General features: G+C 45.7%; 3 protein-coding genes and 1 pseudogene across 3 annotated transcripts; 2 read left to right on the top strand and 2 right to left on the bottom strand.

Annotated features, from left to right (window-relative positions):
* Window positions 1-15180: 15180 nt before the first annotated feature.
* LOC113936742 (high mobility group protein B1-like) lies at window positions 15181-16075 on the bottom strand. The gene has a single exon (XM_035724971.1). The coding sequence runs from the start codon at window positions 16064-16066 to the stop codon at window positions 15455-15457; it is 612 nt and encodes a 203-aa protein (XP_035580864.1). The 5' UTR covers window positions 16067-16075; the 3' UTR covers window positions 15181-15454.
* A 2003-nt stretch (window positions 16076-18078) lies between these two features.
* LOC113936740 (zinc finger and SCAN domain-containing protein 4-like) lies at window positions 18079-20125 on the top strand. Its single transcript, XM_027620322.1, has 3 exons — window positions 18079-18336; window positions 18949-19114; window positions 19204-20125. Exons 1-3 carry the CDS (start codon window positions 18217-18219, stop codon window positions 19944-19946), a joined length of 1029 nt encoding a protein of 342 aa, XP_027476123.1. The 5' UTR covers window positions 18079-18216; the 3' UTR covers window positions 19947-20125.
* Window positions 20126-27719: 7594 nt separating this feature from the next.
* Window positions 27720-28618, top strand: LOC113936248 (annotated as a pseudogene).
* A 3040-nt stretch (window positions 28619-31658) lies between these two features.
* On the bottom strand, window positions 31659-33208 carry LOC113936246. Its single transcript, XM_027619307.2, has 2 exons — window positions 32981-33208; window positions 31659-32696 (listed from the first exon to the last, which is right to left on the bottom strand). The coding sequence occupies exons 1-2, from the start codon at window positions 33206-33208 to the stop codon at window positions 32016-32018; spliced, it is 909 nt and encodes a 302-aa protein (XP_027475108.2). The 3' UTR covers window positions 31659-32015.
* Window positions 33209-56597: the final 23389 nt, after the last annotated feature.

The following is a 56597-nucleotide window of genomic DNA, read 5'->3' on the forward strand; positions in this document are numbered from 1 at the left end:
AATTTGTTCCTCCTATTCTAATTCCTTTAGATTGTTTATTTGATATCTTTCTAATTTCTCAGTATGTGCATTTATTGCTGTAAACTTTCATCTCAGAGCTGCTTTTGCTGCAGTTCCCCCAAATTTGATATGTTGTATTTTCATTTTCATTCCAAGAAAATTTTTTATTTCCCTTTTGATTTCTTCTTTGACCCAATGGTTGCTTAGAAGTGTGTTGTTTAGTTTCCATATATTTGAAGATCTCCTCACTTTCCTCTTGTTGATTTCTAACTTCATGCCATTGTAGTCAGAGAGGCTAGTTGGTGTGATTTTAATCTTAACTTTGCTAAGGTTAGTTTTGTGGCCTAGCATATGATACATCCTGGAGAACGTTCCATGTGCACTTGAGAAGAATGTGTATTCTGCTGTTGTTCTGTTGTTGGATGGAATTCCAACATTTCCCTCTTGGTTTTCTGTCTGGACAATTTATCTATTGCTAATGGTGGGGTATTGAATTCCCCTACTATTATTGTATTATTGTCTCTTTCTCCCTTGAGATTTGTTAGTATTTGATTAATACATTTTGGTGCTCAGATATTGGAAGAACATATATTTATGATTGTTATATCTTCTTTTTTTTTTAAGATTTTCTTTATTTATTTGACAGAGAGAGACACAGCGAGAGAGGGAACACAAGTAGGGGGAGTGGGAGAGGGAGAAGCAGGCTCCGTGCTGAGCAGAGAGCCCGATGCGGGGCTCGATCCCAGGACTCTGGGATCATGACCTGAGCTGAAGGCAGACGCTTAACGACTGAGCCACCCAGGCGCCCCATGATTGTTATATCTTCTTGATGTATTGACCCCTTTTCCATTATGGAATGACCTTATTTGTCTTTTATTACCATTTTTGGCTTGAATTCTATTTTGTCTCATTTAATGTCTGATATAAAGTCTGATTTAAATGGCTGATTTAAGGATGGCTACACACACTGGTTTTGTTGTCGTTGTTACCATTTGCTTGGAGTATCATCTTCCACCCTTTCACTTTGAATTTATGTTTGTCTTTAGAGCTGAAATGAGTCTCCTGTAGGTAGCATATAGTTGGGTTTTGTTTTTTAAGCTATCCAGCCACTCTATGCTTTTTGATTGGTGAATTCAGTCCATCTACATTTAGGCTGATTATTGATATATGAGAACTCATGACTGCCATTTTATCTTTTGTTTTCTGGTGGTTTTGTACTACACTTTCTTTTTCTTTATGTTTCTGTTTATCTTTTCAGGTTGGTGATTTTCTTTTCTTTCTTTTTTTTTTAAAGATTTTATTTTATTATTTATTTGAGAGAGAGAGAATGAGAGATAGAGAGCACGAGAGGGAAGAGGGTCAGAGGGAGAAGCAGACTCCCCGCTGAGCAGGGAGCCCGATGTGGGACTCGATCCCGGGACTCCAGGATCATGACCTGAGCCGAAGGCAGTCGCTTAACCAACTGAGCCACCCAGGCGCCCAGGTTGGTGATTTTCAATGATTTGCTCAGTTTCCCCTTTTTTAAATGTTTTGTATCTTTGCTCTGGACTTTTGTGGTTATGATTAGATTTGTTTAAAATGTCTCAGGTAAAATACTGCTTTTTCTACAGTTGGCAACTTATCTTTATTTGCCTATATAGGTTCTGTTATTTTCCTCCTCCCCTTCTACATTTTTGTTGTCACAAATTATCCCTTTTTATCCTGTGAGTTTGTTATGAAGTTGTAGTAGCTATAGTTATTTTTAATGCTTTTTTCCTTTAACTTTCGTGCTATAGGGGGCACCTGGGTGGCTCAGTCGGTTAAGCATCTGCCTTTGGGTCAGGTCATGGTCCCAGGGTCCTGGGATCGAGTCCCACGTTGGGCTCAGCGGGGAGTCTGCTTCTCCCTCTCCCTCTGCCTGCCATTCCTCCTGCTTGTGTGCTCTCTCAAATGAATAGATAAAATCTTTAAAAAAGCTTTTGTGGTATAATTAAGTGTTTAACACCCTATTCTAAAATAGAACTACAATTTTCTGATTCTGTCTATTTATCTATCACCTTTTACTCTAAGTTTTGTATACTTTTGTCCTTTTGTTTCAGGTGGAAGAGCTCCTTTCAACATTTCTTGTAAGGCAGGTCTAGTGATGATGAACTCCCTCAGCTTTGTTGGTCTGGGAAAGCCTTTATTTTTCCTTCCTATCTGAAAGGTAACTTTGCTGGATAATGTATTCTTGGCTGGCAATTTTTATCCTTCAATACTTTGAATGTGTTATTCCACTCACTCCTGGTCTGTAGAGCCTCTGCTGAGAAATCGCCTGATAGTCCAAAGGGAGAGCCTTGGTAAGTAACTTTCTTTTTCTTCCTGGATGCCTTTAAGGTTCTTTCTTTATCATTGACTTTTGACAGCTTCTTATAATGTTTTGGAGAGGATCTTTTTGCATTGAGATAGTAAGGTAATCTATTAGCTTTGTTAACTTATAGTTCTTTCCCCAGGTGTGGGAAGTTCTCAGCTATAATTTCTTTAATTAACCTCTCTGCCACTTTCTCTTGTTCTGGTGTACCCTTATTTTTACGTTGGTTCTCCTAATGGAGCCTGATAGCTCTCATGGGGTTTCTTCATCTTTTAAGAAAAATCTTAGTTCTTGCTCCTCTTCCACCTAAATAATGTCTACGGTTCTATCTTCTAGATTGCTTATTGTCTCTTCCCGCTGGTCTGATCTATTTCCAATGCGTTCTTCTTCTCATTTATTGAGTTCTTCAGCTCCAGAATTTCTGTTTGGTTCTTTTGTAGGACTTCAGTCTCTTGCTAGAGTACTCCTTTTGTTCATTAATTTTTTTCCCAAGTTCATTTAATTTCCTTTAGTTTTGTTGTAATTCACTGAATTTCTTCATAATGGCCGTTTTGCTTTCTCTATCAGTTAGATCCCAATCTCTGTGACTTTGAATTTGGTTGCTGGAGATCGTCATTTTCTTTTTGTGATACCATATTACTGTGATTTTTCATAGTGTGTGATATGATGTGCCTCTGCTAGCTCATTTGAAATAGCAAACATTTATATGAAGTTTTGTTTACTTTGATTTTAACAGTTCAACAGGTTGGGAATTAGAGGCCTTTCTTTTGTTTTCCAGCAGGTGGCGCTATAGCACAAGGTTTTGGTTTCTCTTACCTGCGCTGCCTCAGGGCTGTACAGTAGATCCTTGAACAATGGCGGGGAGGGGTGTTAAGGGTGGTGACCCCCACTCAAAGATCCACTTAAAACTTTTTTTTTTTAAGATTTTATTTATTTATTTGAGAGAGAGCATGAGGGGGGTAGGGTCAGAGGGAGAAGCAGACGCCCCGCTGAGCCGGGAGCCCGATGTGGGACTCGATCCCGGGACTCCAGGATCATGTCCGGAGAAGAAGGCAGTTGCTTAACCAACTGAGCCACCCAGGTGCCCCGCTTAAAACTTTTGATTCCCCCAGAACTTAACTACTTAACTACCGGAAGACTTACCGATAACATAAACGGCCGATTAAGCACATTATTTTGTAAGTTTTAAGTATGATATACTGTATTCTTATAACAAATTAAGCTAGAGAAAAGATGTTATTAAGAAAATCATAAGGGGGGGGCGCCTGGGTGGCTCAGTTGGTTAAGTGTCTGCCTTCTGCTCAGGTCATGATCCCAGGGTCCTGGGATCAAGCCCTGCATCGGGCTCCCCGCTCGGCAGGAAGCCGGCTTCTCCCTCTGACCCTCCCCCTGCTTGTGTTCCCTCTTTCGCTGTCTCTCTCTCTCTCTCTGTCAATTAAATAAATAAATAAAATCTTAAAAAAAAAAAAAAAGAAAATCATAAGGGGGGTGGCCTGGGTGGCTCAGTCGTTGAACATCTGCCTTCGGCTCCGGTCATGATCCCAGGGTCCTGGGATTGAGCCCTGCATCAGGCTCTCTGCTCCGCGGGAAGCCTGCTTCTCCCTCTCCCACTCCCCCTGCTTGTGTTCCTGGTCTCGCTGTCTCTCTCTCTGTCAAATAAATAAATAAAAATAAAAAAAAAAGAAAATCATAAGGAAAAGGAAATATATTTACAGTACTGTATGGTATTTATCAAAAAAATTATGCATATATGGGGCGCCTGGGTGGCTCAGTCAGTTAAGTGGCTGCCTTGCGCTCAGATCATGATCCCAGAGTCCTGGGATCAAGTCCCACATCGGGCTCCCTGCTCGGCGGGGAACCTGCTTCTCCCTCTCCCTTGCCTGCCACCCTCCCTGCTTGAGCTCTCTCTCTCTCTCTCTCTCTCTGTCAAATAAATAAATAAATCTTTTTTAAAAAATTCTGCGTGTAAATGGATCCACACATTTCACACGTGTTGTTCAAGGGTCAGTTGTATCTGTGTGCACGTCCCATCTCCATTCACTGTGCCAAACGGGTCACGGGCACTGCCACTGCTCCTGGAACCCACCCGGGTCTCAGGCACCAGCAGCACTGCTCCTCCAGTTCTGCTGCCTCCAATCCTCCCACCTTCAGATGTATAGATGTGTGACTCTCTTTAGCATGCTGGTGTGCGGTGCAGAGGAATCTTGAGTTATAGATGTCCTACTGGCTGGAAATTAAAGGGGAAAGAAAAGGAATGATTAATGCTTCTGTGATGCCAACTCCCTCCCCAACTTTCTTTTTTAGTCTCTAGGTTCCTCTGATTCAGTAAGAACAACCTCTGACATATCTAAATTGATGAATGCCTTGCGACCTGCTTCCTGACCTTTAACAATAAAACTCAAAGTCTTTTTCTAAACCCTGAGATTCATCTCAAACTCAGCAACATTCAACAGAATAACACTTTATTTCTACATTGTCTTCTAAGCACCACTAGGCATATATCGTTTTAACAGATCAACCAAAACTGTTCTGTCTTCTTTCTGAAGAACTCATGTATGCATATAATTAATTATGTTTCATTTTTTATGTTCTTAAAAAGTATTTCTACATGAAATTTATAAAATCTTGCCCATAGCATTCATTTCCATGCTTAACTGTAAATTTAGTGCTTTCCCTTTCAGTAATCAGAGATGAATATTTCTTAAAATACGCTTAGACAAATAGGAAATCAGTATCCAGTACATACTGAGTAAACAAGAGTAATGTTAGCATGTAAATAAGATACAATGGAACAGGAAGGATTAAATTTGCCTATTGTGCAGCTTAAATAAAAAAATTAACAATAGGGAGTCAGACAAAGGGGAAAAAAGACATTAGCCAGCAAGAAAGACAAGGAGAAAGAAAGAACAACAACAACAACAAAAAGTAAAAGAAAAAAGATCCCCCACACTATATTGGAATTATTTGGGGAAAAGTTATTAGATATTTTCATAATTCATTATTAAGAAATTGTTATATTCCCCAGTGTTGTCTCACAGATTACCCATATATGCTGATGGAGAATTAGCTCAAAGTCAGGTCATAAGGACAGACATACAGATCGATGGGACAGAACTGAGAATCCAAACACAAACTCTTGCATTTTGGTCAATTAATTTTTTTTTTAAGATTTTATTTATTTATTTGACAGAGAGAGACACAGCGAGAGAGGGAATGCAAGCAGGGGGAGTGGGAGAGGGAGAAGCAGGCTTCCCACTGAGCAGGGAGCCCCATGCGGGGCTCGATCCCAGGACCCTGGGACCATGACCTGAGCTGAAGGCAGACGCTTAACAACTGAGCCACCCAGGCGCCCCTTGGTCAATTAATTTTTAACAAAGGTGCCAAGGTAATTCAATGGGGAGAGGATAGTCTTATCAACAACTGCTTCTAGGACCATTGGATATCCACATGCAAAAACATGAGTTTAGACGCTTATCTCACAAGATAAAGAATTAAGACAAAATAGATTATCGACTTAAATATACAATCTAAAGCCTCTAGGTAAAACATCTAGAGGAAACGTGGGATAAATTTTTTGTGCTAGGCAAAGATTTTGTAGGTACACCATCAAAAGCATGATTCATGAAAAAGAAAAGATAAATTAAAATTCATCAAAATTGAGAACTTCTCATCTTTCAAAGACATTAGAAGAGAATAAAAGGCAAGCCACAGACTCAGAGAACTAACCTCAGGAGGTTGTCTTGTTTTCAGCATATATTAAGGCTCAATAAGAAAAGTGAGAAAAAGAGTTGAAAGACATTTAATCCAAGAAAATATATAGATTATCAAGTGAGTAAATGTTAAAATGCTCCACATCATTATTTATTAAGGAATTGCATATTGAAACCACAACAAGATACTGCTTCACACCCACAAACATAGCTATAATTAGGCAATTCTGAGATTTTATTTATTTATTTGACAGAGAGAGAAAGCACAAGCAGGAGTGGCAGGCAGAGGGAGAGGCAGAGGGAGAAGCAGACTCCCTACTGAGCAAGGAGCCCGATGCAGGGCTCAGTGCGGGGCTCGATGCGGGGCTCGATGCGGGGCTCGATCCCAGAATCCCGGGATCATGACCTGAGCCTAAGCAAGTGCTTAACCATCTGAGCCACCCAGGTGCCCCTATAATTAGGCAATTCTAAGTGTTCCCAGGGACATGGCAAAACTGGAACATTGCTGCTGGAGATGGAAAATGGTGCAGCCAATGTACCAAGCAGCTTTAAAGTTTCTTAAAATGTTAAACATAAACTCACCATAGAACATGACCCAACATTTCCACTCCTAGGAATCTACCAATGAAAATGAAAAATTCCTGTCCACACAAAGATTTACACGTGAATGTTCATAATAATGTTATTCATAAACAAAAAGTTAAAACAATACAATGCCCATAAAATAGTGAAGGGATAAGGAAAATGTAGTATATTAATAAAATGGAATATTATTCATCAGTAAAGGGGAATGAGCTGTTTATATCAACGGCAACATGGATGAATCCCAAGATAATTATTCTGAGTGAACAAAACCAGACAAAAAGGAGTATATACAGTTTTAGTCCATTTATATATACAAGTTGTAGAAAATGAAAAATAATCTATAGTGACAAAGTGGATCACTTGTTGCCTAGAGAGGAGGTGTTGGGGAGGTTTTCTAGGTTAATGGACAAATTTGTTATCCATAATTGTAAGGGTATTTTTGCAGGTGTATACATAGAACATACCATGCCCAGTTGAACACTATAATTATAAAGGATTGCGTATATGTCATTTATACCTCAATGCAACTGCAAAAATGTGAATTAAGTTCAAAAGTACATTTGCACGTAATATGACATATGCAAATAAGCAAATGATAAAGAGTTAAGGGATGAAATTGTGAAGATTGTAAAATGTCTTAATCGACACACTGGGATAAAAGCATCGTAGGAAAAATGACAGGATGTAGATGAGACAGAGAATTGTGTGTATGTGTGGGTGTGGGTGTGGGTATAGAAGAGAGAGGGAGGGAGACCATCCTAATTTCGCTAGAACCAGGATGAAGTTTAGGCATTTCAGAGTTCAGATATGCAGATTTTCCCAGCCAGAAACCAGACACCCTGCCTGCCCCCTCCTCACCTACCTCATCCCCGTGCCTCCCCCACCATGCGTCTCCCTGCTGGGTCTCTGAATTTCTTCCACTAGCTCCTACCTCACACTTGAGGGCTCTGCAGCCCGAGAACAGCATGGCCTTTCCTGCCACAGTGTTTCTGCTCCCTCCACAGATGCACCTTCGTCAGGTCGTCCCAATTTTCCTTCCTTCCTTTTGGGACCCCTTTTTGCCATATTGTGCTACCTCCATTTCCATCTTCCCTCTTTATTGATGAGGAAGCAGGAGGCAAGCTGAGGAGAAAGCACAAGCTGACACCCAGCAACCTCCCCCCGACACACCACACCTGGGTGGGATATGTGTGACATTCCTCCAGGAAACTCCTAACTGTCTTAATGCTTTGCTAGAGTGAAAAACAACCTTAGTTTGACAGTTTCCATCTCCCGGATCCTGAGGGTCTTCTTTAGTATATGAAAGTCCTTTTGGACACCTCCCTTTTTCCTTATGTCCCACAACTCTCAAGTATATAATCAACCATTCCTCAAACCCCAGTGCAGCAGCTCTTTCTGCCCACAGGTCCTGTCCCCCATGCTTTAATAAAACCAACTTTTTTGCACCGAAGACATCTCAAGAATTCTTTCTTGGCCATCAGCTCCAGACCTCACCAACATTCTAAAACTACATCATTTATTACACAATTACTATTCAGTGCCAGTTACAGTGAGGTGCTACTTTGGGGGACATAAAGATTGAAAAAATATGTCTTCCTATGCCAGGTTATACTTTTAGCTATTTTGTGCTTTCTTTTTTATAGTTCTTTTTTTAAGATTTTATTTATTTGAGAGAGAGAGAGACAGAGCGTGAGCGAGCACAAGGAGGGGGGAAGGGCAGAGGCAGAGGAAGAAGCAGACTCCCCGCCGAGCAGGGAGCCCAACGCCAGGCTCCATCCCAGGACCCTGGGGTCGTGACCTGAACCAAAAAGGAAGACGCTTGAATGAATGAGCCACCCGGGCGCCCTGCTACTTTGTGCTATTTCTTCTTTGCTTCCTTTGATTTTTAGATGTTCTCAATTTGGTTATCTATCTTGCTACTAATTTAAAAAAATTTTTTCTTCCTCTTTTTTATTGTTTTTAGGCTTACCTTTTCCTACTAATATCCTCTGCATTTTTTATAAAGCGTTTCTTCTTGTTTCTGGTGGCTTTTTTTCTTTTTCTTTCCTTATCTCCTTATTTTTCTATGCTTATCTTAATTTCTTCATTATTCTTTTCCTCCCTTTGTTGTTTAATATGGACTTTTTTTTTTTTTTGGATTGTATGCTTCCTCCCTCTCTTCCTCCCGTGGATGTATAGAATCCTGTCTCCTGTGTGCTTAGTGGAAGGGGTACAGTTCAGCCATAGGCTGTTAGATCTGGTGAGTGTGTAGTAACAAGGGGATCAGGAAGGACAATCCAGCTCCCTCCACACTAGATGGCCCTGCTGGTCGGTTTTCGTCTTTACATGGCCACGGAGAAGCAGCACTGGGCAGAGGCGTGTCTGTCTAACCCAAGTCATAGTCCCCCAGGTCTGCAAGATGAGAGGGGACGGTATGATAGCCCAGGGGCCACTGATCAGTTTGAGTTGCTGATAATCCTCAAACCCTCTAGACATCACAGTCTATTCTAGCAGTAAATGAGGTAGCTGCTGCCTGCCAGGTGATTTAAGTGAGCAGTTAAAGTGATTTTCTCAACTCCTCCCTTCCCGGCAGCCTTTAACTTGCATCCAGCCAAATCTGAGATAGGCCTTGATTGCTCCCAGGGTTTTCTCACAGGGCTTTGTTAGTTTCTAGAATCTGAGTTTCTTCTAACTTTTAATTCTCTGTGGTGATTTTGGGACATAGCCAGTTGCCCGTCTGTCAGTTCCCTGAAAGTGTCTTGAAATGGCTACTCCATAATTCCCTCTAGTCTAGTCAGATCCTCCCCTCCCTATTGCTGCCACACCATTTTTGGGAGGCTTTTCACCTTCTCTTGCTGGAACATGCATTTCAATTTGACACATAACTGAACTGAAGAAGACCTACCAAGTGCCAGGTTCCATGTAGATGGCTGTGGGCAACGTAATAGATGAAAATCCTCACCCTCCATTTGATTAAATTCCATGATGGAGGCAGGGGAGTGATAAGCAAAAAAACAAGGTAAATAGGTAGAATGTTGAGCTTGCCCAATGGTGATAAGGGATAAGGAGAAAAATCAGCGGATGAGTGAATGGGGACTTTCAGGGCATAGCTTCAAATTTTAGAAAGCATGTCCAGCACAGCTCTCACCATGGAGATGTTTGAACAAAGGCCTGACAGGAATGCAGGAGAGCTGGGTGGGGAGGTGTACTCCATAAAAGTGATGTAGGAAAGACGTTATTAGGGTTCAAAGCCCACAGCCAAGAAGGAATTCTTGAGACTGAGACGTCTTTGGTGCAAAAAGCTGATTTCATTAAAGCACAGGAACATGACCCATAGGCAGAAAGAGCTGTACTGGGGTCATGAGGAGTGCCCATTATATACTTTCAAGTTGGGAGGGGGTTAGGGAAAGCGTAGATCTCTAAGGAATTTTAGAAGCAAGGTTTCCAGGACCTTGAGGGGGCTCGCTATTGTTGGGAAAAGGTCATTTATTACCATCTAATAAAACCTTAGTCATGAGACCCTTCAGATGTATATCGGTGGGCCGTATGCTTGGGGGATGATTGCCAACGCGTATCTTGGGGGTTTAGAGATAAAGGAAGTTTCCAAAGGAATTTTTATATGTTAAACTTACAGGATTGGGGGTTGGGGGAGGTCAGACTGCCTTTTGCCCTTAGCCAAGTATTAACATCGAGGCTGTTGAGTCCCTAGAGGAATGTCACTCTGCTTGTTTCAAGGACTTGTCAGTGGGCTATAGTTGGTAAGGAAATTTTAATTTTTCTTCTGCCTTTGTTTCCCACACCAAAAGGAAGAGCTTATAAAAGAGATGGGAAAGAAGCTGCGGGATCCCAGTACCATGTGTGCCCAGTGAGGCTCAAGCAGAACAAAGGGGCGAGAAGAGGAGCCGAAGGGGACACGACGTGGAGCCGGGTCAACAGCGTCCCCGGGCTACTGTTACGAATCTGGCTGTTACTCTAAGTCAGTACTCCTCAGCACGTGGTCAGAGGACACTGCCCATCTCCACTGTCCACAGCAAGGCTAGTACGTAAATAGTAAACGATCATTTAGAAACCATTAGAGCAAGTTGACCGAGTTTAAATCTAATGACATCAGAAGGTCTTCCATTTTGTGTAATGGCTTTTTTTGTAAGTAAAATGGCTAATTTGTGAAAGTGTGTCCATTAATATGGTTTTGAAATATAGGTGAGGTTCGGTGGGGTGAGGTCCAGAGCCGACGACAGAAAATTCCCGAGACGTCTTTGGTACAAAATGGTGGTTTTATTAAAGCACGGGGACGGAACCCGTGAGCAGAAAGAGCTGGGGCACCAGGTAGTTGAGGAGTGGTGATTATATACTTGGAAAAGGGAGGTTTCAAAGGAACTTTCATATGCTAAAGAGGACCGACCTACACGATCGGAGGCCTTGCCATTGTCACGTTAAGGTTGTTTTCCCCTCTAGCAATGTATTAACCTTAAGATAGTTGGGAGATCCCTGGAAGAATGTCACACCTGTCCCATGGGTGGGGGGAGTGGGAGGAGGTTGCAGGGTGTCCGCTTGTGCTTCGTCTTCAGCTAGTCTTCAGCTAGCCTTCTGCTCCCTCATCATCCGAGACAGATGGGAAGGAATGAGGAGGGTGGAGATGGGCAGGTCCTTCACCAGAGGCCGCTGGGAAGCTCTGCCCTCAGTGACTGTAGGGTCCTCAGGGCGTTCCACAACGAGAGGAATGAGTCACACTTGGTTATAATATGGTCCCTCTAGTGGCTATTTTTGAGAATAGGCTGAAGGCTATCTGAAGGAGAGGCCTGTCAGGAGTTAACCTCAATAATCCAAGATTGAGAGAGTGGGGACTGGGCTGAAAGTCCTGGCTGTAGGGTGGTGAAAGAGGTTTGATTCTGGGACACAACTTGAAAGTAGAGGGAAGATGGGCAATGATTATGTTGCTGCACCGGTCCCTTGTCGAACACAATCCCTTTGTTCCCCAAACTCTTCCCTTGTCTTCTATGGAATGGTCTCACTCCCCATGAGTCAGGACATGGAAGTGCTGAGTTTCACGGAAATTCTTCCTGTTGCCTTTCTTCCTACTCAGTACAGGACAGTCCCCCACCAGCCAGATTTTCAAACCAGGAGCCTCACACCATTGTAACTTCACCTTCACACTGTCCTTACATTAAGTCTCTCAGATATGATGTACTTTCTCAACATAAACATAAGCACCAATTTCTCTCTTCCCACTGAAATGATCTTTGTTCCAATCGCTGTGGGCTCTTTGCTGGACTAGGAACCTCTCCTCTGGGGTCCTGGGGTATCCTCTGATTCACCAGCCTGGGAGTGACACAGGAAGAGAGAACATTCACCTGGTTCTCTGCCACACTTGCGATCCACAAATCTCAGGGAATTAGAAAGTACTAGCAAGTTTGTGTGTGACTCACTTAAGACAAAACTTGGCTATGTGAGACTAACGCTAATCTTTGTATTCTCCTTCGGTGTGAGTGTCGTCACATTTCACTGCAGAAATATTAGTGTGTTTGATTGTGGACGATTGCTGCAGCCCCAGGGATATTATCTCAATATATTGGAGAGCTGAAGCTAAAGCAAGATGGAGATTCCATCAGGGATTCCATCAACAGGAAGATTTTATCCAATCACGTCGTAAATCCATCATTGACCCCACACCTTATAAAAGGGAGGAGGCTTAAGAAGGCTGAAGAGCCAGTGCAGTGTGTCTCACCGCAGCTCAGCTTTCGGCCCAGGTTTGCCCAGTTTGAAGTTCAATCTTCCTGAATAGGTGAGTTTCCAGAATGAAAGGGAAATTTCCAGTTTTGTGCATGTGTATGTGGGTATAGTCATTGGGGGAAAACTCCTAGGAACAAAAATACGGGCCTTATTCAGGCATCGGGTGTGGTGTCTCTCCCGGTTGGATGGGGGCCCCCAAATATAGGGCGACCAGATCGGGTGGAAATCGGTGGCTTGGGAGGTGAAAGGAGTCACCTGAAGCAGAACAAAGGTGATAGAAGTTTATTGAATACACTGCAAGGCAGCGATGGGCAGCTCAGCAGAGGAGAGACTGCTTGCAATAAAGGAAGGTGAGGAGGTATGGTGATGGTTAGAATTTTCTGGTTTTTTGGTAACTGTACCTGGTTGTAAGTAGCTCATTGATTAGTTAGGGCCTTCGGATAATTTGAGGTGAGTCGCCCAATGGGCCCGCCTGTATTCAGCCAGGGGATCGCCGTGGTCCTTTCTACATTCCATTGCTCGAGCCTGTTGCCGAAAAGCGGCCTCTGCTCTATTGGGGATGGTCTAGTTTGACAGATGCTGTGGTTCAGTAGGATTTCTGCAGTGAAATGTGACAACACTCACACTGTGTTGTGGACTTTGTAAAATCCTGGCCGGACTGAAAAGAGTTCTCCCCTAGAAGGCATTTCTGTATGGCTCTATTGTCTTGTTAATTTTGTTTCTAGAAAGACTTTAAAGATTTTATTTATTTGACCGAGAGAGAGCTTGAGCACAAGCAGTGGGGAGGAACAGCGGGAAGTCCCCGCTGAGCAGGGAGCCTGAGACAGGGCTGGATCCCAGAAGCCGGGAATCATGACCTGAGTCAAAGGCAAGACACTTAACTGACTTGAGCCACCCGATGCCCTTCTAGTAAGACATTTTTATGGCATCTTCTTGAAGTGATGGTCCAGAGCGGATCGGGGTGGGGGGTGGGGGCTAAGAGTCAAAGGGTAAGTATCAGCTATTTAGCATACCCTTACTAAGTGCTTAAACCTTAGGCTAGGTAGGGTCTGTCCATGTGCTTTACATATATTAACTCATTGAGTTCCAGTGACAGCTCTAAAAGCTGGGAATTCTGTGACAGATGGGGACCTCATGGGTAATTTGCCTGGGCCAAACAGCTTGTTTCACATTGGAACCTGGCAGTCTGATTTTGAATTCCAAGGTCTTAATCACGATGCCCTACAGTGGTGTCCCTGTGGGATTGAGTACTTGTCTACAAGTGTGACCGTGTGGTTTCTGTGTGCCTGGGGTGGTCCTGAAAAAGAACTTGTGGGGAGGCCCAGATGAAGAGATCTTCAGGGGGAATAAAAGGCCAGTGTACCAAGATGGGGCTGGAGGGGTGAGACGGCCCGGGCAAGGCCTCCTGAGGTCAGGAAGGACTTAGTACTTCCTTCCTGAGGGCAAGGGAAAGTAAAATGGGGTGTGACTCCAGGAGATTAGCATTATACTAAAGTCATCTGGATTAGGAAGAGGAAAAAATGTATTCCACTTTCTTCTGTGTGATTCTGAATTCATCTTTACCTCATTTATAGATGGGATCAAGGTAGTTAATCCTGTCAGACTACCAGATGAGGCTGACACTGCGAAATATCACCTTAACAAAAATAAATTCATTTTCTGTGCCCATGTAATACACCAATTCCTTGTCTTTTTGTTTTATAGTATGACTTTTTTTAAAAAAGATTTTATTTAATTTTTTTTAAAGATTTTATTGTCAGAGAGTACAAGTGGCGGGGAGTGGCAGGCAGAGGGAGAAGCAGACTCCCCGGCCAAGCAGGGAGCCCAGTGCTGGCCTCAATCCCAGGGTTGGCATCATGACCTGAGCCAAAGGCAGAGGCTTTATCCACTGAGCCACCCAGGCATCCCTAAAAGATTTTATTTTTATTTGTATTTTTATTTATTTGTGAGAGAGAGAATGAGAGACAGAGAGCATGAGAGGGAGGAGGGTCAGAGGGAGAAGCAGACTCCCTGCCGAGCGGGGAGCCTGATGTGGGACTCGATCCTGGGACTCCAGGATCATGACCTGAGCCGAAGGCAGTTGCTTAGCCAACTGAGCCACCCAGGTGCCCTAAAAGATTTTATTTTTAAGTAATCTCTGCACCCAATATGGGGCTCAAACTCACAACCCTGAAATCAAGAGTCTCACACTCTACCAACTGAACCAGCCAGGCACTGCTAGTATGGAAATCTTGAATTACTTACCATATATAAGATTGAAAAGGACACAAAAATAGAGATTACATAGAAAATAGATTTAGTTTTTTGTTTTTTGTTTTTTTTTTAAAGATTTTATTTATTTATTTGAGGGAGAGAGAATGAGAGATAGAGAGCACGGGAGGGAAGAGGGTCAGAGGGAGAAGCAGACTCCCCGCTGAGCAGGAAGCCCGATGCGGGACTCGATCCCGGGACTCCGGGATCATGACCCGAGCCAAAGGCAGTCGCTTAACCAACTGAGCCACCCAGGCGCCCGAGTCCCATGCTCTTCTAACTGAGCCAGCCAGGCACCCCTGTGTTGAGAACTTTTTAAGATTTACTCTCTTAGCAACTTCCAAATATGCAATATAATATTAACTATAGTCACCATGCTGTTTATTATATCTCCATGAAAGTTTGTAACTTTTTTTAATAAAAAAATTGTATTTGCTTAGAAGCATTCAGAATGTCAACAAAACAGCTGCAACTTTTTTTTTTTTACAATTAGAGTGGTATTCAGTTAACAGAACAACAATTATTTCGTAGAAGCTGCATTAGAGACAACTGAAGATGAAAAATTACCATCCCCATATATAACTAATTTGTGCTGTCCACCAACAAGAACCTGCTTTAAATTTCCATGCCAATTTATAACCCCCATACTGGACCAGGCAAGGTTAGTGGCTATTGAAAATACCACCAGGACAGGGCTATCTAAAGACACATTCGGTAGTGTTAACTATACAAAAAAAGACACTGTACAGTTTAAAAACAAATCTTACACAGCCTTACATTTCAATTTTTTTTCTTTAAAAGGAGTGAGTTGTGTACAGGGGGGTTAAATGCTTTATAGACGAGAAAAAAAAAAAACTGCGCTAGAACCAACTTATTCATCATCATCATCTTCTTCTTCATCTTCATCTTCCTCATCTTCCTCCTCTTCCTTCTTTTTCTTGCTCTTTTCAGCCTTGACAACTCCCTTTTTTGCCGCATCAGGCTTTCCTTTAGCTCGGTACGCAGCAATAACCTTTTCATATTTTTCCTTCAGCTTAGCAGCCTTCTTTCCATACGGCTGCTTGTCATCTGCAGCGGTGTTACTCCACATCTCTCCCAGTTTCTTTGCAACATCACCCATGGATAGGCCGGGATGTTCTCCTTTGATTTTGGGGCGATACTCAGAACAAAACAAGAAAAAGGCCGAAGGAGGCCTCTTGGGTGCATTGGGATCCTTGAACTTCTTTTTTGTTTCCCCTTTAGGGGGGATATAAGTTTTCATTTCTCTTTTATAACGGGCCTTGTCCGCCTTTGCCATGTCTTCAAATTTTCCTTTCTCTTTAGCAGACATGGTCTTCCACCTTTCTGAGCACTTCTTAGAAAACTCTGAGAAGTTGACTGAAGCATCTGGGTGCTTCTTCTTGTGCTCCTCTCGGCAAGTTTGCACAAAGAATGCATATGATGACATTTTGCCTTTCGGCTTCTTAGGATTTCCTTTGCCCATGTCTAATTATTTTTTTTTGTCTGGATCCTGACCCGCCGGCTCCCGGCCGCGGGGATCCGGCCACCGCGTGGGGTGGAGAGCTGCTGGAGGCGCTCTCCCCCCCCGCGGCGCTGCCCCAGACTCACCCTCCAAAAGTTTGTAACTTTTGATACCCTTCACCCATTTTGCCACCCCTCACCCCCCTGCTTCTGGCAATCACCAATCTCATCTCTATGTGTTTGGGTTTTTGTGTTAAGATTCCACAAGTGAGGGGCGCCTGGGTGGCTCAGATGGTTAAGCATCTGCCTTCCGGCTCAGGTCATGATCCCAGGGTCCTGGGATCGAGCCCCACATCGGGCTCCTGGCTCAGCGGGGAGCCTGCTTCTCCTTCTCCCGCTCCCTCTGCCTCTCCCCCTGCTCATGCTCTCTCTGTCTGTATCTCTGTGTCTCAAATGAATAAATAAAATCTTAAAAAGATTCCACAATGAGATCATATGGTATTTATCTTTCTGTCTCTGTCTGATTTATTTCATTTAGCTAATTTTTTTAGGGCCCTCCATACTGTTTTCCATAGTGGCTGCACCAGTTTACATGCCCATCAACAGTATAACCTTTCTCCTAATCTTACCAACTCGATCTTCCAAGGGTTGTGCCTAATAGTTGCTCATACAATGTGGTTTGCAAGTAGAAATAAATATTAAGTAAGGCAAACTCAACTTCATCTGTACTGCTGCCTGAATAGACATTTTTACAAAGAAGACTTACAGATGACTAACAGACAGATGGAAAGATGCTCAACATCACTTATCAGGGAAATACAAATCAAAACTACAATGAGATTCCACCTCACACCAGTCAGAATGGCTAAAATTAACAGCACAGGAAACAGGTATTGGCGAGGATGTGGAGAAAAAGGGAACCTCCACTCACACTGTTGGTAGGAATGCAAGCTGGTGCAGCCACTCGGGAAAACAGTGTGGAAGCTCCTCAGAAAGTTAAAAATAGAGCTGCCCTACAACCCCCAGCAATTGCACTACTAGGTGTTTACCCGAAGGATACAAAAATACTGATTCGAAGGGATACATGCACCTGATGTTTATAGCAGTATTATAGCCAAATTATGGGGAAAGCCCAAATGTCAAGGGCAAAACTTTTAAGAATTTTTTTCTATACTCATTTTGTAAATGCCTTTTCACACAATGGAAGCTCCCTTCTACTCCTAGTTTACTAAATAACTTTCTTGGATTGAGTACTGACTTTTAATTAAGCTTATTTAATGTATCTACTACTAAGATGATAGTATATTCTTGAAATTCAATAATGTGGTAAATTACATTGCTTTTTGAGATTTAACCCAAATTGTATATAGAAGATAAAATCCACCTATTCATGATGTATTATTTTCCTTATATATGACTGAGTTTGATTTTCAGATATTTAGTTAAGGATTTTTGCATCTATGTTCATGAGAATTATTGCCTAGTAGTGTTTCTTTGATGTACTAGTAAGGTTTATTACCAGTAAGCTTGATTAATTAATTAACCTCATTAAGTAAAAGAGGAGTGTCTTTTTATATGCTCTTGTATAAGACTAGCGTTCTTTCTTTCTTAAATTTCTCATAAAATTCACCAGTGGAGTAATATGGGCCTGAAATTTATTTTCTTTTTGTTTTTTTTAATCATTCCAGTGATAAAATTAAATATGTATCTCTCCTATTCGTAGCTTACAGTTTTTAAGCATCCACCACTATCCACTATGTAACATTTGACTGTTGTCTAACTAGTAAAATAAGATCAGAAAATACATCCAATATTTATAGATGTCCTGATTTTGTTTGGAAACAGATCTCCAGAAACACAGGACTTCAAACGGAATCCAGGAAGTTGAGTCTCTGATAAATATTACTAGGAATAGATTCATTTCTTTGTGAACCAACCATGGATGATCCTGGGTCAAAAAATAAACACTTTAAACCCAACCAAGGATCTGCTCTCCAAAAGGCAGAGGACATTTCTGAGTTCCAGGACCCTCGGCACAGCTTATTTCAAAATTGCAACAACTCGCATGCAAAGCAGGAACTGCAAAGACTCTATAAATCATTTTACTCGTGGCTGCAGCCAGAAAAACACAGCAAGGATGAAATTATTTTTCAAGTGGTCCTGGAACAATTTATGATCAACAGGCACTGCAGTGATTGGTCGACTTTGAAAAAGAAATGGGAATCCAGTGGCAGAAACTTGGAGAAATTCATGGAGGATCTGAGTGATAGTTCTGTGAAGCCACCTGACTTAGTGAGTAGAAGGTTCTTTTTATCCTGGAGTGAGGGTCCAAAAAGAGTAAGGAATAAGTAGTCAGCAGGAGATAGCCGGAAGTAGAGAAAGAAGTTATTGTAGATGCAGTTATTTGTCAGATCACACTCTTCCTCGCCAAGGGAAATCTTTTGCAACCAAAGTGAGCAAAAATAAAAAGTGTTACAGTCATTCTTTCAGTGGGACATAATGTAGGAACCAACATATTTATTTCATTGAATTTCATTGAAGAGATGGTGGGAAAGAACTCACTGAAAAGTTGTCAGTTGGGCAAAACCTCAAGGATGAGGAGAATGCCTCGACAAGAGCTGGATCTTCCCTCAGAAAACTTTAGTATTTATATATTTTTTAAAGATTTTATTTGAGAGAGAGAGAGCCAGAGCAGGAGGGAAGGGTAGAGGGAGACAAAAAAGCAGACTTCCCACCGAGCAGGAAGCCAGATGCGGGACTCAATCCCAGGACCCTGGGTTCATGACCTGAGCAAAAGGCAGATGCCTAACTGACTGAGCCACTCAGGAGCCCCTTCATCTTTTTTCATTAGGAAAGACACATTAATGAATATATAAGTGATCATTGTTTGGTTTTTTGTAACAGGTCCACGTCCACATGCAGGGACAGGAAGCCCTCTTTTCTGAGAATATGCCCTTAAAAGAAGTCATTGTCCATCTAACAAAACAGCTGTCAATAGGATCCCCAGCAAGGACAAATATGGGGACGCTCTCCTGGACTCCCCAAGATACTTCCTTGGAAACAGGACAAGGTGAGTGGGGTAAGTCAAGGCACCAGAGGGATGTTGTGTGTGGACTCCTTCTTGGTTACAACTCCACTGAGTCACTTTATCCCCCACAGGAGATAAAGAAAATGGTGACAACATTTATCACATGAATGACAGTATTACTAGTCAAGGCAATGAAATACCTTCCCTGCTCATTATCCAGGAAGAGGACTGTCCTAGGCCTGAAGAGGACAGTGTTTCTTTGAAGAATCCGCTCAGCTCTGGAAGAGCAGGTCTAGGCACATCCAGGTCCCAGGAACGGTCCCTGAAAGGACCCCCATATCAAGATGTCCTTGGGGAGGGGGGGCCAGGGTTTCTCTCTCAGTCAATCCAGGTCACCCCTGAGCCTGTTCCTACCCACCAGAGAACTGAGGGGAACCCCACATGTGGGAGACACCAAGGAAGATGCCATGAAGCCCAAAACTCATACAGATGTGAAAAGTGTCCCAAGAGCTTTAGGTATTTCTCTCAGCTAAAAACCCATCAGAGAAGACACAATAACGAGAGGACATTTACTTGTGCTGAGTGTAACAAAGGCTTCTTCCAAGCATCAGACCTACACGTGCATCAGAAGATTCATGCAGAAGAGAAGCCTTTCACGTGCAGCACGTGTGAAAAATCCTTCAGCCACAAAACCAACCTTCTGGCACATGAGAGAATCCACACAGGAGAGAAGCCCTATGAATGTTCCCTCTGCCATAGAAGCTACCGCCAGTCGTCTACCTACCACCGCCACCTGAGGACTCACCAGAAAATTGCCTTCAGAGGTGTTCCCTCCACACCAGAAGCTTCCTCGCGTGCAGCCCCAATGGAGTGATACATGAATATCAATGCAAATATGTGTATTTCCGTAGTACTTCCCTATTTAGAACATATAATTTCCTGATTATATTTTCCATTTGTTTTCACTAAAAAGTTTAAGGAGGAATTTATCAGTTTGTTCACTAGATTATCTCAGGTGCCTAGAAAAGTGGCTGACAAATTTCAAATAAACAATATCTGTTGAATAAATGAAGCTGTAATGTTGGTACTATTACTTAAATGCAGGAACGTTCAACTCCAGGACACGAATAGGCTTTCCCTCTGCTCCCCTGTGTTCTGTCCACACTTCTATCTCTCCTGGACCACATGCACCTAAAAAACGTGGGAAGTGAAAGCAGGAACCTGGAAAGGGAACTTTTATATTTAAATGATATAATCAGGGGCACCTGGGTGACTCAGTTGGCGAAGCATCTGCCTTCAGCTCAGGTCATGATCCCAGGGGCCCCAGTGGAGCCCCATGTTGGGCTCCCAGCTCTGTGGGGGAGCCTGCTTCTCTCTCTCTGCCCCTCCCTCCCTGCTCTGCTCTCTCTTGCTATCTCTCTCAAAATATTTTTTAAAATAAGTGATATAATCATTTACTTCACTGGAAATATTAATAGCTAAACTGAACCTGAATGAAACTGATGACTGAAAGTTGCAGAGTGCTGTTTTATCGATAGACACCAGAAAGAATGTTTTCCCATTTCTTCCAAAGATGGCAGGTGTGGGGGGGGGTGGGGGCGGATAGAGAGGGGCTTATTTTCAGAACAGGTTTGAAAGTGTGGTTTGGAGAGTAAGAAGTGCACATGGTGAGCTATCGTCTATGAAATTGGAGTTTGGTACCCAAAGTGGGCCCACTCCCCACTCTGGTGAGTTATAGACAGATTACACATGGAGTTGCCACACAAGGTCGACTTTATGTGTACAAATAAGGACAAACAGACAATGATCCTGAGGTGCCCCCCCCGGCGTTTCTAGCCAGAGCTTACGGATATTAAGGCTTCCAGGTGAACTTGTTTATACAAGGTCTTTGTAAATTTGGGACTGAGGGTTAAATTCCAGAGCGGAAAGAGTGAAACAAAGAATTGTGGGACTTGGGTAGCCTGCGGCCCGCAGGGCTCTCCAGGAAGCGCCGTTGACGTAAGAACTGCCCAGGGATGGGATCTCCCAAGGGCACTGAAGGTGATGCCCCCGCAGCCCCCGAGCAGAAATCCCGCAGGGCGCTGTCCGCTGAGAACTGGTAGGCACGAGGTGCTCCGAAGACTTCTGGGACTTGTAGTCCAGACGTCCAGCCGCGCGCGGCCCTTTAGGTGCTGTAGTCGGCGGCCAGCTCTGCGCACGCGCGCGGCGGGTGCCTCTGGGAATCTATGGGTAGCGGTGTGGCGCCAGAAGCGGAGCCCTGAGTACTGCGTCGGCTCGTGTTTGGAGTTTCCGTGCTCAGAGAGGCCCCTAAGTGTTTGGCGGAAAAGTAAACTTAAGTGTGCCGTCCCCCTCTCCACCAGGGCCTCGACTCCGGAGGGCCGGCGTGGCCCGGGGCCCAAACACACACGCTCCCTCCCCGGAGGAAGCCACGACTCGGGGAAGTCCAACAGGGCACCGGTCCACGGCCCCCGTGGGGCCTCGATTACAAGGACCGGGGCACGGAAACCTTGGTCAGCGGGGCTGTCCTCGAGAGAACCGCGTGAGGTCTGCGCGGAGGGACTGCGCTTCAAGCCACCGCGGCCACATGGGATCCGAGGTCGCGTCTTGGAGGGGACAGCAGGGGAAGGGGCAGAGGTCGCGCGCATGGGGAGGGTTTGGGGGAAGGACCGCCACGGCGGGGAACGGCAGGCCCACGGCGCCACAGCGCGGAGGGAACAGCCGGGGGAGGTACAGACTAGAGCAGACGGACGGGGGGTGTCGCACGCACACTGGGGAGTGCCCCTAGGCTGGCCCCAGAGGCTCTGCCCTTGCCACTCCCTGAGCAAGTTAGAGTCGGGGAGACCGCAGCCAACGACAGAGGACATGACCCTTCTAAAGCTGCATCCACAAATATTCCCGAGTGTGTGGCTGTGCCCAGTGAGAGCGTACAGATGTTCAGAAGGTCCAGCTTTGTGTCCCTTACGGCTGAGTTCACTGGTAGAGCAAATATTGTCAAGATTTTCTGAACGACTGTACATTTATCTGAAGACGCTCGCTGCTGGGGCAAAGCAAACGGACTGAAAAGAGAGAGATCATGTCATTCAGGGATGTGCCCTTTGTGACCCAGCCTTCCTTTTGGTGACTCTGAAGAATAGGCTCCTTATTGCTTTGCCAGATTTTACTGCCCCTAAGGCAGGGCGTCTTCCAAGGCATGAAGAGAGAGATGGTGAAATAAATATAGCACTTTCAAATATTTGGGGTTTCCAAGAAGTATGGGAGATCCAGAATTTTATGTGCAAGTTTCATTGAGATGTAATTGACATACAATAAACTTCACATATTTTATTGTGCAATTTGATATACATACACTGACCAAACTATGACCATAACATGATGAGCATCTATCACTCCTAGAGTTTCACCCAGCTCTTACTCCCTCTCACCATGCCTTTCATGACCACCCTTCCCTAGACAACCATTGGCTTTATTCCAGTATAAATTACTTTGCCTTTTCTAGGATTTTTTACAAATCAAATAATTACTCCCTTTTTTGTGGCTTCTTCCATCCCACATAATTGTCTGAGATTCATTCTTGTGATTTGTGTGAGTGTGGGCTCCTGGGGCTCTAGAGGAAGTCGAACCCATCTGTAGTACAGATTTGTAAATCATTTTGAAACAACTGTCGTGTCTCTGTGCACAGAAGAGAATGTTTCACTATGGTGCTTCCAGTCACCATGCACATGTAATTGCCCATTATAAGCACGATGCTCTTGAGTCACCCAAATTACAAAGTCAGAAGGCCCTTGCTGTATTCCACTGTAAACTGAAACCAAGCAGGCTGCATGATCAGGTAGTTGAGACTTCCTGTCATCCACCACGTTAACGAGAGCACATGCTGTTGCCTCTCCTGGATGATCCGGACAGCCAGAAGAAAGGAGAGGAAAGCCTGGCTCTGCTGCTACATGGGTCATTCTGACTTATGAGTAAAGTAAAAACGGATAGTGGCTGCATCACAGACAGAATTGGGATATCTCTGAGTGACTCGGGGGGGCTGCAGAGTCCGGAGACCTCAGTGTGGATTCCAGCTGGACCTCTTCCAGCACTTGAGACTGCCCTTGGCCTCCACTAGCCCCAGTCTGAAATGGGAATATTATCATTACCTCCCCTGCATTGAGGGAACTGGAGAGAGCTTGGATGTGATGTGTATCCCCAGTGACGGGCTCTCGTGAGCCTCCCTTGTGAGGTGGATGACGATGGTTCCCATCCTCTGCCCGTGTCCCCAGAAATACGTTCAGCAGTTTCCGAAGTGGAGTTAGGGGTGACAGTTATTGGAAATAATTCACATTTCTGTGGGTTCACTGTGATGATGCGGGGCTGTGGGATTATACAGGTCCCACACTACTGCACCCTCCCTGTCCACATCCAGGGAGAGCTAGATTTAGTCAAAGGGATCTGAGTTTAAATCCCACATCTGCTTTTTAAACTGGGCACTCTCTCTGTGACATGACAGAGCTGCCTGAGACTCAAGCCTCACATGGTTGACTGACATGGAAATTACGTTGGTGTTTTACTTCAGGGGCTGTGAGTGGGTCAATAAAAATAATAAACCATGCTAACCACTCGCCCTGGCCAGGCTGTCCAGGGTTTGCTTTTTCAACATTTTAAAATTCTCATAACACCCTGGTAAAGTGAGATCTGTTGTTATATTCATGAGGAACCATGGCTCAAGAAAATTAAGTGACCTCCTTAAGGTGACAGGGTAGCTGAGTGTTTAGAATGGATTCAAACTCCAGGAGTCTGGCCTCAGAGCTGAAGACATTTAATCCCTTTACCACAGCATGTGAAGTTTTTAGCTTGTGGCAGGCACACCGTGAGGACCAGAGAGGCTCAACTACCATTGCTGCTGTTCTCATTGTTGGAATTATCATCATAATCATATTCCCTGTTCCTCTGATGTCCCAGATCACTTACTGTCTGCCCCCACAGTCCTCAGAGAAATGCCACTGCCATCTCAAGTTGCTGCCCCTGGGAAGGTTTTTTCCCTCAGCCATAATTACATTATGTCCAAAGTCTGTGTCCTTCCCCAACCCTTGAGCCCAGCATAGGCCTTGGTGATCTGAGGCTGGGTCTCTCTGCACCTTCACCAGAGACTGAGTGACATGTTCTGCTCCCCAACCAACAGCACAAGACCAACACCACTACCTCTGTCTGACTTTCCAGGTTTTGGATACCTTTAAGGATGTGGCCATGACCTTCACCCAGGAAGAGTGGGGACAGCTGAACCTGGACCAGAGGGCCCTGTACCAGGAAGTGATGGCGGAGACCTGCAGATTCCTGGTCTCACTGGGAAAGGGCTCACCCCTCACCCCTGGGCAAGCAGCCTTCTTGATTTCTAGCTGATCAAGAAGGACAGAGGAGCTACCTTCCCTCCTCCCCAAACACCCTGCAGTTTTCTGGTTCCTTCTTCTCCCTCCTGTATCTGCATCAAGGATCATTGGGATAGAAACAACATCCTTCCGAACACAAAGCCTCACCCCAGTACCCAGCACACTCAGGCCTCAGTCTCAGGTCCGTATTCCAGATTCCACAGGAGGGAAGCTGACTGGCCCAGCCTGGTTGGGTCAGGTATCCCAGGGCCCAATTAGCAGGGCTGTGAGTGCTGGGCTATTCTCAGCAAAGAACAGGGGACTGGGTGGTGAGGGAAAAGCTCAAGATTGATCTCTGGGAAAACTCTTGGACAACAAGATTTAGAGACCTGGACTGGTGAACACAATTGACTTTCTGAGAGGGTGGTGTGCCCGGAGAGAGCGTGGAAGCTCTGAGCTGCAACCTCCCCCCCATAACTTTCCTAATACATGGCTTCCATTTGGCTGTTCTGAGTTGTTACCTTTATAATAGGCCAATAAATATAATAGTGTTTTCCTGAGTTCTGTGCTCCAGTCCAGCAAATTATCAAAACTGGGAGGCAGGTCATAGGAGTCCCCAAATTTGTAGCTGGGTTGGGCAAAAGTATGGGTAGTGTGGGGACCCAGGACTTTTTTTTTTTTTTTAAGATTTTATTTATTTATCTGAGAGAGAGAGAGCACATGAGAGGGGGGAGGGTCAGAGGAAGAAGCAGACTCCCTGCTGAGCAGGGAGCCTGATGCGGGACTCAATCCAGGGACTCCAGGATCATGACCTGAGCCGAAGGCAGTTGCCCAACCAGCTGAGCCACCCAGGCGCCCAGGACTTTTGACTAGCATCCAAAGTGAGGATCGCTGAAGTCTGATGCTGACCCCAGGGAGGGTCGGAATAGGATTGAATTGTAGGACACCCTATTGAATTGTAGGACAACCTAAGGAGTTGCCAGACTCAATGGCCACTTGTGCTACTTGTGCCCTATGAACTGCTCTTGATTAACCAAAATTAGCAAAATTAGCTGCTTGGTTTATGGATGGCAGTTCCAAGATAGACAGCATCCTTTTCAGAAGGTGGCCACTCTGATTGAAGACAGAAAAATCAGTGCAGTAGGCTAAATTGCATGCTCTTTGCTTCTACGCGTGGGTTTTTACGAACTCATGGGTGGTGACCAGTGGCATGATCCAAGGGCAGTGGAAATATATCCTATTAGAGTAATTCCCATGCGGAGCACAAACCTATGGAAATTTGCTCCTGACTGATTGCTCCCTGCCCCTAAATTCATAAGTTGAATATCAAACCACCAATGTGGCTATACAGAGAGAGGGCCTCTCCGTTAGGGTTAAATGAGGTCATAAGGGTGGACACTGATATGAAAGGATTCCTGTCCTTCTAGGAAATGATACCGGAGAGCATTCAAGTGCTTTCTTTTCCCACCGCTCCTCTGTCTCTAGAGAACCACATTGTGGTCACATCTATTGCACTAATGTATTTACAAAATGAACACTTAAACGTTTAAGAGGAAGAATAAAACCTGGCCCCTCACCTCTTTAAAATATTTGCTTCAATATCATCTTCCCTATGAATCTTACTATGAATATTAGATTTAATGTTGCAACCCTTCCTTGACCACTGATGTTTTCATCATTCAGGCTCCGCTTTTTTTTCATTTTCTGTAGACCATAACACCCTCTAATAAACTAAAGAATTTAATAACAATATTATTTAATGATCTCTTTCCCTCCACCAAAAGGTAGGTTCCATGTTTGTTTACTGATCGTCCAGTGTAGCCATCAAAGTGCCCAAAAGACATAAGAACCTCAATAAATATCTTGGAGAATGCTAAATGGATATAACATCACAGGTTCCTGTTCATTTGAAGCACCCAGCTGTCCTTTTTATCTCTACTCATTTTCTACTCTCCCTTCAATTTCAGTACCTTTAGTGAGCTCAAGAATGGAAGGGGATTATATTTTGAGATAAACTTTCAAAATGATGAATAATCCTGGATAATGAGGTGCTCAGTTTTCTGGCCTGTTCCAATCCTTTGGAGTTACACAGGATAATTAATCACAGGATATGCTGAACAGAGAGTCTGTTTCTCCCTCTGCCCCTCCCCCCAGCTCGTGTGTGCGCTCTCTCAAATAAATACATAAGAAAATATTTAAAAAAATAGTTTTCAGGTGATGGTGATGGTGACATATTTCATTTTTTTAAGACTTTTTTTTAAAGATTTTATTTATTTATTTGGCAGAGAGAGACAGTGAGAGAGGGAACACAAGCAGGGGGAGTGGGAGAGGGAGAAGCAGGCTTCCCGCGGAGCAGGGAGCCCGATGCGGGGCTCGATCCCAGGACCCTGGGACCATGACCTGAGCCGAAGGCAGGCGCTTAACGACTGAGCCACCCAGGCGCCCCAAGACTTTCTTTTTTAGAGCAGTTTTAGGTTCACCACAAAATTGAGGAGAGCACAGGTATCTCCTATATATCTCCCACCTCCATACCGCCTCTTCCATTATTAGCATCACTCACCAAGATGGTACATTTTTTTTACCAATGATGAAACTACCTTGATATATCATAATCACCCAAAATCCATAGTTTACCTTAGGATTCACTCTTAGTTTTTTAAGTTCAGTGGGTGGACAAATGTATAATGACTTATATCCATTATTATAATATCATACAGCGTATTTTCACTGCCCCCCAAATCCACTATGCTGTGCCTGCCTCTCACCTCTCTTTCCTCTCCAGTCCTGGCAACCACTGATCTTTTTATTGTTTCCATAGTTTTGCTTTTTCCAGAATGTCCCATAGTTGAATCATAGAATATGCAGTGTTTTTCAGAATGGCTTCTTCCGTTAGTGACATGCATTTAAGTTTCCTCAATGTCTTCTCATGGCTTGACAGTTCAATTCATTTTAGTGCTGAATAACATTCCATCATCTGGATTTACCACAGTTTATCACAAATTTCTTTTTGTTTCTTTTTTTTTAAGATTTATTTATTTTAGAGAGAGAGAAAGGGAGAGGGGGAGAGAGCACAGTGGGGTGGACAGAGGGAGAGGGAGAGAGATTCTCAAGCAGACTGCATGCTGAGTGTGGAGCCCGATGCAGGGCTCAATCTCATGACCCTGAGATCACGACCTGAGCCAAAACCAAGAGTTGGGGGCTTAAACGACTGTGTCACCCAGGTGCCCCACAAATTTTTTTGTTTTTTGAACTGCCATTCATCTGGCATCAACTAAAATCAGTGTTTCATAGGTATTGATGTGATGGCTGCTGCCAAGTGGGAAATGGGAATTATCTTCCTGAAATGGGAGTGGGAATGGGAATGCTTGGTAACTCCTCTCTCCTTTGTCTTCATAACTTGACACTTCTCACTGGACATAAGGTGAGACCCACAGACTTGATTCTCAGTCAGCTGGTCTTAGCCAACTCCTTGGTGCTTTTATTAAGGGGGATCCCTCAGACAATAGCAGCCTTTAGATCAAAATATTTCCTGAATGAGGCTGGATGTAAACTACTTTTCTATTTCCACAGAGTGGCCAGAGTGGTTTCCCTCAGCACTACCACCCTTCTCAGTGTCTTTCAGACCATGAAACTGTGTTTCTATTTCTCTGGGTGGCTGGAGCTCAGAATAAGATCCCCAAAGTGAATTAGTTTCTGCTGTTTCCTTTGCTGGATCTTGCATCTCTTGGTAAATATTTTTGCTCCTATCAAAATGATTAGTCCAATGAGCAGCAAGAAATTTAGTGTGAAAATAAATTATGGATATGGTTCCTCACTCAATCCAGACAGCTTTATCAAGTTTGTAGTTGTCATATTCTTCATAATTGATTTTATGTGTTTGGGTCTCATGACCTGGGCCAGTGGCTCAATGGCCCTTTTCCTGTACAGGCACAAACAGTGAGTCCAACACATTTATAGCAACAGCCTTTCCCCCCAGACCTTTCCATGAGACCAGAGCCACTTGTACCATCTTGATCCTTGTGAGCTCCTTTTTCTTCTTTAACTCACTGTCTTCTCTTTTGTCTATTTGGATTACTCTGTTACTCCAGACCAGTGGCTGGTGAATACCTCTATGTTTTTGTCTTCATGTTTCCCAACATTCAGCCCTTTTGTGCTCATTTTCAGTGATACTCGTACCTCTAAGTTTCGTTTCATTTGCTAGGCAAGGAAAACCTATTTCCTAATCTGATTATGACTATATAACTCTATTCTCTACATAAAATTGAATCATTTCCTCCACCATCTGTAAAATTTAAGGGACTAGTAATTTTCAAATTCTTGATAGAAATTTATTATTCTGTGTAGAGTGGGGTAGTTAGATCCTGCAAATCATAATCCTGTAAGATTCTTTTTTTAAAAAGATTTTATTTATTTATTTGACAGAGAGAGACACAGCGAGAGAGGGAACACAAGCAGGGGGAGTGGGAGAGGGAGAAGCAGGCTTCCGGCTGAGCAGGGAGCCTGATGTGGGACTCGATCCCAGGACCCTGGGATCATGACCTAAGCCAAAGGCAGACGCTTAACGACTGAGCCACCCAGGCGCCCATAATCCTGTAAGATTCCTAACATGAACATTATTTATGTGCTTGTACAAAGATCATACTTTTTCATCTTCATTGGTGGAAAAGTTCGTGACATTCTGAAACAGTATAGCAGAAGGAAAATTTTGAACTTAGGAATTTGGAGAAAATCTCTCAATTTTGAGTATTTCTGAGAGACAGGAGTTGTAATCTTATGTAATATTAAATTTGCCATTTTAATAATTTTCAGGTATACAATTCAGTAGCATTAATTTGTAATGTTGTACATCTACCACCACTATTTCCAAAGTTTTTTAGAAACCCAAGCATAAATTGTGTATTCATTAGGCAGTAACTCCCCATTCAACCCTCACTTCAGCCCCTAGTAACCTCTAGTCTATTTTGTCTTTTTATGAGTTTGCTTATTCTGGATATTATTATTCGTGGAACCACACAATATTTATCTTTCTGTGTCTGGCTTATATCACTCAGCATAACATTTTCAAGGTTCATTCATTTTATGGCATGTCTCAGCATTTTACTGTTTCTCACCACTGAATAATAATACCCATTGCTTGGGTATGCCACATTTTACCCATTCATCTGTTTTGTTTTGTTTTGTTTTTAAGATTTTATTTATTTATTTATTTGTCAGAGGGAGAGAGAGAGTGTGCACAAGCAGGGGGAGCAGCAGGCAGAGGAAGAAGCAGTCTCTCCACTGAGCAAGGAGTCCAATGCAGGACTCGATCCCAGGACCCTGGGATCATGACCTGAGCCGAAGGCAGACGCTTAACTGACTGAGCCACCCGAGCATCCCTACCCATTCATCTGCTGACGGACACTTGGGTTGCTTCCACTTTCTAGCTGTTGTGATTAATGCTGCTATTAACGGGTATACAAGTGTGTTTGAGTCCCCGCTTTCAATTTTTTGGACTATATACCCAGGAACAGAATTTTTTGGTCAGGTGACATATCTATATTAAACTTTTTGAGGAGCTTCTATACTGTTTTTCACATCGCCAACATTTTACATTCCCACAAGAAATGTAAGGGGTTCAAATTTCTTCGTAGCCCCAGCAATACTTATTTTACCCTTTTAAAAATCTTGGTAGGGGCGCCTGGGTGACTCAGTTGGTTAAGCATCTGCCTTCAGCTCAGGTCATGATGCTGGGGTCCTGGGATCTAAGAGTCCTGAATTGGGCTCCTTGCTCAGTGGGGAGCCTGCTTCTCCCTTTGCCTGCCGCTCCCCCTGCTTGTGCACTCTCTCTCCCTCCGACAAATAAATAAAATCTTTAAAAAAAAAATAGTCATCTTGGTAGATGTAGATGGGTAGCTCATTGTGGTTTTATCTGAATGTCCCTAATGACCAATCATGTTGACATTTTAAGTAATTTACTCCTGCTGTTTTGCATTGTCCTTCTCTTCAACCATTTTTCCCTCTCCTCTGGCCTTCCATTACTGGGTAAACATGGACTATGCCTACTCTACTCAAATGAAACTCTCTGCCTCCACCACCTCCTTAAAGCTCTATCCCATTTCTCAAAATGTCCCTCCTAGTCAGGTTTGCAGGACACATGTTGAATTCCTTGCCCTACTATCTCTGTTCCATTCCCCAAATGAAGTCAGGGAAATCTGGCTTTCTTCCAGTGAGTAAACTCCACACAGTAATATAGATATCCAACAGAAAGTTGACCTCCTATTAGAAACAGAGGTAATATATAAAATGAGTGGAGGCTGTCATTTGGGGATTTTCCTTCCCCCTCTTTCAGCTCACAATATAATTTCCCTAACTCAAGTACCTCTCCTTATGAAAGGGATTCCTCCTTCTTTACATAGGATTTTTTTTCTACTTTAAAACAGGTTTGAGATTTCATGCTATACAGTTAACCCTTGAACATGGGTTTGAACTGCATGGGTCCACGTACACGTGGATTTTTTTTCTATAAATACAGTACAGTACTCTAAATGTATATGTATATTTCTGTTTAAGATTTTCTTAATAACATTTTTTCTCTAGCTTACTTAAAGAATACAGTATACAATACAAGCAAAATATGTTAACTGTTTATGTTATCGGTAAGGCTTCTGGTCAATAGGAGGCTATCAGTTGAATTTTGAGGGAATTAGAAGTTATAGGGATTTGGACTGCTGTGATGGGAGAGGTGGAGAGGGTTAAGGGGGTGGGGAAATAGAATTGGGGGTGTTGCACTGCTAAACCCCTACATTGTGCAGGAGTTAAGTGCACTCTGGAATTCCTGTGTGGTCCTAACAAAGCGGGATATGGGGAGAGAAGCAGCCTCAGAAATCTGCATGGGGTCACCAGAGTGCTTGGCAGAAAGAAGACTAAGCTGTACATGTGCAGGGCAAGGACAGAAAACAGCTGGCAGGGTGCTGAGAACTGGCTGGAGGTTGCACAGGCCGCATGGTGCAGGTAATGTTTGAATCTTGACCAGCCAGAGGGAAGACGCCTCCCTGAACACCCTGGATGGCCTGTGAAGATCCTAGAAAGACCACACCTTAGAACTAACAAGGTACCTTAATATTTATTGTATCAGACAATTCCTTTTTTTTTTTTTTTAAGATTTTTTATTTATTTGTCAGAGAGAGAAAGAAAGCACAAGCAGGGGATAGCGGCACAAGCAGGGGATAGCGGCACAAGCAGGGGATAGCGGCAGGCAGGGGGAAAAGCAGGCTTCCTGCTGAGCAGGGAGCCCGATGCGGGACTCGATCCCAGGACCCTGGGATCATGACCTGAGCCAAAGGCAGACGGTTAACCAACTGAGCCATGAGCCACCCAGGCGTCCCCAGATAATTCCTTAATCTGAAGAAAGTGTTGGGCTCTCACTGCTCCCGTTTTCTTGAGGGAACTGGCTAATTCCTTCCCTCCGTGAACAGACATACTGCAAAGCCAGAGGGCCAGGTGTGATCAGAGGTCGCATCTGACAGGGGACAGCGTTGGCTGGGCACCGTGGGGGTGGAATTTCAGGCCCCACGGAAGCTCGAGTGGAGGACAGGGCAACGAGGGGCCAGGGGACACATCTAGAGGGCGTGGGCACGTCCTCTGGGGACCTCAGAGTCTCCGTCCCAGGCCCCTCTGAGTCTGAGTTCCCCTTCTAATCCAAGAGGTCGAATTGGACTTTCACACGTGACCTCCAGGAGGCGCCCGCCCGGGGAGCTGCTCTCAGGGTCCGGGTAGGAGAGCCGGGAGCTGCGGGCGCGCGCGGTTACTGTGTGGGGCTCCTCCCTGCCGGGCTCCCCCGGGCCCCCCGGCCTCCAGGCGCCGCGTCTCCACCGCCGGTCCCGGGGGCGAAGGGCCTCACTCTGGCCGCAGACCCGAGCCGCCAGCGACGCGTCCGCGCGGCCCTTGGAGAGCCGAGTTCGCACCTGTGGCCCCCGAGGCCAAATCGCACCTCTGCGGGCGACCCCAGGAGGCGCACACGAACCCGCCGGGATTCGAGCTGCCAACTGTTGGCTGCGATCGAGCCGGTTCTCGGGCCCTAGGTCGGAGAGGGGCGGGCACGGACTCAACGTTTTGTCGAAGGCTCCAAGCCTCGCGCCCCAGGTCGACCTCCCCATCCTCCTTGAGGCCACTCCGGACGGTCGGTGCCAGCGGAGGGTCCCGGCGTGGGCGTCGAGGCCGCAGGCGAACCCCGGACCCTGGGGGAACCGCCGCCGGCCGCTGTCCCGCACTCTGCCGCGACAGTCTCGCCATCCGCCCGCCTGCAGGGCAGGAAGAGCCCAAGACCCTGCAGCCCTCGCTGCGGCCTCCCAGTCCGCGCGGAACCGGGGTCGCTTCCCGCCTGGAGCCTGTTCCCTCTGCCCCGACCGCAGCCCCTAAGCGCCCGGTACTGACTCTGAGGAGCCATCACATGAAGTTTATTCCCTTTCAGCCCGAGGGACGCACGCTGCGTCCGAGGGGCTCCGTGCAAGGATGTGCAGCCCCTGGGAGCATACGAGCTCGGTGGAATTTGAAACAACCCATTTCTAGATTCTTCCGTGATCACCTGCATACAGGACGCCCAGAAACCCGCCTTCAGCCCACGTGGGGAGCGAAGCCGCTCCTCTAACCTCCGAAGTTGACGGCGCCACTTCCCAGAGACCCTCTCGGCGCGGGTGACAGTTGCTCCGCAGGGACGGCTGTGGAGCGCCCCTCGCGGAGGCCTGCGGCGCCCCGGAACTACCCAGAAAGCCTTCGGCCCCGCGGAGAAGCTAAGCCAATGAGCGCTCCGCATGGGGTGCGTCCGTGTTGGGCGTAGGCTCGAGGCGGGACTTCCGGCTTCGCTCGGAGACCGGTCCTTCCGGTCGCCCCTCTGTCTGTCCGCGCCGGCGCAGCGTCGGGAGTGCCGGGTCGGGCCCCGGGTGACGACAGCGGGAAGACTCGAATGGAAATGTCCTCACTGCATAGCGACTTGTCCCAAGGTCAGCGGCGGTGATGGTGGCTGGGCCCGGGTTCCCGTGCCTCGGCACGGGCACGACCCCGCTCTACCCATAACTTCGGATGGCGGCGGCCTCATCGAGGGACCCAGTTCGTCCTCCAGGTCCTCACCCAACTTTATCTCACCCAGACCCTAAAGCCCCGAGTGACGGGCGCCTGGTCCCGTCACTACCCTCCAGATCCCTGTGTGCAGAACAGTGCGGACTTCAGGCTTGGGGGTCCCCATGTCTCAAAGCTATAGCGTGATGAGTTGGGGGAGAGTATTACAGAGGGAATGGTGAAGCTTTTCAGTTTCCCGAAAGCTGCTCAGAGTTAGAGCAGACTGGCAAAGGGATAAACACTGAAGCACAGGAAGTTTGAGTCCTTGTGCAAAGTCACACATCTTGTAAGAATTAGCACGAGGAATGAGGTTCGGTGATACTCCAGTCACCCCAAAGTCACGTGGAGCCACCCCAAAGGCACCTGGCAGGGGTCACTTGTCTTTTAGGACTTCCCTCTTCCCACAGATTACCATAACTAGAGAAGTGCTTATGGACCCCACACAGGTGGATGGAGGGTTCTCCAAGTCCTACTGATGGCCCCATCTTGGGTTGTTTTCTGGGGCTCTTCTCTTGTCAGTTTTCCAGTCCTTGAGCCTGGGGACCCCAACCCAGGTCCATAAGCCCGTGGTAGGGGTTATGGGAGGTGATTCCTATTGTTGGCAGCTGATGCAATGAGGTCTGGAAGGTTGACCTAGGCATAGGTACCAGAATGTGCAAATGCTTGCAGTTGATGCAGAGTTCATTCAGGGAACCACTTTTATTTTATTTCATTTTATTTATTTCATTTATTTACTTTATGTATTTGTGTTTTTTTTTTTTTTTTTCTGGTCATGGAAACAGAACTGGCATGCAGGACGTAGATATAAAGTGGCTCTATGAGGTGTGTGGTATCTATTCTGGAGATGATGGGAATGATGGAGGGTTTGGAGTAGTGGAGGGTGGTGATCTGACCCAGGTCTCATCAGGCTCTCTGTGTAAGGAGACAATAGGAAGTCTGAGGAGTACGGTACTGCAATAATCCAGGCAGTTGTTGATTATGGCAAGACCATTGTGGATCCTGTGGAGGTGGAAGAAGTGTTTGGATTCTGAATTACAAAAAAATAAATAAAGTACGGCTGCCCAGATTTTCACATTTTAAGGATGAAAGAAATGTTTTTGGGTTTACCATCTGAAAGGATAGATGCTTCATTAGCCAGGTTGTAAAGTTGGTGGTAGAGTTAATTATCATTGGAGATATCAGGAAGTTTTGTTTGTATGTCCTCAAAAGACATCCAAAAAAGAGTTTGAGATGCTTTAAAAAGGAGTCATCAAGTGGGTAGTTTGCCTCACAGGTCTGGAATACAGGGGAAGGCTTTAGGTAGTAGCCAGTTCTCTGGGGTGTAGTTGTGGATCACGATCGGGAGGGGGCGTCCTTGTCATGACAGGAATGGTATTAGCAGTATAGGTAGGGGAGGGTGGTCCATGATTGGGTCTCATGCTTGGGCACCTGGCTGGTCATGGTTGACATCACAAACAGGTGTGGAAGCAAAGTGGCCATGGTAAAGGTATGAGAGAGTGGCTGATCTGGCAGGTGGCCAATGGTTCTAAGTTATGAGTAGACAGGAGATTGATGTGAATGAAGGGAGAGGAGTAATTGACACAGGATGACACTGAGGCCAGGACTAAGTGCTTTTCCACCACCCTTTGATTCACCAGTCTTTTGTGCTTAGGGGGTTGGGTCAGGACAAGAGAGACCCGAGGCCAGAAACCACCTGATACTGCACAGAATCCTGGAGGCCCCAGGAGACTAGGGTTGAGAAATATTGCCTTCTGGAGTGTCCAAGCAAAAGAGAAAAAAGTAGTTTGTAGTATGGACTCTTGATTAACTGGTTTGCATAAAATTGGCATGCTTCTGTCTGTGCCCTTTGCCATTTCTAAAAATTGGCTAGGCCTGGGAAGGGCAGTCTCTCCCAGGTCAGCAAAATTTTTTAAAATGTCAAAACATCATATTAAACAGACAGTTTTTTTAAAAGTGATTAATACACACTCACCTAGTCAGCATGCATTTGTCAGATATCAGGTTGCTGGAGTGGAATGGAGGAAGAGACACCCCAAGCAGAGGGTTTCTGTGGAAGAAGTGTCACAGGTCAGGACTTCAAAGGCAGGTCCATCAGCCCAGAACACTCACCCATGTGAGAAGTGTGTCTGGTCTCATTCCTGAAAGACATTTTGCACCTGGCTGATCTACCTGAGCAGAAACCATATTTGTTTGGGACATATGCAAACCTACACCAACTTCAGAAGCATTCTAGGGCAAAGAAACTCTCAAAAAAGGGGATATGGACAGGGTCTGGTTTGTGAAGAGCTGCAGCTTGCATGTGTCAGGGAAGCCCTTTGCATGTAGGGAGGTTGGGAAGGACTTCCTGGCCATACTGGGCCTTCTCCAGCCAGAGGCCATTCCCAAAGGTCAGTAGCCCAACAAAATTACTGAGTGTGGGGAGGCCTTTTACAGTGGAAAAAACTCATTACACATCTGGTGAATGTGAGAAAGCTTCCACCACAAAGACACTCTTGATCACCATCTCAGAGTCTGCACTGGAAAAAGGCTTTATGAGTCTAGCAAATGTAGGAAAGCGTTTTGTGGGAAGTACTCACTGGTTCAGCTCCAGGCAATCTACACTGGAGAAAGGCCTTAACAAGTGCAATGAATGACGTGGGATATCCTTTTTTTAATTTATTTTTATTTTTAAATTTTACTTATTTTTTTTAGAGCAAGAGCGAGTGGGGGGTGAGGGGCAGAGGAGGAGAGAGAGTCTTAAGCAGGCCCCATGCTCAGCGCAGAGGGACAAGAAGACTCCGCGATGAGCACAGAGCCCCATGCAGGGCTTGATCTCACAATCCTGAGATCGTGACCTGAGCCGAAATCAAGAGTCAGACACTCAACTGACTGAGCCACCCAAGCACCCCAGAATGTGGGACATCCTTTAGCCAAAATTCCTACCTCGGTGACCATTGGACAGTTCGTGCTGGAGAAAGGCCTTATACATGTGGCAAATGTGGTACATCCTTTAGTCAAAGCTTCCACCTTACCATACCCTGCAGAATTCACACTGGAGAAAGGCCTTATGAGTGTGGTCATTGTAGGAAATCCTTTAGACAGCCAACCTCATTATGCATGAGAGAGGACAATGGAGAAAGGCCTTACAAGTTTGTCAAATGTGGCAAAGCCTTTATGTACAAATATAACCTTGTTCAGCATCAGAGAACTCAGAGTGGAGAAAGGCCTTATGACTGGAGCGAATGTGGAACTTTTTTTTTTTTTTAAGGATTTTATTTATTTGAGAACGAGAGAGAGAGAGAGCACAAGCAGGGGGAGCGGCAGGCAGAGGGAGAAGCAGACTCCTCGCTGAGCAAGGAGCCCGATGCGGGACTCGATCCCAGGACCCTGGGGTCATGACCTGAGCTGAAAGCAGCCACTTAATTGACTGAGCCACCCAGGCATTTTTTTTTTTAAAGCTAAGTTTCCCTTTAAGAAAGCCATGAGTAACCTAGATAACTGATTGCTTGAGTGACCTCCCTTTTCCCTTTTCATACCCTAACGTCCAGCCCACGTTTACACTTTAAATCCGCTTAACTTTAAATCACTATTGGCGGATTTAAAGCATTAGTGAACCTGCGAAACCTGGGCACCCCACCCTTGGACAATAGAGGCAGAGCCCCAGGTCCAAGCTTCCTCTCTTCCTTTCTACCCTTGACCTGCTATGCAGCCCTTGGCATGCCTTGTACCCTCCCGGACCTGTGAGTAATAAATCTTGTTCTTCGAAATTTGCTGATGGTTTTTGCCAAAGTGCAACTTGCAGTCATAGTAAGAACTACAAGAGCCAGGAGCACCCGGGTGGCTCAGTTGGTCAAGGGTCTGACTCTTGATCTCAGCTCAGGTCTTGATCTCAGGGTTTTGAGTTTAAGCTACAGGAGCTAACCCAACCATGAACATTGGCTCTGTGGGGCTCACCACAAGTAGTATGGCCCAGGCGAGTACCTCAGGCATTTCTAGCTGTAGCCTCATTTTCAATAGGCTGAGACAGACATAGGAACCTTGTTACTATCCAACTGAGAAATAGTTTGTAATGTTTCTCCTTTTCTACCCAAAGAATTAGTGTTGGACTTTCCCTGCACACCAGCCTATTTTCCTTTCATCTATCTACTCCGCCTAAAGTCACCCCCTTGGTAATCTCATCCAGTCTCATCTTTTCAATACCTCCTAGGAAATTACAAACTAAAGTTTTCAGACTTACTTTTCTGTCAACACTACTCTCGAAAGTTCTAGAGATGTGCCTGCTGCCTTGACAGCTATATTCACATGCTTAACAGGCATCTCGTACTTAACAATGTTGGTATCTCAATTCCTGATCTTCCCTCCTAACCCATTTCTGCTGCTCTCCCACAGTCTCAGCTGATGGCAGGTCCCTTATCCTGTTCATGCATGAAGTTTGGGAGTCCTTTTTTACACCTTTCTTATGTTCATGCCCTATCTGCAACCCAGCTGAAAATCCTTTAGGGATTAAAAGAAATAACCAGAATATATCAAGTGTCTAATGACACTGTATCCAGGACCACTCCAACTTTGATTGCAGACCTCATTCCCTCTCACCTAGATGTCTGTAATAAGTCATCTAGCTAGTCATCCATCGGCTTCTCACCTTACCTCTCTCCAGTTACTCAGCTCACCTTCTCTTCATTTCTCATTCAGGCACTTAGCACGATGTTCCAGTTTCTGTCATGATTCCTCTATCAATCTGAGTAAAATGGAAAGTTTTTCCAGTGGCCTACAGTGCCTTTCATGATCCAACGTACCTTCTACCAAGCTGTTCCTCACTCACACGCTTTTGGTTGCATTAGCTTTCTTACTCTAACTGGAACATGAAAGGTATGCACTGGCTCAAGGCATTTATTCTAGTTGTTTCCTCTGTGGAACACAAGGCTATACACATGGTTAACCCCATATTCTTTTACTTATTTTTTTAAGATTTTATTTATTTATGTGACAGAGAGACACAGCGAGAGAGGGAACACAAGCAGGGGAGTGGGAGAGGGAGAAGCAGGCTTCCTGTGGAGCAGGGAGCCCGATGCGGGGCTCGATTCCAGGACCCTGGGATCATGACCTGAGCCAAAGGCAGGCCCTTAACGACCCTGGGATCATGACCTGAGCCACCCAGGCACGCCCCCCACATTCTTTTATTAATAGAGCAGCCTACTCAACTCTCTTTTTTTTTCCAGCTTTATTGAGGAATAGTTGACAAACCCTCTTCAATATCACAACCTATCTGCACTCTCCTGCACTTCTCATTGTTGTTACCCTGTTTTCTATTTCAAAGCACCTATCCCCTTAAAAGACACTATGTTGTTTATATTTACTTTTATTATTCTGATTAATATCCTCAATATGATTATAAGCAACATGAGATAGGGTTTGTTGTCTTGTTTCCTGAGACATAACACACCAAAAAGACTAACACACCAATATGCTCAATAAATGTTTATTGAAATAAAAAAAAATGAGACACCACTGCCTCCTTGTTCATCTTTACTACACTGGAAATGTTTTCTTAATTCTTTCTCTGTGTCTCCCTCAAATCTGGTAATTTTAAGTATCCACAAGGATTTTGAAGACATCACATTTGGAGACAAACCCTCAGGATAGCCAGGAACCCAGAATGCAGTCTGCTCACAGAAGGTCCTTTGCTCACCTGCTATTGATATTTAAATTATCTCAATAATTAAAGATATGTATTTCTGGCACTTTTTATGGGTAACATTAACATCAGTAGCATTCAGGGCCTTGCACATTTTGCAAATGTTTTGCAGAGATCATCTCAACTCTTCATGTAGATGCAGTCATAGCAATTAGAGGTGAAATGATAATAACTTCCCAGAAAGAGATGAGATCAGAGATACAGAGACTTCTATCTCAGGGCTCATATATTCATTTTCTACACATGCATGGATACAACCATGACAGCCACCATCCTGGCAGCAAGTGACAATTTGGTAAGTGCTATTTCCAGATAAGTGTCAAATTATAAGAATAGAACATTATGCAAATCATAAATAAATATCTTGAAAATCAATTCTGCTTGTTTGGGTTGGGACATAAATACAAAGAGAGGCACTGGGATGGTTTCTGAGGGACCCAGAGACATGTCACCCTTGTCTACTTGCTTTTAGGGGTACCTACTTTTCCATGTTCTCTCTGATAGCCTGAGTTCATCTTTCATCTCTGACCAAATTGATCCTCACAATACCAGTCTGAAGCCTCCACTATGCATGAAGTGAAGATCAGTAAGAAGGTGTGTTTATTTTTTTTTTTTAAGATTTTATTTATTTATTTGACAGAGAGAGACAGAGCAGGAACACAAGCAGGGGGAGTGGGAGAGGGAGAAGCAGGCTTCCCGCTGAGCAGGGAGCCCGTTGTGGGACCCGATCCTAGGATCCTGGGATCATGACCTGAGCCGAAGGCAGACGCTTAACGACTGAGACACCCAGGCGCCCAAGAAGGTGTGTTTAACTCACAGCTACTGAGTATTCTTTTAGCATTTCTATAGCCATTATTGACACATTTTTTTTCATCTCCAGGCACAATTTGCTAATGGAAGTTGGTAGGAATATTTTTTTCAACCCTTTTTTGATGTTTTCCCAGAGCTATCCTGCCACTACCTTTGAATGACTACATAATCATTATTAATGGTTTTCAGTGATTTTCATTTCACAACTTTTTCTGAGATAATTGCAACTCCTCATACAGACACCCTCCCTGCAATAACAGTAGGAATGATAATAACTTCCCATCAAATGGATGAGATCTTGGTGTCCTAAAAGCTTACCTCATGGTATCCCCTTTGCACATGTGCTCCTATATTGGGAACACTGTAGACACTGTCCTATTCCAAAATGACATTTGGTAAGTGGCTCTTTAAATAGTTGTCAGATTCCTAAAAGGAACTGATGTATCTAAGGCTATGGAGTAAGAAATACGGATATAAAACCCATGTTCCTCCGAGTTGGACACGGTCACTGAGAGTCATTTTCTGTGGGAACCCAAAACACAGTTCCACCTTTGTCCTCCTGTTTTACAGCAGCCTAACGTCCCTTCTGTATCTTCTCTGTTCTGTCCCTGTGTGGAGTCTTTTTCTTTTTGTTCTTGACCCAGCATACTGAAATTCACAAAACTGACTCTAAACGTTTCAAGCTAGAGGCACTTGAAAAAAGATAAAACTATTAGGTGGATACATTTTGTGTCTGAGTGACTCTGTAGAACAGATTTATAGTCATTGGGAGCATCTGAAATAACACACTGAGAATTCAGGAGAATGCTAAAGCTTCCAGAAGGCTGAAATAATGTCTCTAAACACAGGTGATCACTTGATCTTACTCAGAAGGCCGAGAAGCGAGAAGACACAGGTGATCAGTGGCAGACAACACTCCTCAGAAATCTTAAGGGCAGCCCCTTAAAGGAGAGAAGGCCCTCCCCCACCCCTGGAAGCTGGAGACACCACCTCTCAGTATCTCTCCCTCTCAGTTCTTTCCCATGGGTTTCCAGGTGAGCGACGCCAGCGCCAGGGCTTTTCGAGCTGTGAGAACTACATTACCCAGGGGACGCTGCGCCGGTCGCCGTCGGCGTGGAGCTAAGAAGGCTCCCGAGAAGGGCAACTTCGTGCGTGCGCATGACGTCGGGGCGGGACTTCCGGCGTCCTCGTCGTGGGGGTTGTTTTGGCTACTCTTAGGTCTGTTCGCTGAATCACACACTCTGATGCGCCGGTGGAGACTGAAGTAACAGGACCGGGAAGGCGCGAGAGGAGGCGCTGTCCCCTGGGGTCCGCGGCTGGCGACGCCGCCCGAGCTGCCCTGCGCCGGGACGGGGACCGCGGGTCCGGGTGTCCGCTCCGCCCACCGAGTCCGATGGCGGCGGCCGCGCCCAGGGAGCCGCCGCAGGGAAGCGCTCGTCCCCCGGGCCCTCCCCGCCGTCCCCCGACCCAGACCCCGGAGGCCCGAGCGCGGGGCGCCGGCTCGCGGCCCTGCGGCCCAGGCCCCGGCGTCGGACGGGGCGGCGGCGGGGGGCGGGGGCCCCGTGTGCGAGCGCCGGCGTGCCGGCGTGAGGAGCGGGCTCCGGGCCGGGGGGCCTGAGGCGGGAGGAGGCCGGAGGGGGCCTGAGGCGGGAGGAGGCTGCCCGCAGGCGACAGCGCGTGAGGCGGGGTCGCGCCGGGACTGGCGGGCCGAGGTGCCGAACCTCTGTTCCGAGGGCCCGGGGGGGTCGTGAACAGAAGAGGGACACAGTCAGTGTTAGGGTGTTAACGGCTTTCCAGAAGCTGCTCGAGGGAGTGAACAGGTTGGGACGGGGGTGAAGAAGACAGAGAGGCCCCGGAAGTGGAGTTCTTGCCCAAGGTCGCAGAGCTGGTGGGAGCACTGCGGACTGAAGCACAGAGGTTAGCCTGAGGTCACTGGGTTCCAGGGCTGGGTGAGATGCAGGGGAGCCTGGAGCGCATGGAACCCTGCCATGGTCACCTGCTTCTGGCAACTTTCCTCTTCATACAGATTGTTACCAGTGCAGAAGCACTTAGGGAACCCACAGAGGTGAGTGAGTGGATGGTGTTCGGAACCTCGCTGGTCCTGATCCCTCTCATGATCTCTGTGATTGTGGTGTCCTGGAGCTCTTCACTTACCATTCTTCCAGGCCTTGGGCCTGGGGACCTGGAACAGATTGTAAGCCCAGGGTCCTCAGATCCGGCTGGAGGTTATATGGAGTGGTTCCTACTGCTGGCAACCAGGAGAGTGAGGTGTGGAGGAAGGTTGCCCCAGCATAGGTACCTGTGTGTGCAGACCCGTGGAGGGGAGACTGAGCTGAATAAGGGAACCTCAGTGTCCTTTCTTGTGGGAACAGAGAGCCAGGGGACAGGAGCCAGACCTGGATGACACCCTGAGAAGTTGGGTGTCTATTCTGGAGGTGATGGGAACAACGGGAGGCTTGGAGCAGTGGAGGGATCTGATCAAGCTCTTACGGGGCTTCCTGTGATTGCACCATGGAGAACAGACTAGGGGTGTGAGCAAAGTGGCAGGAAGACCAGGGAAGAGGGTACCTCAGTAGTCCAGAGAGTGTTGATGATGTGGACCAATGTGGTGGCCTTGGAGGTAGAAAAAGTGGCTGGATTCTGAATCAAGTTTTTTTTAGTAGATCTGCGATTTTCTGATTTTGAAGGTGAGAGAGAAAAAAGTAGAAGTCAGGGGTGACTGCAAGATTTTTGGTTTATCAGCTGGAAGGCTAGAAGCTCCAACTGGGATGTAGAAGTCGGTGATAGGATTAATTTTCCTTCAAGATACTAGTTTTGTTTTGGCCATGTTAAGTATATGAGATGTTTCAGAGAACAAATGAGTAGAAGTAGAAATGGGTAGCTGGATGCACAGGTCTGCAAAATGTGGACCAGGATGGAGCTGTGTTTCTTAGCTTGGGCAGCTAAAACAAAATACCTTTATTTCTCAGAGTTCTGGAAGCCAGGAAGTCCAAGATGAAAGTGTTGGCAGCTTCATTTCCTGGTGAGAGTCTCTCTTCCTGTCTTGCTGATGGCTACCTCCTCACTGTATTCTCACATAGCCTTTTGTTGGTGCAAACAAGTGAAGAGAGCAGGAGATCTATCTTTCTCTCCTTAGAAGGGTCCCAGCCTCCGAATCTAAACCTCCCAAAGCCCCAGCCTCCACATACCATCACACTGGGGGTCAGGGCTCCAACGAATGAATTTTGGGAGGGTGCATACACTCAGTCCATAATTGCTGTGGATCACATTTAGGAAGGGTAATCTCCGCCATGATGATGTAAATAGTAGTCCAGGAAGGGGAGGGCGGGATCAGAGGCCTGGGTCTCCTGCTTGGTCACCTATGTGTGGAGTGGCAGACATCATAAACACAAGTGAAAGAGAGAAGTGGTGGTGGGAACAGTGTAGAAGTGGATGAGATGGCCACTATGTACAGATGGCCAAGGCTTCTGAGGGATGAGATCCACCTGCACGTGAGGTGGATGCAGAGGCATAGGGGTAGTGGAGGCAGTGAGGCCAGGACTGCTGCTTATTCACTGCTCTGGGGTCACCAGGATTTTGTCATGACCTTGGTGTGTCTAGGGAGTTTCAGCCAGGCACGTGGATTAGCTCGGGCCACGTGGTCATGTAGGAGAATTGCTGGACCTGGGGTGGAAGGTCTCTGGCACTGGTTTTGAATGAGGGTTAGGAAGAGAGAGGAAGGCTTGACAGGCGAGAGCCCATCAAGTGCAGCACAAGTGGAGGAGGGTCATGGGTGTCTGAGATCCATAAGTGGTTCTGAGTGGCTGAGGTTGAAGCAAGGAATAGTCAGGCAGGGAGACCTGTAGAGCAGGATTCTGGGCTGCCTCTGCCACTGGAGATGGGGTAGTTCTAGATCCTGTTTGAATTTGGCAGGACTCTCTGTGCCATGTGCTGAATAACATGGAGCAAGGAGAACTGGGGAAGGGAGTGGGAAGTGAAGGCCCGAGGGCCCTGGCATTGAGGACATCAGGGTGAAATGGGAGCCCACACCCTTAGTTATGTCTGGGAGGTATGATCTGGGGGATCCTAGCAGAATTGCTTAACGAGAAAGTATTTCCCTGCAGGCCAGGCCCAGAGCGTAGGTATCGCTAACTGCCCACCTGCCTGTGGCTGCTGGGGGTGGGTATAGTGATCAAAGGGGGACCAGGAGGAGAGAGTGGGCATCAGGGCATCTCTTCTCTGAGATGGGGACATGAGCTGGGTGAGCAGGGGAAGAATGAGTGGGTAGATGAACTTGGGGTCCTAGGAGAGAAGCTGATTATGGAATGAGCCGTCCCATTATTGGCAGAGTTGTGTGACCTTTGAGGACGTGGCCGTGTACTTCTCCCAGGAGGAGTGGGGGCTCCTTGATGAGGCTCAGAGGCTCCTGTACCACAGTGTTATGCTAGAGAACTTGGCGCTTAACAACATCCGTGGGTAAGGCCTTCATTTTCCTCTCAGTATCCTGAACTGTCTTTCTCCCTCTCCCAGAACCAAACTTGGGCTTCTAACTTCCCCACTTCCTTGGCATATGTGTTATGGGTGCCCGTGCTAAGCTGTGTGCCCTGTCCCATGCAATGCATTCTTCAAGCAGCCCTAACACCTGCAACCCCATAGTGTGCAGGGGAAGGTCTAGGAGTCTGGAGTCTGGCAACCACCGTAATGGATCTCACTTCATTCACTCTCTCCCGGGCGGGATGACTGTGTCCAGATCAATGGCACCTTGTGCCCCAGGTTTTGCCCCTTCTTTTTATTTTATTTATTTATTTGACAGAGAGAAAGCATACAAGTGGGGGGAGAGGGAGAAGGAGGCTCCCCACTGAGCAGGGAGCCTGATGCGGGGCTCGATCCCAGGACCGCAAGATCATGATTTGAGCCAAAGGCAGATACTTAACCGACTGAGCCACCCAGGTACCCCTGCCCCCTTTTTTTTTTAATTGAGTTGTAATTGACAACATGTTAGTTTCAGGTGCACAGCATAATGATTTGATATTTGTATATATTGCAGAATGCTTACCACATTACATTTGATTAGCATTCATCACCATACAGAGTTCCAAATATTTTTTTCTTGTCATGAGAACTTTTAAAGATTCCTTGTGATTGCCTATATCAGGAATTGTAAGCATTGTCATGGTCACTATTTACGTGGTCCATAGACCTTTCTTTTTCTTTCTTTTTTTTTTTTTTTAAGGATTTACTTATTTTAGAGAGAACACGTGCGCATGAGGGCATGACGGGAGGGGCAGAAGGAGAGGGAGAGAGAATCTTAAGCAGACTCTCCGCTGAGCATGGAACCCAACACAGAGCTTGATCTCATGACCCTGAGATCTTGACCTGAGCAGAAACCAGGAGTCAGAGGCTTAACTGACTACGCCATCTAGGCGCCACCTGTGTGGTCCATAGACCTTTCTTGAAAGACCCTCTTTTGAGACTTTATTGTAATGTTCTTTCCTGTCTTCTGATGTTGCCTGAGTTGCTCTGGTCTGGTGCTGACCACTCACCTGTGCTCTCTTTCCCTAAGGACTTGCTTCATTCGGGTCCCATTTAGTTACACAACTGGGAGTCTGGGGAGCACCCTGCTTGCTTCACAGGGTGAACATGGCAGGATGGTCTCAGAGGAAGCCTGGCCCTGGTGAGTGGCAGCTGGTGGAGGGGGGGGCATGACATCAGGGCTGTGTTCAGAGCATACCAGGAACCTGCCCTGTGTCCACCAGTGTTTTGGTGCATTGCCACTGGACACATCATCTACACTGTTTTCTCTGTACTTGACACTTTTCTGATTCTGAGTGACATTTCATCTGTGACTTCCATTCCCTGGCCGTCCCCAGGTTTCTGACCTCCATGTATCATTTGTTCCTCTCCACTGCACGGTCTGCTGTTCTCCCACACGTCATGTGCTGGGAGGTATGCACATAGCCTTAAACCCAGATGCTCAGTCCAACTTGCATTTCCCTCGGCCTGGACACAACCATCATTCTGTGTAGCGCGGACCTGTCCCCAGACAACAAGTTCCTGCTGAAGGCCGTTGAAGAGGAGTGAATCCGTGATTCTGCCTCGCCTCCCTGTGTTGCACCCCATCCTTGTGCCCTTTGTCTCAAAAGGTCTCCCTCATTCTCTTTAGAGGCCCAGTACTGCAAAGCAGCCCTCCCTTCACATTGCTGCCTCGTTCTGAAATTACTCCCATGGATTAAACATTTTATTTATTTATTTGAGAGAGAGAGTGAGAAACAGCATGAGAGGGAAGAGGGTCAGAGAGAGAAGCAGGCTCCCTGCTGAGCTGAGAGCCCAATGTGGGACTTGATCCCAGGACTCCGGGATCATGACCTGAGCCGAAGGCAGATGCTTAACCAGCTGAGCCACCCAGGTGCCCCTATAACACACATTCTTGATGGGACTTCACTCTCTGCAAAGTTAAAATATACTGTATCAGTATTTCTCTACTTTCAGATTGTTGGTTTGGAGCAGAGGATGAGGAAGTAACTTCTAAGCAGAGTGTTTCTGTTAGGAGGAGTATCACAGGTCAGGACTTCTAAGGCAGACTCATCAATCCAAAAGACTCATTTCTGTGAGAATTATGTCCCAGTATTTTTTTTTTAAGATTTTATTTATTTTTTGACAGAAACACAGCGAGAGAGGGAACACAAGCAGGGGGAGTTGGAGAGGGAGAAGCAGGCTTCCGCTGAGCAGGGAGCCCGATGTGGGGCTGGAGCCCGATGTGGGGCTCGATCCCAGGACCCTGGGATCATGACCTGAGCCAAAGGCAGATGCTTAACTCACTGAGCCACCCAGGCGTCCCTGTGTCCCAATATTGAAAGACGATTTGCACCCTTCTGAGCCAAGCAGCATGTTCTGGGCAGAAGTCATACTTGGGTGGGGCATCCAGAGGCTTCTGGTTTGGTGCAAACCTTCACCAGTACCAGAAGCATGACAGTGGAGAGAAAATCTTCAAAATAGATGTGAACAGTGCCTTGTTTGTGATAAGCTGCAGATTCCGTGTATCAGGGAAGCCCTTCACCTATGGGGAGTGAGATCTTGACCTGAGCAGAAACCAAGAGTCAGACGCTCAACTGACTACGCCATCCACATGCCCCCTATGTGGTCCATAGACCTTTCTTGAAAGACCCTTTCTTTCCAGCTACCTCAGGCCTTCTCCAGCACCCGGACACTCCCAGTGGTGAGAAGCCACTGAGTGCAGCATTGAGTGTGGGGAGCGCTTTAACAGTGGAATAAGTCACAAGTGGAGTGAATGCAGGACAGTTTTCAGTAGCACTTACACCCTTCACCACCAGTGATTCCACACTGGAGAAGGTCTTGATGAATTTAGCAAATGTGGAAAAGCCATCAGCTACAAATACAGACCTCTTCAGCACCAGCAAATTCACGCTGGGAAAGAGCTTATGAGTGTAGTGAATGTGGGAGATTCTTTAGCCACAAAACCCATCTCATTTGACACTGGCGAGTTCACACTGGAGCAAATCCTTATGAGTGCATAGAATGTGGCAGATCTTTTAGCCAGAAATCTGACCTCATTCAGCACTGGAGAGTTCACGTACAACATGGTAATGTGTAAACACTTAGGAAACCATCACTGTTATCAGTGATGATGAGCATGTCCGTCATCTGCATCTTTTCCTTATTCCCTTTTACAATCTCTCCTTGACCCTCCAGGCCACCTTTGATTTACATTCCTTTACAACTGATTGCATTTTCTAGAATTTTATGATTGATCATAAAGTGTTTACTCTTTTTTTCTGTTTTCTTGACACTGCTTTGAGATTCATAAATGGTGCTTATAGGACTATTTAATTCTTATGCTTTTTCTTTCATGTGTCGTCAACAATATTTATCCATTCATCAGTTTATGGATATTTTGGTTATTTCTACTGTTCAGCTATTGGAAATAAAGCTGATGTGAAAATTTGTTTATAATTCTTTATATGGATATATGTTTAATTTCTCTTATATTAATGACTCAGTGCATTGTCTGAGTCATAGGGGAGGTAAATATTTAACTTTTTAAAAAATATTGCCAAACTGTAATCTAAAATGGTTGTGTCTTTTTGTACTCCCACCAGCAGTGTGTGAGACTTCAAATTCCTTCACATCCTTGTCAATGCCTGGTAAGATGACTTTTAAATTTTACTGTTTTAAAATAAGCATTGGGGGCACCTGGGTGGCTCAGTTGGTTAAGCGACTGCCTTTGGCTCAAGTCATGATCCCAGGGTCCTGGGATCGAGTCCCACATGGGGCTCCCTGATCGGTGCGAAGCCTACTTCTCCCTCTCGCTCTCCCTCTGCCTGCTGCTCCCCTTGCTTGTGCAAGGGCTCAGGTCATGATCCTGGAGTCCCTGGATCGAGTCCCGCATCAGGCTCCCTGCTCCACGGGAAGCCTGCTTCTCCCTCTCCCACTACCCCTGCTTGTGTTCCCTCTCTCGCTGTGTCTCTCTCTGTCAAATAAATAAAATCTTTAAAACAAACAAACAAAAAACTAAAGTTTCCATGTGCCCTTTTTAAATTCGTTCTTCCCAGCATATAGAATTACTGATATGAGGACATATTCTACCTTTTGAATAATAATGGCTACTTTCAAATATAAACAGAAGTGGAAAAGACTCTCATGGAGCCTCAGTCTTCCATTGTTATTTATGGTCTTTCTGGTTTCATCTTCCTTTATACATATTAGTGGGCTATTTTACCCATGAAACATAGACATCATGTTTTTTAATGCATACTGAAGAATGCTTTTCTAAAATGTAAGAGCTTTTTCATAATGCTAATAACTTCCTCCCAGAATAAAAATATTTTAAATTATAAATATGAAAAATTCAATGATGAATTTTATCAGTTTTCTCAAAAATGTCTTTTTTCTTTAAGGTAGACTAGTTACAGGGGCACCTGGGTGGCTCAGTCGTTAAGCATCTGCCTTCCACTCAGGTCATGATCCCAGGGTCCTGGGATTGAGCCCCGCATCGGGCTCCCTGCTCGGCGGGAAGCCTGCTTCTCCCTCTCCCACTCCCCCTGCTTGTATTCCCTCTCTTGCTGTGTCTCTGTCAAATAAATAAATAAAACCTTTAATAAAAAGGTAGACTAGTTACAATCAGGATACAAAATATGGGGCACCTGGGTGGCTCAGTCTGTTGAGTGTCTACCTTCAGCTCTGGTCATGATGCCATGGTCCTGGGATCGAGCCCCACATTGGGCTCATGCTCGGTGGGGAGCCTGCTTCTCTTTCTCCCTCTGCCACTCCCTGTGCTTGTGCTCTCTTTCTCTCAAATAAATAAAATCTTTTCTTAAAAAAAAACAAAAGGATACAAAATGTGTTTTGTCGGTCTGTTAACCTATAGGTGCCACATCTCTTTTTTAGTATTACTTGTTAAAGTGATGAGCCGTGTGTCCATTACAGTTTGCAGCATTCTAGCTTTGGCTCCCTGTATCTCATAACATGCTGACCTTTCCCCCAAATTTCCTGTGCACTAGATATCAATGAATGATGAGTCCCAGCAGATGGGTGTATGGTGGTGGCACCACCTGGAAACACATTCAGGTATTCGATGGGATGGATGCGTGGCGATGACACTGCAGTGCAGCCTGGGGACACACACACACTCAGATACAGGGAGCCCTGTCTGGCAGGCGTGTGATACTGACTCCCCTTAGCACATCCTGGGGAGACCTGACATATACTCTGGGAACGTGCGTGACAAATGTGCAATGCTGACATCCTTGGCATTGCATGGACATGCATGCAGACACTATGTCCATGACACTGATGGTGTGTGACAGATGTGAGGCACACACAGCTGGTATATGTAAAACTCACTGGGGACCTGAGAGGTAGACATGAGGTCTTGATACCTCCTAGCAAGTACGGGGACACAAATTGCACAGACACCCCACAGAGACTCGGGACAGGCATATGGTATAGGGACACTACTGAGTCTGGTATGTGGGCCACACAGTCATTGTACGGTCCCCCTGGACCAAGTACAATATGGCAGGGGCAGCCTGGTTTGGAGGGAACAACCCTCTCCTCTGTCACTGCACGTTTGACAGTGCACCGAAGGAGGCAGAGGAGGCGCCTTTATAGTCATCCCTGTTTCCTTAAGGCCTGGGTCACAGTCCTCAGGTAGGGGAGATGGTTTTAGAGGGCGTGCTGACATGGCATCAGGTGGCATAGGTGGGCATTCTGGGAGCCAGTCCTTCTTTCCCTTCTCTTCCTGACTGGCATCGGGAGGAAGTCTTGGTTTAGTGCTGAATCTGTATGCCCCCCTAAATATTACTGACTTCCCCTTTGGCAAACAGGGAGCAGTCCTAAGCAGGCCCCATGAGTTTGCTAGGATGTAATAGCATTATTTTGATTTTATTGTTGTGTTTTCATGGTAACCTATCCTTTATGGCAAGGAAAACTTTTCCCCATTTACCAGAAAGATGTAAAGACTACAATAGTTTAAGAAAAATAAATTGTGGAGCGCCTGGGTGGCTCAGATGGTTAAGCAACTGCCTTCGGCTCAGGTCATGATCCTGGAGTCCCAGGATCGAAGCCCGCATCGGGCTCCCTGCTCAGCAGGGAGTCTGCTTCTCCCTCTGACCCTCCCCCCTCTCATGCTCTCTATCTCTCATTCTGTCTCTCTCAAATAAATAAATAAAATCTTAAAAAAAAAAAAAGAAAAAATATCAGTTTAAAGAGAAGAAATTATTTTTCTTTAAGATCTATTTATTTTGAGAGAGTGAGTGAGTGGGGGGATGGGCAGAGGGAGAGGGAGAGAATTTCAAGCAGACTCCCTGCTGAGTGGGGAGCCTGATGCGGGGCTTGATCCCAGGACCCTGAGATTATGACTTGAGCCAAAATGACGTTGGCTGCTCAACCAACTGAGCCACCCAGGCGCCCCTAGGGAAGAAATTATTAAAAAAACAAAAAAACAGCAAACATCCCCTGAACACCAACCACATGTCTGGCCTGTTCAGGGCCCCAGTAATTCCTCGCTCAGTTAATCCTCCCCATATCTGTCACCTCAGCCAAGTAAGGAATATGCGCCCACTGCAGGAAATGCCTCACATCGGAGCTCACACACTGTAGATGACATGCCTCTGGCTTTGGTGGTAAGGGTTCTTTAGGAGTGTTGGAAGTGTTTTTGGAAATGTTGGGAAGTGGACGATACTTGGTGTCTGGGTAAATGTGTTTATTTTATTCAGTATAGATTAGTTTGCCTTTTTTAAAATTTCACATAACTCTAATCCTTACTCCTTGTGTGGCTTCTCTTATGTGGCACAGTTATATTTTGGCATTTATCTCTGTTGTGTCATGAATAGTTAGGATTTTTTTTTTGATTAGTATACTATATAGATATATATTTTATACTCTACAAATGTAACACCATTTGTTTATCCATTCATCTGTTAATTAACATCTGGATTGTTTTTCAGTTCTTGGTTTTTACAGATAAAGCTGCCACAGATGTTTACGTGAAGTCTTCATGGAAATATGTTTCGTTTCTTTTGAGTTCATACCTAGGAGTAGAGTGTCTTGAGTCAGGGGGTAGGTAGATATTTCTCTTATTAAGAAACTGCCGAACTGGGGCACCTGCAGGGTGGGTGGCTCTGTTAAGCATCTGCCTTTGGCTCAGGTCACGATGATCTTGGGGTCCTGGGATCGAGCCCCGCATCGGGCTCCCTGCTCAGTGGGGAGTCTGCTTCTCCCTCTCCCTCTGCCCTGCTTGTACACTTTCTCTCTGTCCTTTGTTGGTTAAGTAGTCATTGCAGAGGGCAGTCTCCTATTTGTATGAAAATGAATCCAAATTATAATATCAATGACCTATTTTATAGTAGGATAGTAACAGAATAATTCACCATAAGCAAATTGGATTATTCTGTGAGTACAGTTCCATATAAGGATGGCAAAGTCAGAGATTTACTCCTGTTTCATTCAGATGCAAATGTACAATGGCCACTACCACACTATTACTACCCCAAACAATAGGGCACGCAAATTAAAATAAAAACACTGTAAAGCAAAAACATTAAAGGATCTCATTTGTAGAGGTTATAATTACCTTCTTTTTATATGTAGAGGATTAATTCAAAATGTAGTAGAATTAATGATACCCAAATATAAGAAAAACATACAAAATTAATAGTTTTCATATATCTCAGCATTAATTAATATACATATATTTTAAATACTTATTTTACAACATCCTTACATTTTCTTAAAAACTTTGAATAACGAGGAGAGAGTTATCCAAAATGTCTTTTTTCAGGAGCCTGGGCCTGTGGTGACAGTCACCACAATCAGAGGATGGGTGGTGGGGAATCAGCAGAACCCTAAGACATAATTTAAAATTCTCTGATCTCACCTCAAATTATCCAGTCACCTGGTGCGGTAATGACAGTGCCTGCTTGGGGAGTTGAGAATAACTGGAACGCTTTCTGTCTCTTCTATCAATTAGCAGAAACAGTAGTGATTAATAATGCTTCTCCAAGGAGCAGGGGAAACATTAGTGAGAGAAACTTTCCTGTGATCTGTGGAGACTGAGAGTCTCCCCAGAGGAGGGCAATAAATAGTGAGATCTGGGTCAGGAGACACTGCAGCCCAAGGAGATAGTCTAAGTGGACTATGTGCGTCCATGATAAGGTTTCTATCCATTTTTATTATTGTTATTATTTAAAGATTTTTTTTTTTTTTTTTAAAGATTTTATTTATTTATTCATGAGAGAGAGAGAGAGAGAGAGAGGCAGAGGGAGAAGCAGGCTCCCAAGGAGCAGGGAGCCCGATGCGGGACTTGATCCCAGGACTCTGGGATCATGACCTGAGCCGAAGGCAGACGCTTAACCATCTGAGCCTTTTTTTTTAAGATTTTTTTTTTTTTTTATTCATGAGAGTCAGAGAGAGAGAGAGAGAGAGAGAGGCAGAGGGAGAAGCAGGCTCCCAAGGAGCAGGGAGCCCAATGCGGGACTCGATCCCAGGACCCTGGGATCATGACCTGAGCCGAAGGCAGACGGTTAACCATCTGAGCCACCCAGGCGCCCCCAAATTTATTATTAATATTAACGATTCTTCAGACCTCAGAGAAGCATCCTTATTCATGATGTGGGCAGAGAAATAACATCTTACAAAAGAACCAGAAAATGAGTTGTGGATAGATAAGGAGGAAAAGGAAGACTGGGAGGGTATAGATTGGATTTCAAGAAAAGAAAGAGCCTAAAAGCATCCAAAGATACTAGAGTGGCTACTTTTAAAAGACCTGGAAGTGACCATTGCATTTAGTGACAGTAAACTAGCTGACCATGCTGACAGCAGTCCTGCAGGACGTATAGGCCGAAGCCTGTGGGTAGTAGGGGGCAGCCTGCCATGAGACAGGGACAGACCTCAGATACCCACTTTTAGCTCTGAAAGGAACAGACATGGGGCGCCTGGGTGGCTCACTCAGTTAAGCGTCTGCCTTTGACTCAGGTCACGATCCCAGGACCCTGGGATCAAGCCCCGCATCGGGCTCCCAGGGAGCCTGCTTCTCCCTCTCCCTCTGCCTGCTGCTCCCCCTGCTTGTGCTCTTTCTCTCTCTGTCAAATAAATAAATAAAATCTTAAAAAAAAAAAAAGGAAAAGACATGAAAACCTTTCCTTTAAGTCCCCCTGTACAACTAATTGAAGTGCACAAGAAGTGGAGACAGAATAAATGGTCAGCTCTTCAACTCACCAGTCAACATTACTTTGTCAATGTAGGAGTCAGAAAATGTCAATCATTTGGTTAAAACCTTGCAATGTTCCCTAGCTTTTCTGAGAAAAGGCAAAATCCTTGCAGAGTCCTGGGGAGCCTTGCCAGACTCGGCGCCATGTTGCCTCTCTAAGCTCTTCTCTGACAAGTTCCTTCCGCTCTCCTGGTTCCATATGCACTGTCTGCTGGCTTTGCTGGAACACAACTGCTACCTCTTCCCTCTGCTTTAATCTCACCTCCCCAACTACCCACGTGAGCCTCCTGCCTCATCTCTTTTCAACTCTTGCCTCACGGTAAGGCCTCTCCTTATATCTCATCCCATCCCCACCCCTACCCTACTCTTTCCCCTAACTGGTTTTGTTTTTCTTTTTTAAGATTTTATTTATTTATTTGACAGAGAGCACAAGTAGGGGGAGTGGCAGGCAGAGGGAGAGGCAGGCTCCCCGCTGAGCAAGGACCTCCCCCCCCCCCCTTGGGGGACTCGATCCCAGGATCCTGGGATCATGACCTGAGCCGAAGGCAGATGCTTAACCAACTGGGCCACACAGGAGCCCCTCCCCTAACTGGTGTGCTGGTTTTCTGTCTTTCTTCCATGATCTTTCTCATACACTGAGAATAATGGGTGACATATTATGTGCTTCACGGATTTGTTGATTGAAACAGTGCCTAAAGTTTTCTCCACTTTCTACAGGTTCATCCCTAACACTCTGGCAGTTCCTTCTCATTTCCCCCTCATTGTTCTGCTCTTCAAGGTGGTTACTGCACATGGTTCTCTGAAATAAAATGTGATCCTGGTTGGGAGACATAGCCCTCAGGTTGACCACAAACACAGCTGCTCCTGCCTCAAGTCTCTGGATAAAGTAAGTAGTACTTATTACAGCATACAGAATTTAAACCCTTCTCAAATGTTCTTCTGGGATCATCTGAAGCCCCTATACAGGCATGGTCAGTGCAGTTATAGATGAGATGATAATTACTTCCCAGCAAGGGGGCTGGCCTCATGGTGGGCCAAACCATTATCCTTAGGATAAAATGCCCCCTTTTCATTTGTGCTCTGTGACCATGATGGCCGCTGTCCCCCCAAGGAAATGTAATTTGGTGACTAGACCTTCTCTTTAGGCAAAACACAGAAATAGAATATTTACTAGAAAACCTAATACACCTGACACTAATATAGCACTGTATGTTAATTATACTGGAATTAAAAAAGAAAAAGAAAAAAGAAAACCTAGTAAATAGTGTGTGGAAATTTAATGATCTTGTTTCTCTGGAGGCTGCAATATGAGCCCTGGTGAGTATGGGTGGGAGGCATATTTTCCAAGCGTTCCTCGAATGTTTAGTCCTCATCTTCCTCTCCAGGGGTGCATGAGATTTAACCTCTGTCTTCTCTCTTAATGCTGTATCTGGAGTCTTCTTCCTAAGTAAATACACTGAACTCAAAGTCTTCATCCTCTCACATGTAAGCAAATGTGAATTCTGTTTTAGAGACTCGATTGTACAGGCAGGAAAGCCAGTCTGTGCCAGTTCAATCTGTGTTTGTTATAGAAATTCTTTAGTATGTAACATATTTATTCTATTAGATCAGATTATGGAAACTTGCTTTAATTTAGTTATATACACATAAGATGCACAGTTTATTTAATCACCTTTTAATTTTTCTCCCCCTGCATCAAGGGGTCTGTTTTCAAATCAATAAGTAATTTAGAGCTAGCATTATGCTCACCACACCTGCATTTGCTTAGTACCTGGGGAGTAAAATTCTTTTTTCCCCCTACATCTTAGGCCTGTGCCCCCTAGAGCGGCACGCTTCCCCCCCCCCCCCCCCCCCCCCCCCCCCGAGGCTTTGCTCCTGTCTTTGGTTGATAGGCGGAAAGTGGGAGGAGAAAGGGCCCTGGTCTCTCCAGGCAGTAGCCTCCCTTGGTAAGGCCCCAACCGCGGATAATCAGCCCTTTTTTGCCTTTTTTCTTTTTCTTTCTTTTCCCTCTTCTCTTCGCAAAACCTTTTAGAATGGCTCTTATCTGTAGGCAGCTAATTGTTTACCCCCCTCGTGGGCTGTCCACCTGACCATCTCTCCCAGTGGTGTTCTCCCTCTCCAGGGCGTCCCGATCAACCTCAGAGGGGCAGGGACCACGAGCGACCCCAGGAGGGATGAGGGGTGGGGTGGGGGCAGCCAGAACCCTTAGGAGGGGTCGGGGAGGACTGTGCGGGGAACATGCAGCCTGCCCCCAGAGGGAGGGGTGCAAGTGATCTTCCCCAAGGGCTACTGTGAAGCACTGAGCACCGCCCACGGGTCTCCCTCTCCGCCCAGCCCCCCGGGCAGTGCACAGCTGTGCGCCTCCGGGGAGATGCAGGATTCAGTGGCTGGAGACCTGAAATCCCTGTCACCAGAGGCGCACTGAGAAGTATCGCTTCACATGCCGGGTGGCTGGGAATCCGGGAGCCAGAGGATAATTACCCCTTCTTGTCAGGATCGCAGCTGGAGAGCGGCATCCCGGGTGCATTGTTGGGATGGGGACAGGGTCTGCACTTTGAGAGGCAGACTTCGCTACACTCGGAAGGAAGGGGCAACACCAAGCAGCTCCGAGTAGGGCACTGAGTACCAAGACAGGGAGCCTTCCCGGATGGTGCAGTTGGCGCAGTAAACAAGCCACGCAGTAAGTGCTCAGTCAAAGGCATCTCTTGGGGACTTTCCCCAGAGTTCAGAATCATTCCCTCCCCCTGGCCAAATGGAGGAATAATTCCCCTTGTGGAGTCTTTAAGGATCATTCCAACACGGCAGCAGAAATTACACTCAGAGAGGCATATTAAAGAATTGATTAGGGCGCCTGGGTGGCTCAGATGGTTAAGCGTCTGCCTTCAGCTCAGGTCATGA

Source organism: Zalophus californianus, chromosome 17, assembly GCF_009762305.2.
Source record: "Zalophus californianus isolate mZalCal1 chromosome 17, mZalCal1.pri.v2, whole genome shotgun sequence".
In the NCBI taxonomy this organism is placed as follows: domain Eukaryota; kingdom Metazoa; phylum Chordata; class Mammalia; order Carnivora; family Otariidae; genus Zalophus; species Zalophus californianus.

Bases quoted from the DNA above. Each gene is read 5' to 3' on its own strand.
- LOC113936246 (XM_027619307.2), bottom strand. From the start codon at position 33,208: ATGCGGAGCGCTCATTGGCTTAGCTTCTCCGCGGGGCCGAAGGCTTTC. The intron at 32,697-32,980 runs GTGATCACGGAA...CCTGCCCTGCAG, and splicing joins TCTGGGCGTCCTGTATGCAG to GCGGGCGGATGGCGAGACTG.
- LOC113936740 (XM_027620322.1), top strand. From the start codon at position 18,217: ATGATCAACAGGCACTGCAGTGATTGGTCGACTTTGAAAAAGAAATGG. The intron at 18,337-18,948 runs GTGAGTAGAAGG...TTTTTGTAACAG, and splicing joins CTGTGAAGCCACCTGACTTA to GTCCACGTCCACATGCAGGG. The intron at 19,115-19,203 runs GTGAGTGGGGTA...TATCCCCCACAG, and splicing joins TTCCTTGGAAACAGGACAAG to GAGATAAAGAAAATGGTGAC.
- LOC113936742 (XM_035724971.1), bottom strand. From the start codon at position 16,066: ATGGGCAAAGGAAATCCTAAGAAGCCGAAAGGCAAAATGTCATCATAT.